We start from the raw sequence: 72,089 nt of genomic DNA on the forward strand, positions 1-72,089 counted from the left end.
TGTCCATTCCTTGATGCCAAGCAACCCGACCCATGTATAGTCTCAGGGTGCTTTACTTTTGGCCTCATGGAGGCACTCACCTTTTCTTCTCAATCCACAGAATATGCCACAAATGGCCATTGGGTGTCGGTCCCACTTCTAGGACCTGCTCCTATCTCCAGAATGGAACCCTCTCCCTTGGCTCCTTTGAAGGTCTAAAATAGTCAGATAAGCACCTGCCCTGTTCTCGAGATAGGAGTGCGTCCCGGAGGTGGGCCCTACAGCTATGGATATAACATAAATGTCTGGATGAGAATAGCCCTTTAAATGAAAAGATCCTATTAAAGGGTCCATCTATAGCTATACTAATTAAGCAAATATGTAAATAGAGCTTGATCATTATATAATGAAAAAGTATTTTGACTTCCTAATATGATTTGGGATTTAGTTCCTTATCATTTTGCAAGATCGATGCTTTCTGTCAGTGAATGGAACTTCTTGAAAACCATCTATAGGCCACACCGTTCTTGCTCCCCTATTAAGTGCTGTGTACACAATAAAAGCAGTGACAACCCTGCCGCTTTGGTTGTTCCTGGCAATCCCTTGATCAAAGGACTACTGGTCAGCAACAGGGTTGCTGGGTCTAAAGGGCCCCATACAAATTATTGGGGACAAAACTGCCCCATGTGAATGTGCTACCAATCACCCGATAAATGAGCATTTGCTGAAAGCATTGCTGATGCGGAACTTAAATCATAGTTTTTGAGCAGCAGGTGCCTGCTCTTTTTGGCACACAATGAAACTATATGGGGATGAATGATCACAGTAGCGATCCTTCATCCTCATACAGGGGACATAATTGCTGCAGTTTTCACCTCTAATCTTTATCAGGCAAGTATCGGAAATGGTGGCTCCCAATAATTGCCTGTGCATTGGCTCGGGTAAGGCTACTTTCACACTTGCGGCAGAGTGATCCGGCAAGCAGTTCCGTCGCCGGACAAGAACTGATCAGGCATATCCCCATGCATTCTGAATGAAGAGCATTCCGTTCAGGATGCATCAGGATGTCTTCAGTTCAGTCATTTTGACTGATCAGGCAAAAGATAAAACCGCAACATGCTACGGTTTTATCTCCGTCCAAAAAAACTGAAGACTTGCCTGAATGCCGGATCCGTCTTTCCGGTCTGCGCATGCGCAGACCGAAAAGAAGATGAAAAAAATAAATGCCGGCATTTCAATGCATTTTTCTGACTGATCAGGCATTTTTCAGACTGATCAGGATCCTGATCAGTCTTACAAATGCCATCAGTTGGGATACGTTTTGCCGGCAACGGAACTGCTTGCCGGACCATTCTGCCGCAAGTGTGAAAATAGCCTTACTCTCCATTCAGAATGCATGGGGATATAACTGATCAGTTCTTTTCCGGCATTGAGCCCTTTTGACGGAACTCAGTGCCGGAAAAGAAAAACGCTAGTGTGAAAGTACCCTAAAGTAACCATTCAATGCTAGCGGACACCAATAGAAATTCTGTTTTAGGTTCCCCTATATTAAGGGTGCACAGCCTGTGGCCCCAGGGGCCACTTGAGTCCTGCTATGCCACCCTATTGGCTGCTGACATGTCTTGTATGTCACGGGAGTCCTGGAGGTGGAGCTGACACCTATCAGACATTCACATCATATACTTTTGATATGTCATTAGAGTCTCAGGCGGTAATACCCTTTAAGTTTTATGGTGGTCCCTTGTGCATCCTTATTCTATAGAAGGGATCAGCAACCTCCGGCGCTCCGGCTGTTCTGAAACTACAACTCCCAGAATCCTCCTTTCACTTCTGTGGGAGTTCCAAGAAGTGTGCATTCTGGGAGTTGTAGTTTCACAGCAGCTGGAGTGCCGAAGGTTGCTGATCCCTGTTCTATAGGATAAAAAAAAAATTAAAAAAAATAAACTTTTAAATTTGAAAAACCCATAATTTTTACGCTTTGTCACACTCCAAAAACCTAATACTAAAAAAAAAGTCATAGATGTAAAAATATTAAAAATACGTCTGTCACAAAAGAAAGAGGCGAAAATGACTTTAATAGCAAAAAAATATAAAAGTAAAAAGTCATGCCTGTTTAACCAGGAGAAAGGATCATAAAGGCCCAAAATCTGTGCAGCATGAAGGGGTTAAGTAATAATAATCCAGTAAGTGAAGGTACTGACGGCCGCTCCCACAGAGGATGCTGCGGCTCCCTCCACGAGATTAGATAATTGTCATTACTAGATAATTAAGGGATGAAGCCACCACGTGCGCAAGTTACAACACGTGAGACGGATGTGATTTATGTACGTCAAGTGCAGGGGCATACAAAGAATGTCCCCCATAGAAAAATGTGTGTAAATATATATATACACACATATACAACAGACAGGGGCCATGGTTCACGGCTCCCTCCCCTAAGGCATTGCAGCACAGTGTGCGTGATTATTACACTGACAGTCACTCACACACAATGTGATCAGGATTGCGGCAGTAGACCCCCAGTCTTTGCTACTCACTGAGTTCATCAACGTGGTGGTCACAGAGGCAGACACTGGGAGGCAGTGGCGTGGCTAGAGTGTTTGGCACCAGGGGCGGGTCCTTTCTCTGGCACCTCCTCCCCCAATACTTAAAAAAAATTGTACCCCTCACAGTAGTTTTCCCTCTTTGTACAACCTTCACAGTAGTTTTGTACAGACGTGTGCCCCCTCATAGTAGTTATGCCCTCTCTGTGCCCCTTTCACAGTATTAATCCCCATTGTGCCCCTTCATAGTAATAATCCCCATTGTTCCCCCCTTTATAGTAATAATGCCCACTGTGCCCCTTCATAGTAATAATGCCCATTGTACCCCTTCACAGTAATAATGCCCATTGTGCCCCTTCACAGTAATAATGCCCATTGTGCCCTCTTCACAGTAATAATGCCCATTGTGCCCCCTTAATAGTAGTAATGCCCACTGTGCTAGTAATGACCTCTGTGCCCCTCCATAGTAGAAATCCCCATTGTGCCCCCTTCACAGTAATAATGCCCTCTGTGCCCCCTCCATAGTAGAAATCCCCATTGTGCCCCCTTCACAGTAATAATGCCCTCTGTGCCCCCTCCATAGTAGAAATCCCCATTGTGCCCCCTTCACAGTAATAATGCCCTCTGTGCCCCCTTCATTGTAGTAATGCCCTCTGGTTCTGTGCCCCTTCCATAGTAGAAATGCCCATTGTGCCCCCTTCACATTAGTAATGACCTGTGTGCCCCCTCCATGGTAGTGATGCCCTCTGTGCCCCCTCCATAGTAATAAAGTCCTCTGTGCCTCCTCCATAGTAATAAAGCCCTCTGTGCCCCTCCATAATTATAAAGCCCTCTTTACCTCCTCTGTTTTAAAAACAAAAAAACTCAGTAACTACTCACCTTGTCCCGTTCCTGAAGCTCACAGTCCTCTCTCCCCAGCAAGCACAGATCGCTCTGCAGAACTGTGTGGGCGGAGCTTATGCAGATTTCCAGGCTGCAGGCTGCGCCCACACAGGCATGCAGTGCGATCCGTGCCTGCAGGCTGAATGGTGGAGGGGGGAGAAATCTTCCTGCTTCCCCATTCTGTGCACCACCAGCCTGAATGAGGGGAGGAGCGCGGGGAGCTGAGCGGGGAGTGACAGGACATCAGCTCCCAGCACTCCAGCAATGCTTCTGGCACTCCCCCTGAGAGCCGTCACCCGGGGAGGACCGCCCCCCATGATGATTCTTCCATCCGTCCTCTGCTGCTGTGAAACCGGCTTGGAAGCGGTAACTGTAAGATTAGAAAGTGAGGGGGTGGGGCCAATCAGCCCTGCCGGGTCCCCCAACCTCACGGGCCCCATAGAGATCACGTGGTCTGTCAAGTGTAAACAACGCAGCCTAATAAAATACTAAAAATATCCTTAAAGGGGCTTTCTCCAGGGGCATAATGATCGCGGTTGCCGAGGGTGCGACTGTGATCGGGCCCGGCAGGGGGAGGGGGCCCGCAAGTGTTTTTAGCCAGTCCCCTCTAATTTGCATTATATAGGCTAGTGCGGCTGCGCATATCCCAATACCCTCTCCTGCGCCACCGCTGCATTGTTATGTCATGTTGGCGAGACCCGGCGCTGGAGTTCATGGGTCTTGCGGGATGACATGATTACGCGGCGCAGCAGATTATATGACAGGATGTGTTCACAACTGACAGCGCAAGCAGAGATGGAGCGGATCAGAACAGAGGTAAGTATTTTTTTTATGTAAGAATTTAGAAAGGGGGCCTACTGGCCATAGAAGGGGCAAAATAAGCTATATACAGAGTGAGAAGGGGCCAAATAAAATATATACAGAGTGAGAAGGGCAAAATAAGATATAAACAGAATGAGAGGGGGCAATCATTCAACTATATACAGGGTGGGCAAAATGATATATATATATATATTTGTTGTCATGGTTGCAGGAGACGAGGAACCTGACTGGAGGCAAGATGCCTATCTGACTTTACTAATGCCGAACCTATCTAAGATGGCTGGTGGTGTGCCCTTAGCCATGAACATGGGTATGCCTATAAGGGGGTAAAAACCAAACCATTTAGTGTATAGGAATTTATTGAGATGATGACTACAACTTACAATGCCAGGCTGGAAAAAGCTTTGGATATTTCTGCCTGTGGATTTGGAACGTAACGAGCGAAACAGGATGATTGCCAGCGGCCCATTTTACGGATGATGTGGGCTGGAACCCCATGTCTGGAAGCCGTAGATGCAGCTCCGATACGGAAGGAATGTCCGGAGATGAATTTGGAGTTGAAGCTTAGACCTGAAGCCAGTGTGCGAATGTGGGTGATGAACTGCGTTGATGTGAGAGGTCGGTTTTTAAAGGGAAGCAACGGGCTATCTGGCGAGGAGTTGCCCAAAACGGACAGTAATTATTTTAAGACCCTGACAGGGCACCACTCGTTGAATGTCTGGAAATAATTTATTTTTATCGGGGGCCCGAAGATAGGTATAATGTGAAATGATTACTGTACCATACCAATTGACTTATGGACAAGCCTTTGACCCTGGGAGAGGTTCAAGTGAACTCCCCCGGTCTTAAAAAGCCGTAAAAGCTGAGATACATGGCTGCTTTGAGGATTGTACTGGTATAGGGCCCAAAAGGATTGCCGTCTAGGGAGGGGGAAAGTTTTCTAAATAGCTCTCCTGAAACTGGTTGTCTACCTGGACCTGGGTTCTTGGAACTTAAAGTTGCTTTGATTGCTTGTAAAGCAAAAAATGACCTGCTGTCTGGATGTTTTAGCATGTAATGGTGCTGTACCCCGGCCAAATATAACCTGATTGTGTTATGGGAAAGTTTGAGTTCTTCATGACAGTAGGCTAGAAAAGCCATGATGTATGTGGTTCTGTTGATGTTATTCCTGGGATGGCAGCATGTGAGTTGGTTAAAGGTGTTCCAGCCAGTTTTGTAATTCCTAGGAGTGTTGATTGATAGTGATTTCTGGATAAGTGACTTGGCTGCTGAGATATGCCTCATTAATCCATTGACAGTGCTTAAAACGCTAGCGGGAATAATCCTGTCTGTTCTGCCTCCGGCATTGCCTGAAAGAAAGCGGGGAAATTGAAACGTGATAACGCCTCTGCCGCGAGATTTTGTACCCCCTGAATGTGCTTACATGAGAAGTGGAAATTAAAATGTAAGGAGAGCCAAATCAATTTACGAACAAATCGCATGATTTGCGGAGCTTTTGATCTGCCTTTGGTGACAATTTAAACTACTGCCTGGTTGTCTGTGATGAAGGCGACTGGGGAGTTTGTCCAAAGCTTACCCCAAACTTGAGCTGCCGCGACTATTGGATATATTTCCAGTAACGGGGAGGATTTTAAAGATTCCTTGACTAACAAAACTTCTGGTGGCCATGGACCTGCAAACCATTGGTTACCGTATATTGCTGCGAACCCTCCGGATGCAGCTGCGTCAGTGAAGACTGTGGGTGAAGCTGGGTTCCATTGTGAGACAAACAGGGTAACGCCATTCCAACTAGACAAGAAGAGATTCCACATGGATAGATCGGCTAAGGCCTCGTTGTCTAAACGAATGGATCCTGTGCGGGGGCTGTGGGGAGCAGTTGGAGTAGTCTAGATATGAATGCCCTGCCTTGTGGCATGACCTTGGATGTGAAATTTAACATCCCAATAATGATTGTAGCTCTAATTTGGTGAGTGTCCTGGAAGTCACTGATTTGGCAATGGTCTCTTTGATTTTGACTCATTTGTCTTCTGGCAGCCTAGCTTGCATTGTTTCGGTGTCTAGTACAATGCCCAGAAAGGTTACCAAAGTGGAGGGACATTCGACCTTTGATGGTGCTACAAGGATGTTTGACTCAGAGAAAATTTTTAATAGATTGTTGAGTTTGTCGGGACTATGGCTTGGATGTTCTATTAATAGGAAATCGTCCAGATAATGGATAATCATGGGGCAGCCGGCATGATTAACCAAAATCCAGTGGAGGGCCTCGACGAGTTGATCGAAAAGCCAAGGGTTGCTTTTGGACCCAAAGGTTAAACAATTTGCGAAGTAATAGCAACCCATCCATTTGATCACGTAAAATTTCCATAGCTGTGGGTGAACTGGTAGCAACTTAAATGCGTCGGCAATGTTGGCTTTGCACAACCAGGCTCCCCTGCCCACCTGAATGATAAGCTGAATGGCCTCGTCTATGGAAGAGTATTGCATGGAGAATTCTTCAGAAGGAATGAGGGAATTGAGGCTGGGTGTACCAGAAGCATGAGGTTCTGTCACGTGGGTATCAAGAGCCACGTCTGACTCCGTTATACCCGGGGTCAGGAAGTCGCAGCGGGTGGCTGCGCGCTCTATATCTAAAGATCACGTTGTTTCTTAGTGATTGTTTTCTGTGTTTGCCTTGCTATCCTTTTTGTCTCACTCAGGGATCCGTAGCTTCTCCTCCTCAGCTGTTTCTTGTCTGCCACTCCCAACCTCCTTATATTCTCCCCTCACACTTCTCTAGTTGCCAGTTATAGAGCTTCCTGCCTGGACATCTATACTGACCCACTGGAGTTGTGAATCCTGGTTGTCGTTCCAGAGTGCTACCCTCCGGATCCCTGTTGGGCTTATTGTTGTCTCCTGTTGTCGACCACCTGGGATTATATGTTGAGTCTGTGTTGTCTGTCCTCCCCTTGGTGTTTTCCCTTAGAGCTAGTGGTGCGGACTAGTGTTCCCACCGCCCTGTTCACTATCTAGGGCTCAGCTCAGGGAAAGCCAGGACTTTAGGCACGTGATCGGCGTACGGGTGAGGAACCCGTCTAGGGACGTCAGGGCAGCCAGGTGCCAGCCGCAAGGTGAGTCAGGGGTCACCACCTTCCCTCTCACTTGGGCAGGGCCTTCCTCGTTCCCTCCCTCTGTGTCACGTATGTGATAGCCACGCCGACCGTGATATTATAACTGGCCTTTACTTTTTGAGAAAAAAAAATAAAAAAATAAAAATAATTTTTTATTTGTTGTTTTTTTTTCTCTACTTAGAATCCAATATGGATCCTATTGATGCCTTGGCAGAACAGCTTCAAAGCCTGTCTTTGGAGGTGGCAGGATTGAAGGCGTCTGTTCTCCAACAACAGCAGCAAATGCAGCAGACCGCACCCCCAGCGGTTTCTATGGGTAACCAGGTTGTTACAGAACCCAAGGTTGCTCTTCCTGACAGATTTTCTGGGGGAAGGGACAAATTTGCGACGTTCCGTGAGGCCTGCAAATTATATTTTAAGTTGCGCCCTTACTCCTCAGGTCATGAAGAACAGCGGGTAGGGATTGTCATTTCCCTGCTTCAGGGGGATCCGCAATCCTGGGCGTTCTCGTTACCCCCTGGTTCTCAGGCTCTTCGGTCAGTGGAGGGATTTTTTGGGGCTTTGGGTCTCATATATGATGACCCTGACCGAGTCGCCCTGGCTGAGTCGAAGTTACGGAGACTCCTACAGGGAGATCGGTCAGCAGAGGAATATTGTTCAGAGTTCCGTAGGTGGGCTACGGATACTCAGTGGAACGACCCGGCTCTCAGGAGTCAGTTCTGCTCTGGGTTATCTGAAAGGGTTAAGGATGCACTGGCGCTGTATGAGACCCCCCTTTCCCTTGATGCTGTTATGTCCCTCTCTATCAGAATAGATAGACGTCTTAGGGAGAGATCGAAAATTCCTGAGCAATTGGTTACCTCTCCCAAGCAACAGTCAGCCTGTACTGACTTAGATGAGCCTATGCAGCTAGGCGGAACTTCTCGTCAGGTCCGTCCTCCCGAGGTTCGCCGTAGGGGGGGGGCTTGTTTTTTCTGTGGGGGGAAGGGTCATTTCATTAATGTCTGTCCCTCCTTTCTCAAAAACAAAAGACCGTCGGAAAACTACTAACCCCGGGCTGTGCGGAGGATGTCAGCCGGGGGGTATACGTTTCCTCCATACGAACATCTCAATTTGTGTTACCAGCGGTCATTGTTTTTGGTGTTAAGACGGAGTCTATTTCTTTTTTTCTAGACAGTGGAGCAGGGGTAAACTTGATTGATGCCCATTTTGCCCGCACTATGGGTTTGTCTCTCTGTACGCTGCAGAGACCTATTCCCGTATTCGCTATAGATTCTGCTCCTCTGTCTCAGAGAAACCTCACCCACATTGTTCATAATTTAAACCTTCGGGTAGGGGACCACCATAATGAGTGTCTTTCATGTTACGTTCTGGAGGGCCTTCCCTCTCCGGTGGTATTGGGTCTTCCCTGGTTGGTAGCGCACAATCCAGTGGTGGATTGGCAGGCCAGGGAGATATTGGAGTGGAGTGAGCATTGCAGAGAGAATTGCTTAAATAACAATTGCTTAATCGCCTCCATAGTTTCCCTACCTACATTTATTTCGGACTTTGAGGACGTTTTTTCTGAAAAGGGTTGTCAGAAGCTACCACCTCATCGTCCTTATGATTGCCCGGTTAACCTGATTCCCGGGGCAAAATTACCCAAGTCCAGGTTGTATAATCTTTCGGGTCCCGAGAGACAAGCCATGAAAGATTATATCTCCGAGAGTCTGGCTAAGGGACACATCAGACCCTCTTCTTCACCCGTGGCTGCAGGGTTTTTCTTTGTTAAAAAGAAAGATGGGGGCCTGCGTCCTTGCTTAGATTTCCGTGAGTTAAACCAGATAACCATCCGTGACCCATACCCTCTTCCTCTCATTCCTGACCTTTTTAATCAGATTGCGGGTGCTAAGTGGTTCTCCAAACTTGATCTTAGGGGGGCCTACAATCTGATTCGTATCAAGGAAGGGGATGAGTGGAAGACAGCTTTTAACACCCCTGAGGGGCATTATGAAAATCTAGTTATGCCTTTCGGTCTGACCAATGCCCCTGCTGTCTTCCAACATTTCGTTAATGATATTTTTAGTCATCTCATCGGCAGGTTTGTAGTCATATACCTAGATGATATCTTAATTTATTCGGCTGATCTGAAAACACATGAGGTGCATGTCAGGCAAGTACTGCAGGTCCTACGGACGAATAAATTATATGCGAAAATTGAAAAATGTGTCTTCGCCGTTCAGGAATTACAGTTCCTGGGATATCTATTATCTGCTTCAGGTTTCCGCATGGATCCTGGGAAGGTCCAGGCAATTTTAGATTGGGATCTTCCTGAGAACCTTAAAGCCCTACAACGGTTTTTGGGTTTCGCTAATTTCTATAGAAAGTTCATTAAAAATTATTCAGTGATCGTTAAACCCCTTACCGACATGACTAGGAAGGGGACGGATTTTTCCAAATGGTCTGACGCCGCTAAAGATGCATTTTCCTCTCTAAAGGAGAGGTTTACCTCGGCACCTGTTCTTATTCAACCTGATGTCTCCCAGCCTTTTATTGTCGAGGTAGATGCCTCAGAGGTGGGAGTGGGAGCTGTATTGTCTCAGGGTCCGTCTCCTGGCAAATGGCATCCTTGCGCTTTCTTTTCCAAAAAATTATCTTCTGCAGAGAAGAATTATGATATTGGAAATAGGGAACTGTTGGCGATTAAACTGGCGCTTGAAGAGTGGCGTCACTTCTTAGAGGGAGCAATCCACCCCGTCACGGTGTTATCTTGGTAGTAGTAGACAGGTTTAGCAAAATGGTACACTTTATTGCGCTACCCGCACTTCCTAATGCTAAAACTCTTGCTCAGGTGTTTATCAGTGAAATCGTGAAGCTTCACGGGGTCCCTTCCGATGTGGTTTCGGATCGGGGAACCCAGTTTATTCCTAAGTTTTGGAAGGCTTTTTGTTCCCGTTTGGGGGTTCACTTGTCCTTTTCCTCAGCTTTCCATCCTCAGTCGAATGGACAGACTGAGCGTACCAACCAAAACCTAGAAACATATTTAAGGTGTTTTGTGTCTGAAAACCAAGAGTTGTGGTCATCATATTTACCGTTAGCTGAGTTTGCCATAAATAATCATTATCAGGAGTCCACTGGCAAGTCACCATTCCTTGGTGCATACGGTTTTCATCCCCAATTTTGTACTTTCAAAGAGAGGGGGTCTTCTGGGGTTCCCGAAGAGGAAAGGTTTTCTTCATCTCTTTCATCGGTATGGCAGAAGGTGCAAGTTAACTTGAAAAAGATGAGTGGTAAATATAAATGCATGGCCGATAAGAAACGGTCGCCAGGTCCGGACCTAGGAGTGAATGACTATGTGTGGTTGTCTACTAGGAATATTAAGTTGAAGGTTCCTTCTTGGAAACTGGGTCCTAGGTTCATTGGTCCCTATAAAATAGTAGCCGTCATTAACCCTGTGGCTTTTCGCCTGGAGCTACCTCAGACTTTTAAGATCCATAACGTCTTCCATAAATCGTTACTCAAGAAGTATGTTCCACCTCTAGAACCATCGCCGCTGCCACCTCCTCCTGTTATTGTGGCTGGTAATCTGGAGTTTCAAATAGCCAGAATTGTTGATTCTCGTCGGGTCCGCCGCTCTCTTCAGTATCTGGTGCATTGGAGGGGTTACGGTCCCGAGGAAAGAATGTGGGTTCCGGCGTCAGAGGTAAACGCCAACAGGTTAATTCAGACTTTCCATGCCTCTCATCCGGAGAGACCTGGTCCTGAGTGTCCGGAGGCCCCTCGTGAAAGGGGGGGTACTGTCACGTGGGTATCAAGAGCCACGTCTGACTCCGTTATACCCGGGGTCAGGAAGTCGCAGCGGGTGGCTGCGCGCTCTATATCTAAAGATCACGTTGTTTCTTAGTGATTGTTTTCTGTGTTTGCCTTGCTATCCTTTTTGTCTCACTCAGGGATCCGTAGCTTCTCCTCCTCAGCTGTTTCTTGTCTGCCACTCCCAACCTCCTTATATTCTCCCCTCACACTTCTCTAGTTGCCAGTTATAGAGCTTCCTGCCTGGACATCTATACTGACCCACTGGAGTTGTGAATCCTGGTTGTCGTTCCTGAGTGCTACCCTCCGGATCCCTGTTGGGCTTATTGTTGTCTCCTGTTGTCGCCCACCTGGGATTATATGTTGAGTCTGTGTTGTCTGTCCTCCCCTTGGTGTTTTCCCTTAGAGCTAGTGGTGCGGACTAGTGTTCCCACCGCCCTGTTCACTATCTAGGGCTCAGCTCAGGGAAAGCCAGGGCTTTAGGCACGTGATCGGCATACGGGTGAGGAACCCGTCTAGGGACGTCAGGGCAGCCAGGTGCCAGCCGCAAGGTGAGTCAGGGGTCACCACCTTCCCTCTCACTTGGGCAGGGCCTTCCTCGTTCCCTCCCTCTGTGTCACGTATGTGATAGCCACGCCGACCGTGATAGGTTCTGAGAGATTGTATATTAAGCGTTTTTTATTTGAAAATTTTTTGCTTAAAAGCCCGATGCGATTGACCCTCCAGGAATCGAAAGGGGGTGTGGAAAAAGGCCCTATAAGGAAGCCCTTTTGTAGTTCAGACTGGATTAGGGTATCGACTGAAACCGGGTCTCTGAGTGCTGAAACGAGGTTAGGGCCCTCCCAGGTGGATTGAGGCAGAGCTACCAACCCTGTATGAAAACCTTTCCTGAACCCGGATGACAGGAATTGAACAAAATTGGGATCATGATGGTCTTGTAAGAGGGATGTTAACAGGTCCACGTTGACTCTGGATAGTCATCTATTCCTTGATGACCTTTGAGGACAGGTGGATTGAGGATGGGGCCTGAAAAAGACCGAGCAGACATGGAGGGACCTACACCTATTGTAGTTACAAACCGACAAATTATAATTGTTGCATACCTGGGCTTTGCCTAGAAAGACTATGGGTCTGCCTAATTTGTCTACTGTTGGGACGGATTTAGGCGGTCCGGGAGGACCAGAAAAATACCTTTCCTGAGAGGTGGAACCTAGGATGGGACACCATTCGGATGAATGAAGTATGGACTGACAGGTGGCGCATGCTGGGGCCTTTAGCCCTGCGAAATGCCTGCAAAACAGCTCCATGTCCATGATGGCCCAATTGGTGACATGTTGAAACTGGGCTAGCGCGGCAGCAGCTTTTGCGGAGAAGGAACGATGGTAATCATAAAAAGCATGCCCACCATATTTGTGCCCCAGATCTGTGACCCTGTATAAATAAGCATCCAGTTCCTCCCGTCTACCTGGCTGCGCTGAACATATGATGTCTCTGAAAATACTGAATGCCAGTACGAACTCTGGAATGGTGAGTTTCTTATTGAGACGGACATCTTTGGACTTGAGCACTATGGAAACATCGCCGCAGACGATGGTCCTGCTGTCTAGCGAGTCATGGGTGGTGATGAGGATGGATGCAAGGTTTACGTCCTTGCCTGCTAGGATGTCCCTTTTAATATTGTCAGGGACAAAATGTGACGGGGCTATGTCGGGTGCACCGGAGAACCTACCTGATGAGAGTGAGCGGGAAGCGGAGGGACCTGGGATAAGTGAGGCTGGACAGCTGGAAGCGGGGGCCCTGGCTTCCACTGCAAGCAGTCTGTTCTGTATGTCGGTGACTGAGCTGGAGATGTTATTAATAGCAGAATGCAACTGCACCAGAGAAAGTTGTATTGTTAACATGGAAACTTGCTCAACTGCTGGAGCAGCTGAGTCTGTAACCAGAAGCCTATATAACTCGGCCTTCCGGGTGGATGCTGGATGACGAATCCCTCTTCTATTCAGTTCGGGGATCAATTAAGGGATCGTCTAGCTCATTAAAGACATGTTGCCGGCGTGTTCTGAAACTGCTGTTTCTGGGACTGATAGCGCGTCTTCGATGTCTGATAGGTGTGACATGATTACACTGTGGAGTGAAGCCAAGCGATTATTAGTAAAGGAACCTGAAATGTCAGAGCACCAAAACGTGGAAAAGAAGAATTGAAAATGTGACAGCGTATGACAGTGAGCCGGTGGCGTAGAAAGGTGGTGAATTTGGCAAGACGTGCCAGCGGGAAAGTACAGTGTATGGAGAGGTAGTAAAACCTGTTTGTTTTTTTGTTGTTGTTTTTTACCTGGATCCGAGATTGCCTAAACCTGAAAAAGCACGGATGACGTATGTAAAACGAGCGTAAGCCTAAATGACTACGAATGTGGTCTGGACGTGCCAGACGACAGGTAATGATGAAGTAACCTGAAAAGAACATAATAGGAGAAAGAAAACAATGTCATGAACAGGAGCAATGTCTAGAAGAGGTGCCCAGCGACCTAACTTACCGGGAGGTGATTGGATCAATAAACTGAAACAAAGTGACATCACAGGCTATGATTTATCTTAAAAAAAGAGAGCGTGGAACATAACAGCCGATATAAATTACCCTGGTAATAATGAACCTGAGACAGGGCACTAGGTGGATAGAACGTGACGGTGGAATGTATAACTTAATGAACATGGGCCTGAAAGGCATGACAGGCGATGGCTTTGAAATAAACAAACGTGGCCTGAGTAATGACACAGGCCAATGGAGGTAAATTTAAACAAACGCAAGCCTGTAAACGTGACCTGCTGGACATTTTAACTTAGCAAACGTAAGCCTGGAAACGTGACCGGCTGGACATAAATTTGACAAACGTAAGCCTGGAAAACGTAACCGGCTAGACATTAACTTTACAAACGTAAGCCTGGAAGACGTAATCGGCTAGACATTAACTTTACAAACGTAAGCCTGGAAAATGTAACCGGCCAGACATTAAACTTAACAAACGTAAGCCTGGAAAAAACGTAACCGGCTAGACATTAACTTAACAAACGTAAGCCTGGAAACGTGACCGGCTAGACATTAACTTAACAAACGTAAGCCTGGAAACGTAACCGGCTAGACATTTTACTTAACAAACGTAAGCCAGGGACGACTGCCTGGAAAATGACTTAACAAACGTGAACCTGGATGACGGAACAGGCGGTAGACATGGAATGGAAATAACGTGAGCCAGAAAACGTGGTTGGAAATGGACATTTGAACTTCAAACATGTAGCCTTGGATGGCGTAACAGGCGAGCCTGATTTATTGAATTTTTTTGGGGAGCGACTGGCGTGGATGTGAGTGTCGCCTGAAGAGTGAAGTGCTGGAGTGCCTAGGCAGGTACGTGAACTAGGGAGGGTGCCGGGTGAGACCGTGGGTCTGAATGGTAGTGGGGGTGAGGAAATGAATTGGCTGGGGTAGCCAGGATCTGGCATGGCTGATTGACCGATGAATGTGACTTGGAGGGGGTTGGTGCCTATCCGTGAAGGGTAGGGATGCCAGTTACCCGAGATGACTGTGTGTGGATGGAACTGACAGTGGGATAAAAGTTGCGCACATCTGATGGTTCGCTACCTGATGCATGGCGGGGTGAGCGCTGCTACTCCCGCCCCTTCAATGACGTAGAACACTGTGATGGAGTTCTTGCGCAAAAAACTTGCGATGGCCCGGGAAGTGACCCCGCCAGCGTCCTGAAGTGCGCGGACTTGCGGTGCGCCGTTACCCCGGGATTTGGCCTGAACCACGGGGAAGACGCCCGTGGCATGTGTAGTGGCACTTACCCGTATGCTGGCTACAGGCCGGATCGTATTGCGGTGAGGTAGGGATACCAAGCAGCTCCTTGGGGCTTGTAGCAGCATGCCGATTCAGGTCAGAAATGCGCATGCACAGGTGACCAGTAGGCAGGGGAATTTAGAGACCTTCTGCCCCTCCCACAATTACAGGCTGAATACTCAACCCTCCCTATATATATATATATATATATATATATATACACACACACAGAGTGATGGGGCAAAATAAAAAATATACATTGTTAAAGGGGGCCAAATTCAAACCTATAATGGAGGGGCCCCAATCCAAAGTTTGCACTGGGGCCCAAAGAATTCTAATTACGCCACTGGCTGTCTCGCTTCTGCAAATGGCATTTATCATGTCGACAAAGTTAAAGGGGTGTTTCGGTTGGTTAAAGTTATCCACAGGTCAATGGGGGTCCTACCACTGGGTTCCCAGCGATAACAAGAACGGCGGACCTGTACCCCTTGCAGCTCTCCCTGAAAAGAACGGAGCAGCCGGTCGCATATGTGCGCAGCTGCTCCTTTTATTTCTATGGGAGTTCTGGAGATAGGTGAGCGCTGTACTCATCTTCAGATCTCCCATAGAAATGAATGGAGCGGGCGCTCGCATGTACAACTGACCGCTCTGTTCATTTCAGGGGGGCTGCATGGGGTACTGGGTCCTTGTTCCTGTGATTGGTGGGCGTCCCAGCAATAGGACCCCCACCGATCTGATAATTATCGTTAACCAACTGTAATACCCCTTTAATACAAGGCTCTTACTAACGTATTGTGATTGTCTAGATTGCTTCTTTTGCTGGCTGGATTCATTTTTCCATCACATTATGCACTGCTCGTTGCAGTGTAGAGATGAGGTGGCGGGACAGAAGCTGCTGCACATACTGTCGAATCATGCTCCCACGGTCCCGGCCACCGGAGAGGTCTGCGCCTTTTCCTATAGTTCGCTTATGGTGTACACCAGGGATGCCCAACCTGCGGCCCTCCACCTGTTGCAAAACTAGAACTACCAGCATGCCCGGACAGCCTACAGCGGGGCATGGTGGGAGTTGTAGTTTTACAACAGCTGGAGGGCCGCAGGTTGAACATCCGTGGTGTAGAGATATAGCCATGTCTACTGCATTCACATCCAGAGCTGCATTCAGGATCCAGATGCCTGGTTTATCAGCACAAACGTCTTCCAGTCCAACTGAACTCCATTGTATTGCATTGTAGAAGATGTGGTTTTCTTTATCTGGCACTAAAGCTTTTATCTGTGGGTGCTAGTGTTTCCCCACCGCAAATTTAGCATAGTGACTTGGTGGGGGTCTCATTGCTCTGATCCCCACCCATAAACCTCCACAGGAGTTGCCTCAGCTCCTTTCTGTCTGGATGCTAGCTTGATGATCAGTTGATCACCGTGGATCTGGCTTAAAAAACCTCAGCCGTCTATACATTTCCCCTGCAGCGGCCACTACAGGAAAAAAGTAGTATTACACGGAGTCCACCAGAGGGAGAGCTGCATACTAGAAGAGGATCCTAAGCATGGAACACTTCTCCATGACAGATTGATTTTTGCAACTTTTTTATGGGGTATGAGTCATAATGTGTGAAAATAGCAAAAATCTTTTAAAAAAAATATATAATTTTCAATTGTAACAACCAGATACTCGTTTATCACTTTCCCTTTATTCTGTTGTTTTCTTTAAAAGGAGGACAACATTTCCATACACATTCATAAAACCTTATTAAAAATGAATTCAGTTCTCCACATCCAAAGGAAATTGTTCACTTTTTGCATCAATCTTAAAAAAACGCACTTTTGGAAGGAACTATTACATAGAAATTAGCAAAAGAAAAAGGCCACATAGAGAAGAAAAGGTCTGGATATTGGGCAAATACAATCATAATGATACAGTTCTGCGAGTGGATGATACATTGGAACGGAAAAGGCCTCAGTTGGCATTTTGATAGATGGCGGTTGAATGGTGGGGCGCTGTAATATTGGGGATGCGCTACATAGATGATGTACTGATTCTAAAGGATACATTGTTTCATATGACAGTGTTATTGCTGCCACAAGTTCTTGTGGATACAATGTTTCTTCATATACTTAACCCTTTACTATCCTTCTCTAGTATGTACTACCTTGTACATCTAATAATCATCATCAATACATCATTGTAATATTCAGGGTCGGGTGTCCAGTTTATTTGAAGTATTTACACTCATATCTCATACTCCAGTCACAGCTGACTACTGCACTCTAATGCATTGTATCTTGAGAGATGTATTTTATCACCATCACATGGCTGTGCCGTTTCGGATGCCTCTCAAGAATCCATTGTTACTGGTAGTGGTTGTGAAGCTACTAGGCCAACGGATTTGGCTTTGGGCTAAACCTACGGGTGTTATCCTGGTGGCCCACCCTTTAACCCCTATACAGGGATCTGGACTTTGCTGCAAGAAACTTACCAGGCTGCTACCTCATGGAGATGTCTCCATTTGGTTGGCTGCTCACCCATGGAGTCAAGAGACACCAGTGGGTAGCACTAAAGGGACAGGCAAACTCGCAGTCAGTAACAGGCCGAGGTCAGAGCAGCCGAGTATGTGCAAATCCAAGAAACAGGTCCAAGATCAGGACATGCAGCAAAGGGTTAATATGTAATTAGGCAGCAGAGGGTCAGAATCCAGGAATCAGGCAGAAACCAGCACATGGGCAGAAAATCAGATACGGCACACCTTGGAAGGAGCCTGCAGACTAGGGAATCTATTGTTCAGGCAGAGAATGAGACAAATAGCACAGTATATATAACAGAAGCCGATTAACACATTAGAAACAGCCTGGCTGCTGAACACAGAACCAATTGAGGGTATAACCCTTGCAATACTGCAGAATGAGACATGGTTAAATAAATATGCCCCATAGACACACAGGGCTTGATACTGGAGCGCTGTACCTGCGACAGACACAGTGTGAATGGTACAGAGAGTAGTGGAGCAGTGGCAGACGCGGGCCGCCGACGTAAAAAGACATAACAACGTAGGCGCTTTACAAATGCTGATTCAAGAAAGGGAAGAGAAGACGTGACATGTCCCAGCCTAACAGGAAGCCAGAAACCAAAAATAATGCAGTTTTGGGTGTGACTGGAGTATAGGACATAATGTATTCCAAAAGACAAATAAAGCAGAGACATTTAAGATGAGAGATTTTTTTTTTTTTCTAAAACTGCTTGCTGGTCAAAGAACTTCACTATACATGGGCCCAGTGTTAGGACAAGAGTCTCATGATGCAAATGTATTACGTTAAAAGGGTTTTCCGAGATTTTTTTTACTGATGACCAATCCTCTGCATAGATCATCAGTATCTGATCAGTGGGGGTCCGACACCTGGGGTCCCCGCTGATCAGCTGTTTTGAGAAGACAGCAGGGCTCCTGTTAGCGCCATGTCCTTCTCGCAGTTCACCTAGCATAGTGCCGTATATTGTATAACGACTGTGCTTGGTATCGCGCTCAGCCCCATCCACTGCCTTCTCAAACAGCTGATCGGTGGGGGTCCTGGGTGTCGGACCCCCACCGATCAGATACTGATGACCTATCCAGAGGATAGATCATCAGTAAAAAAAAATCTTAGAAAACCCCTTTAATATTAGTCATGGAACCATACTACTTGTTCTTCCAGAGGCAAATAATGACAATCCTCATCTGTGCTTTCCCTTACTTTCCAGCCTTATATGAATCATTTCTAGGTGTGGTGTGGGCGGCAGTGGCCATGCCAGAGCTGATAATTAGGCTTTTTGTCTGATGCTTCACACAAACCAACTCTACTGTAAATGTCTTGAAATTGATTTTGCTATTCCATTGTACCCTTAGAATTGGTTATACCTCATTTTAATGGTCCCTTAGGCACTGCCCTGACTGCCCTTGTCCGTGCCCTGAATAATATACTATGTTCTTATGCATTTTACCCACCAATTTTTCATAATGAACTATAACAGATGGGTAATGTGACCAAGAGTTGGACCTCTCCTCCACGTACACCCCAGCACAGATACCAAAAATCACTAGATTCTGAGAATATAACCAAAATTTTCAGTGGAACATTGTGAAAGCTAGAAGATGACCCTTCTTTCCTCCAACATCTGATGGTGGAGTAGAATTGGGACACCCCCATATATATTAGATGGTTGGCCAGTTCAGCCGAAGTCATCATTATTGGCCCCCTTACGTTATGTTTTAACTCATCATAAGCCACTACTTGAGTAACCCTACAGTTTTTTGCTGTTGAATACAACAGTAACATCTTCTTGACCTGCTAATAGCCATGGACCATATCCTGTCCTTCAATGCTGACAGTTTCCTTATACACCATATACTGCAACTCATGTCCTTGTCTCCTCAGAACACCACTCATATGTATATTACAGAACATTGGTTATATCTAGCAGTAGTAATGCACATCATGAAAGGCTCTCATGTAGGGATGAACATTGGGTTGTATGTTCTTGTAGGGATTTGCCCAATGCATTGGTCACAGTGTTGGGTGGCGTGATAAGCTGGTACTAGTATAAGGCAGCAAGACACTATGATGACTATTGTGAGGATCTTGTGTGGAAACCTCATGGTTTTAGCAGAGGGAAAACCTCCTAGAGTTGATGTTCATTTTGGTAACCCCAATAAGTTTAAGGGGCGTAGAAACGCCAAATGACGACATCATGGGGAAGTCACATAGAAGGTCCGAGAGCTCATCCCTTTCCTCCAGTTCATAGGTGGCATCATTCAGCATTCGTCGGTGGAGGTGACAAGTCTGCTCAATCTTCAGCTTGTTGATGTCACTGCGAAGCCTCATGAGCTGTCGTGCCAACTGCTGGTCCTGAAGGCGCATCTCTGTCTGTTAAAAAGAAAAAGATATATAATTACAGATGGAATAAATCAAGGTTGGGCAATCAGCAGTGACAACCTATGTGCCTATTTCCCTAGCCTATTTCTCCTTTGCCAAAACACTCATAATCAAAGACTCTGGATGAATGTAATAGGACTTCTACTCAAGAACCCTCTAGAATATAATCATCTCATGATGAAAGAAGATACTGTGTCCAAGGGTTATCAACCTATCGGTGGATCGATGTCTAGGAAGTTTATCTGTTCCTTCTATCAGAAAAAATTATGCAGCTGCATCTCTTGGTCACATGTTTTGGCATTGAACACCAGACAACGTTTGTTGTAGCAACTGGCATTCGGCACAGGAAACAGATCCAACAGATCTCAATAGAAAAGAAGTGTAAAGTAGATGCCAGTAGATGCCAAGGAAGATCACCAGGGGCCCTGCACATCTCAACCCTCAGGAAACAATGTGAACGTCACAGTTTCTGTACTGGTGGAAAATGCCTTTGGTTCCTGGCCAATGTGAAGGATTTATTGGCTTCTTCTGAAATAAAGAACACTGACAGGAGATTTGCCTGTTAAATCTAGTGGTTTACAACTTTTTTTTTCCAGAGACTGTAAATACAAAAATAACGTGCAGCGTAGCATGAGAACATTCCTCAAACAGGACAGTTTTCAATAGTCTTAAAGACTGCATTGTGGGGCTCCATTGAGTGAAGAATCTCATGGTGACGTACATCTCAGGATAATATAGAGATCTATCATCATCTATTTATACCTTTGATGGTATATATGAGGGGACATCCTTTATATATACAGGAAAGAAGGTTTCTACCCCAACATAAAAGGGAGTTACATAGTTGGTAAGGATGGAAAAAGATACAGGTCCATCAATTCCAACCTAAAATGTTACAGTGAAGATCCAGAGAAAAGCAAAAAAAAACTGTGAGGCCAATGCCAATTGCCCCATATTATGGGAGAAAAAACTCCCTTCCTGACCAAAAATCGGGCAATCAGAATAAATTCCTGGATTAACATCCCATCTCTACTGAAAGAGTAGTCAGACTATGGAGCTCTCTCCCAGAGGAGATTGTGATGGTGAACTCACTAAAAGAGTTGTGGAGAAGCTGGATGTCTGGAGTGTAATAATATTATAATTAATAGTTAGATTACTGGAGAAGGGTCACTAGTCCTGGGAGTTATTCTGATTTTGAGTTGAGAAGGAATTACTTTTACCTTAATTATAGGCTGAAAGGGAAAGATTAAGGTAAGTTTTTAGCATGACAAATTATGTTACTATGCAATATAGCTACTATATTACTGTCATCATACTGCTCATATGTACTAGAATATAACTACTATAATACTGCGTCTATGTACAAGTATATAACTACTATAATACTGCTCCTATGTACAAGAATATAACTACTATAATACTGCTCCTATGTACAAGAATATAACTACTATAATACTGCTCCTATGTACAAGAATATAACTACTATAATACTGCCTCCTATGTACAAGAATATAACTACTATAATACTGCTCCTATGTACAAGAATATAACTACTATAATACTGCCTCCTATGTACAAGAATATAACTACTATAATACTGCTCCTATGTACAAGAATATAACTACTATAATACTGCCTCCTATGTACAAGAATATAACTACTATAATACTGCTCCTATGTACAAGAATATAACTACTATAATACTGCCTCCTATGTACAAGAATATAACTACTATAATACTGCTCCTAAGTACAAGAATATAACTACTATAATACTGCCTCCTATGTACAAGAATATAACTACTATAATACTGCCTCCTATGTACAAGAATATAACTACTATAATACTGCTCCTATGTACAAGGATATAACTACTATAATACTGCGTCTATGTACAAGTATATAACTACTATAATACTGCTCCTATGTACAAGAATATAACTACTATAATACTGCTCCTATGTACAATAATACAGTATAAGTACTGTAATACTGCTCCTATGTACAAGAATATAAGTACTATAATACTGCCTCCTATGTAGGAGTATATAATTACTATAATACTGCTCCTATATACAAGAATATAACTACTATAAAACTGCCTCCTATGTACAAGAATATAACTACTATAATACTACCTCCTATGTACAAGAATATAACTACTATAATACTGCTCCTATGTACAAGAATATAACTACTATAATACTGCTCCTATGTACAAGAATATAACTACTATAATACTGCTCCTATGTACAAGAATATAACTACTATAATACTGCTCCTATGTACAAGAATATAACTACTATAAAACTGCCTCCTATGTACAAGAATATAACTACTATAATACTGCTCCTATGTACAAGAATATAACTACTATAATACTGCTCCTATGTACAAGAATATAACTACTATAAAACTGCCTCCAATGTACAAGAATATAACTACTATAATACTGCCTCCTATGTACAAGAATATAACTACTATAATACTGCCTCCTATGTACAAGACTATAACTACTATAATATTGCCTCCTATGTACAGGAATATAACTACTATAATACTGCTCCTATGTACAAGATTATTACTACCATAATACTGCTCCTATGTACAAGAATATAACTACTATAATACTGCTCCTATGTACAAGAATATAACTACTATAATACTGCCTCCTATGTACAAGAATATAACTACTAAAATATTACTTCGAAATTTAAAATTAATACAAAAATAAGACATCTATGTAATTATGGGTATATTGGTCTATTACATGCCAACTACATAAGTAATAGTGTGTATTAGTTTATACAGTGTATTATGCAGTCATGTGATACCACATTTGGCGTCAGTATATGATGCCTGTAATTGACTCCCACTGTGCAGTAAAGCTGGTCTGGGGGGCAGTTATCACCCGCTGACCTAGGCTGAGACTGTAGCTTTGTTTAGCTTCTTACAGCACTTGGCAGCATACGGGAATCAAGCAGCGTCTTTTATGAGCGGAGACAAGTTCATGTCAGGCTCCTCTCTGAGCAGTCTGAGGTCTGGACAGGACGTAGTTTAGGAGCGGCTGGCATTGTCAGGATTATCCTAGCCATAAGGAATACAAAATGACTCTAGAAATCAGCAGCCTGATGTTTTTCACTAGTTTTATAGAGATTTTTATTACATTTCCAGGGGCTCGCATAGGACGCCATTCCTATAAATACCACATTGGTAATTGGAGGACCCCGTTACAGAATGGAAATAGGTTTAATCTGAGTGAACAGAGAGGAGTGCCTCATTCAGGATCATCAGAAAAAAGCGTCTATGTCTCTGGAGGACCAAGCATTACATGACCAGCCCATTGATTGTAATGGACACCATGTAATTCTTAGTTTCCCCTGTGGAGGTGCTATAGAAAAGTTCAACATTTCCTGCCAGGTTTCTCAACAGACTGTAGTTGATTGCTTTCATTTCAGCAGTATAGTCCCCTGCTATCAGTTTGTTTTGAGGGGACCCTTCTAACAAGGAGAAATTGTGAAGAGTGGACAACCTCTTTAAATTATGTATTTCATTAACGGTAGAGATGAGCGAATCGATTTTAACAAATCGATTTGTCTCATCAGCAGGACCTCTTCACCTTTTGAGAGGCTGCCCCCGCAGATGAAGACTTGCCCACCTATAACTAAATTGACAGGGCCGGACATTTAGCCTGGCCCTGACAATTTCCTGCTGCACCGCCACTCCGATTAGAAGAGCAAGGGCAGAGGTTCAGCCTTGGAGGCGCCACTACCAGCCCCTCACGGGTAAAGAAGTCCCGCTAATGAGACAAATCGATTCCAGTGCTTACTTGTGGTGTGGTAGTTATGCCTGAACACCTGATTGGCAGGGTGTTCGATGAGACCAGATCCTGAGGAGTGGACCCCTTTAAGACTTTGGCCACCTTAAGAAGTCATCTCATTTCTAGATAAGGTCTACAACTTGATAACCGCAGGGAGGTTCACGTTTAGCTCTATACCCTTTGACCTCTTGTGACCCCACCAATATGAAGGTCGTTAATTATGTTAATTGGTCGCTGAGGTTACTTCTCCTTCGTTTACATTATTAATAACACCTTAGAACATTTAGAGCATTTACCAGCAGGAACCGGAGATCATAGATGCACAGCAATACATAATTCATCAAGGAATGAAAATGTTGGAAAATGAAGGTCTCATTTCCACTCTATGTTCATGAAATCTGTCTCTTACCCCAAAGTGGACCCACAGGGGGGTGCAAGGGTTGCGGATATACCCAGTCAATTCTGTTTTAGGGGTTGTCTAGGATTACAGTAACATGGTTGCTTTTTTTCCCGAGAAACAGTGCCACTCCTGTCAGCAGGTTGAATGTGGTATTACCAATTATTTAGTTCAATGGAACCAAGCTGGGGTACCAGACACATCCCATGGAGAAGTGTGGTGCGGTTCCTGGTAGAAATCAGCCATGCATTTTTTTATTTCATTGAATACCTTTTTAATTTCAGATTGGTGGGGGGGCGGGATGAATCCAGGCACCCCCGCCGATCAGCTCAAAGGGCTGCAGCGCTCCAAGAAGAGCTGCTACCCCTTCCTCTTATAACAAGCACAGTGCCATTTATTGTATAGTGGCTGTGCTTGGTATTGCAGCTCAGTCCTGGTTACTCGGATGGGAATGAGCTGCAGAAAGGCCATTTGACCAATGGGTCAAGGTCAAGAAAGAACAGTTAACCGGAAGGGGTGTCGGAAGTCAGACCCCCACAGTCCAGGTAGTGATGAGCTGTTCTGAGGACAGGTCATTAATGTTTAGGTTCTTATCAACCCCTTTTTAGGGTGCTCGTCCATCCTGGGTAGCTATTGGCCAAAGAATGCGGCAGCATGGTGGTTCAGTGGTTAACAATGGTGTTTTAAGCATTGGGTCCTAGGTTGGAATCCGACCAAAGACATCATCTGCATGGGTTTCCTCCCACATTCCAAAGACACACTGATAGGGAACATAAACTTCTTTGTTTATGGCTATGGGCACGATATTCGAATATGTCAGATCTTTTATTACCCTGACATATACATGAAATAGTTGTCTGGTCTTGACAAAATTGAAGTGTTTGGAATCGATTGTGTGTGGGCAACTTTAGATTTGTGGACCCTTAAAGGGGTATTCCCATCACACACAATGGGGGCATATCGGTAGGATATGCCCCCATTGTCTGATAGGTGTGGGCACCTACAACGAGAGCGGAGCGGGGAGAGTTGTGGCTGCAGGACCCCGGGTTTTCCTCCGGTCCCCACCAAGCGCTGCTCCCCGCTGCTCCCCGCTGCTCCCCGCTGCTCCCATTCATTTCTATGGGGCCGACGGAAATAGCCGATTTTCGGCTATTTTCGGTAGCCCCTAGAAATGAATGGAGGGTGGCTGCGCATGCATAGTGCACCCTCCACTACTTTCCCCGCTCCGTTCTCTGTGTAGGTTCGGGTCCCAGAGGTAGGACCCGCACCTATCAGACAATGGGGGCATATCCTAGCGATATGCCCCCATTGTCTGTGATGTCAAAAACCCTTTAATCTTGTTTTTAAAGGTCAGTAAAGGTAGTGATCAGATGGATTAATCATGAACAGGACACCGAACCCTTTGGGTTGATAAGAGGGATAGACTGAGCGCTGATAGCAAGAAACTACTTCTACTCAACCTCCTTGACACTGGTCATACAAATAGATAAAACATTTTCAAACTCATCGATTTTGGTGATTGAATGTATATGTGGATCTCCTGACTCTCCATGGTAGTATATGTCTGGAGAAAGAAGTATCAAGCTTGTTGTGTTTCAATATGGCCAGCTTTAGGACACCCAGGAGTGAGTTTACTTTGGAAGAGTCACTAAGGAGGAAGTAGTTAGCACCAGTTATCCAAAAATGCTAAATTAAGTGCGTGGCCCCATCAAGATGCTGAAAACCAGCAGCCCGAATTAGGAGCCAAGAGATACTGGAGGAAGGTCAGTAGAATACCCGCTTCTGGTGCATCGAAACTTTCAAAGTAAGATCAATCTTATGGATTAGTTACCAGCATCTAAGCATGTTATACCACCCTCAACACAAAAATCCTCTTATAGTTAATGCATCTGCTTTTTACTTCAGAGACTGAATCAAATGTTATGCACACAGCAGAATTTCTACAGCAGTCATCAGTAACCTGAGAACAGACGGCAACTTACCAGCTCCTTTCTGAGCCAAATTAGAGCCTCGTCGATGCTATCAAAGCCATGGATCTTCCCTGACGTGAGTATGTTGTTCTCCTTTGGGACAGATGTGGTCTTCTGGACCGTTTTTATCTCTAAAGCTGAACATATTCCCTCTCCAGTCTCTTTTTGTTCCTCCACCTCTTGCTCCACAGGAGGATTTGGACTTTTCCAAGGCTGATCCTCCAGTTTTGCCCTCCATTCTAGATAGGATGGTCTCCTAGTCTCTAACCTTAATTTCTCAGTCAGGGCTTTCAAGTTTCGTAGATGATCATCTGTTGGTGGGACTGCGTTACCTTCAGCTTCATCTTCTGGTTCCTCAATTTGTATCTTTGGTAATGACATGATGTTGTGACACCTCAAGACTGATTCTGGTAAAAATAGTCATATGGTCTACATCATGCTTTAAGACAATCCCAGAGAAACTCCCTACATGAGCTTCATTGAATTTGTCGATTCATCCGCTTGAGTGTAGCATCTGAAAATAACAAAGTGGGAATGGATGTCATTAAAACATGACTCGTTAAGCAAATAAAATGAAACAAGTGACTGGTAAACAATGCATGAAGACTTTCTGGTTTTGCAAAAAGATAAAAACATTTACATGACACAGATATATTTAATATGTGATGGATTAGGAATTCACTATGAAGTCGGCCTGAATTATGCCACAGTTCTACAAGATGCTAAATGTTGACCTCTTTTAAAGGGGTTCTCTGGGATTTTGATATTGATGGTCTATCCTTTGGGTCACTACAACAGAGAACTATGATATGGTATCTCCACATTAAATACCAACGTATATGACAAGGATCTATCTAACAACCTTTTCAAGATCCTGAAAATGTAGGGTTAGAATTTACCATAAGTTTCTAATAGGTGAAGGTGTAACAGCAGCAGCTGTTGTGAGCTGCTGCTGCTCCTCATACCCTGCCCGGTGTCCTGGACGCACTTCCCGCAGTTTTCCTTCCAGTGGGTCCGGCCACTGGGTCCACTCTGTCCCTCTATGCAGGCTGCAGCCTGGTTGCTGGCTAGACCTCTCGCTCTCTGGGTCCCTTGGGCTCTTAAAGAGCCAGCATGCATGCACCTGCATTTTCTCCAGCCATGTCCTGGCTACACTGGATATATTCCCCTGTGGAAGTGTGCCTGAGCAATAGAATTCTTTAGCTTGCTAAGTTCTCTTCGAGGTGTGCTGTTTTGTTGTCTGCTTGTGTACCGACCTCTGCCTGTTTACCCGTATTGCCTCTCCCCTGCCTGACCTGTGACTGTTACCGTATTGACCATTCACTGTCTGCCCTGACCTTGGACTATTAACCGTATTGCACGCACTCCGCCAGCCCTAACCTTGGCCTTTCCCTAGCTACTTATTCTGCGTAATCCCTCAGTGCTCCATACTGGTATCTCTGACACCTGTGGGTCAGCTCTTAAGCACATGGAGACCACTCCAGGAGGTAGCAGGCTGGTGGTTTCCCTGCAGTGAAGTCCAGATCCCTGTATAAGGGTTAAAGGGTGAACACCAGGGGACTGCCAGGATAACACTCTTAGGATTAGCCCCAAACCAAATCTGTATAGTGGTTCCACACCCACTGCTGTAACAGAAGGTACCAGCTCTGGACCCTAATTTTTTGGGAGCGTGATGGTTCCCTGACCCTTGCATCGCTGTGAAATGCAGTCAGTGACTGCAAGACCTCGGCAGAGACTGAATGGAGATGCGTATAGCTTCTTCTATGCAATTCTATAGTAGTTGCAAAAACATGAGCAAACTTCCTGGACCACACCTATCAGACCCAAGCATTTCCATAAATATCTTACAGGGTAAGACCTCTTTAAATAACAATATCAGTGATTATAATAATATTTGTAAGAAATACATTACCTCTGGTCTCCAATCCTTAGGACTTAATTACTTGTAGATGTTATTTATTCTTTTGATATTAACTAACCATAATGGATTACATTTCTGGGAGAATGTAGAAGATGTTGAAGCCCTTGTTTAGTTTTATGTATATCTGAAGTCCTTGGCAGGTTCAGTTTTATTTACTCAGTGATATTTATACAGTCTAAGTACACAAGGCTTCTAGTAAAGGCAACTATAGCACTGGTGCAATATATACCAGTGGAAAATGAAAAAAAAAAAAATCTTGAAGGAGTTAAGATAAAAAGCCTATTTCTGTATCACAGCAGGGGGAGATGCCACAGATTATTCACGTGACCCTACTTCAATATATACCCTGCTGCAGAACCCAAAATAAAGGGTGCACCACCTTGTGTGTGATCATCGGCCAGGGACCACTAGGCCAGTGGCATACCTCCAATAGAGGCAGACCACGCAGTCGCTAAGGGGCCCACAGTGAACCAAAGGCCCTGTCCCCTAATTACACTCATTACTGTCCAGCTCCAGTATAGTATCCGCATGATCAGTGGAGAGAGCTTAAGGACCTGTGTGGATGTCATCACAGGTCCTGTACATCTAGTAAAGGAACTACACAGAGCATCATCAGAGGTCCTTCAGCCACCAATGGCATGGAGAAGAACAGCAGGATCAGCTCTCCACTGAGACTAGAATGGAGTGGTAAGAGGAGGTCATCCTCCTTTCTCTTCATTTGCTCCCCATTCCCTATTTTTACTCATATCTCACTCATATATAATAATACTGCCGACAGTTACAACCACTATTACGTCATGTACCTCACACAATAACCATAATATATAACTGACCACTTATATATGTACACACTGCATCTATTATACCTTGTACTTCTCACATCAGTACACTGCTCTCTCTCTCTCTCTCTCTCTCTCTATATATATATATACAGTACAGACCAAAAGTTTGGACACACCTTCTCATTCAAAGAGTTTTCTTTATTTTCAGGACTATGAAAATTGTAGATTCACACTGAAGGCATCAAAACTATGAATTAACACATGTGGAATTATATACATAACAAACAAGTGTGAAACAACTGAAAATATGTCATATTCTAGGTTCTTCAAAGTAGCCACCTTTTGCTTTGATTACTGCTTTGCACACTCTTGGCATTCTCTTGATGAGCTTCAAGAGGTAGTCCCCTGAAATGGTTTTCACTTCACAGGTGTGCCCTGTCAGGTTTAATAAGTGGGATTTCTTGCCTTATAAATGGGGTTGGGACCATCAGTTGCGTTAAGAAGTCAGGTGGATACACAGCTGATAGTCCTACTGAATAGACTGTTAGAATTTGTATTATGGCAAGAAAAAAAGCAGCTAAGTAAAGAAAAACGAGTGGCCATCATTACTTTAAGAAATTAAGGTCAGTCAGTCAGCCGAAAAATTGGGAAAACTTTGAAAGTAAGGGCTATTTGACCATGAAGGAGAGTGATGGGGTGCTGCGCCAGATGACCTGGCCTCCACAGTCACCGGACCTGAACCCAATCGAGATGGTTTGGGGTGAGCTGGACCGCAGAGTGAAGGCAAAAGGGCCAACAAGTGCTAAGCATATCTGGGAACTCCTTCAAGACTGTTGGAAGACCATTTCAGGGGACTACCTCTTGAATCTCATCAAGAGAATGCCAAGAGTGTGCAAAGCAGTAATCAAAGCAAAAGGTGGCTACTTTGAAGAACCTAGAATATGACATATTTTCAGTTGTTTCACACTTGTTTGTTATGTATATAATTCCACATGTGTTAATTCATAGTTTTGATGCCTTCATAGTCATGAAAATAAAGAAAACTCTTTGAATGAGAAGGTGTGTCCAAACTTTTGGTCTGTACTGTATATATTGCGGGGTTTTGCTCTGGTAGACAGGCTAGCGGACGCTGTATAGAGGCAATCACAAAGTCTTTAACTTTCGGTGTTTATTCACACATAAGGAAAAAACAAAATGACCGTTCACAGTCTTGGTGTTTGTTCACACCATGCAATGTCCATAGAACAAAATCTTCACCTGGTTAGCAGTTTTCCACCCGCAGTCCACAGCAGGCTTTAGGGGCCTGTTTCCCGGCATGCGGCTCTAAGCCATTTAGCACAGCAAAAATTCACAGGTCCCAAAACACAGATTCCTCAGCTTCTCTGTCAGATGTAGGATAAACCACACCCAGCTGAGACTGCTGGCTGGGTTTTAAATAGGCCAAAAAAGACCCGACCTGGAGCGTGGGGAGTAGCCACCCACCTAGCACTTTGGCTACTCCCAGTAAGAGCCGTCCCGGATCGGCTTTACAGCCATACTAACAACAAACAGTATCAGTCAGCATTAGCTGCCGCTGACACTTAAAACTACCGGCTCTTACCTCACCGAGGCCAGGAATCTCGGTGACACATACCTTCCATCAATGACGGCCCCTTGCGCCTTCCTACAATATATATATATATATGCACACACATACACACACTGCATTATACATTATAATAGATGCAGTGGACACAGGTATGTAGTATACCCAGCAGTGTAGTGATATCCGCAAACTACGCTGTAGAAACCAGTGTCAGGCAGCTGCTGCCAAGGCCAATAAGATAATGGGTTGCATCAAAAGGGGCACAGATGCCCGTGATGAGAACATAGTCCTACCACTTTACAAATCGCTAGTCAGACCACACATGGAGTACTGTGTACAGTTCTAGGCTCCTGTGAACAAGGCAGACATAGCAGAGCTGGAGAGGGTCCAGAGGAGGGCAACTAAAGTAATAACTGGAATGGGGCAACTACAGTACCCTGAAAGATTATCAAAATTAGGGTTATTCACTTTAGAAAAAAAGACGACTGAGGGGAGATCTAATTACTATGTATAAATATATCAGGGGTCAGTACAGAGATCTATCCCATCATCTATTTATCCCCAGGACTGTGACGAGGGGACATCCTCTGCGTCTGGAGGAAAGAAGGTTTGTACACAAACATAGAAGAGGATTCTTTACGGTAAGAGCAGTGAGACTATGGAGCTCTCTGCCTGAGGAGGTGGTGATGGTGAGTACAATAAAGGAATTCAAGAGGGGCCTGGATGTATTTCTGGAGTGTAATAATATTACAGGCTATAGCTACTAGAGAGGGGTCGTTGATCCAGGGAGTTATTCTGATGTCTGATTGGAGTCGAGAAGAAATTTTTTCTCCTAAAGTGGGGAAAATTGGCTTCTACATCACAGGTTTTTATTTTGCCTTCCTCTGGATCAACTTGCAGGATAACAGGCGAAACTGGATGGACAAATGTCTTTTTTCAGCCTTATAAACTATTACCATGATATGTGAGGTACAAGGTATAACAGATGCAGTGTGTACATATATATAGTATATACAGCAGTGTACTGATACATCAGGTATAACAGATGCAGTGTGTACATATATATAGTATATACAGCAGTGTACTGATACATCAGGTATAATAGATGCAGTGTGTACATATATATAGTATATACAGCAGTGTACTGATACATCAGGTATAATAGATGCAGTGTGTACATATATATAGTATATACAGCAGTGTACTGATACATCAGGTATAATAGATGCAGTGTGTACATATATATAGTATATACAGCAGTGTACTGATACATCAGGTATAATAGATGCAGTGTGTACATATATATAGTATATACAGCAGTGTACTGATACATCAGGTATAATAGATGCAGTGTGTACATATATATAGTATATACAGCAGTGTACTGATACATCAGGTATAACAGATGCAGTGTGTACATATATATAGTATATACAGCAGTGTGCTGATATGTGAGGTACGAGCTGTAATTTATACCTCATAGCCCACAGAGGTGTCTGGCAGTGGCTTTCTCCTTTCTTCCCATTAAAAACATATACACGCTTGGCTGAACCGAGGATGCATGTGTATGGGGGATTTAAGAGAGAGAGCTGTCAGTTGAGCAAGCACTCGGCTGACAGACATAGAAAGTGTAAGGGCAGGCTGTCACTATTTCCCTATCATTATATACATCATTCAGTACACTAGTGAAGTCTTCCCGGAGCATTGTATTGTCTGGGTTGCACATTGTACAGCAGACCACAGCTCAGACACGACGTGTTCCTCCAAGGAGAAAAGACTCTGCTATGCTCTTTATGATAGCCGAGCCAGAAGTAGGACAGTGTCTGCCAGAAAAGCATTGACTTCCGGCATTGCTGTAGTGGAGGGTTTCTTATTGTACTGAAGACCCCTCTGTGTGAAGTAAGGGGCACGTGGAAGTATCATATGGACAACTGATGAATGTCTCCAAATGCCATAATATGGTATCTAACTTTAAAGGGAATGCGTCATCAGAAAATGACCAACGTTTTTTTATGTTAAACATATTTTTAGAATTTTTGGTGATTTTTGTTTTAATTTTCTATGTCATTATCTATTTTAAGAAAAACGTCCTAAAATCGTGCAGTTTCCACATTGGCCACTAGGCCTAATAATATGTGGAGACTTCCTGTTCTTTTCAGTAGCCATCACGTTATCATCACAGGCAAGAATACAATGACAGGTAACACCTCTATATAGATAACACAGGATCCACCATTCACAATAGGTGATATCACAGCTTATCTGCTCCCTCCTGACTTCTGCACAGGTCACAGAGCATGCCTAGAGAACTCTCCCATAGAAGTCAGTGAGGCCCACCCCTGACTATGTCTATGGCCCATGTGGCTGTCTCTCAAAGAACAGGAAGCCTTGACATAGTTTAGGACTAATGGCCATTGTGAAAACTGCAGGATTTTAGGATTTTTTTAAGGTGTTTTCAGAGACTTTTATACTGATGACCTATCCTCAGGGTAGGTCATCAGTATCTGATCGGTGGGGATCCGACACCCAGGACCCCCGCCGATCAGCTGTTCGAGAAGGCACCGGCTCTTGCAGCAGCAGTCTTCTCGCAGCTTAGCCTAGGCTAAGTGACGTCACGTTCATCAGTCCCATGACCTAGTGAAGTGAGAGGGGCTGAGCATCAATACCAAGCGGCTATGTCTACAACCAGCACAGAAAGGGTGGTGGTGGTGGTGGAGGAGTGTCTGCAGGCAGTAAGCATGGAGTACCACAGACCACATATGGTCAAGACATGGTGGTAGAACCAATAATACCACTAGTGAGTCCTCCTCTATTGATGGGCTCCATAAAAGCAGCCATTCTGGCTGTTTCGCCCTATGAAGGGTTAACACGATAGACACCAGCGGTAATGAGAGCACCTTGCAAGGATTTATTTGTCCCAAGCTAAAAGCCTCGCCTGTGCGATCAGATTACAGATGTCCTAAGATGATACCTGCAGTGAAGACCCCGGACTCTCTGTTTTTAGTTCAGTACAATATGGAAATCTCAGCCTTTTATCGGAACCATGGTTGGTAAAAGTCACCCTGTCTGGTCTAGACGCTTCACAGCCTGTGGGAATCATCTGCGCACAATGCAGGGAAGAGACGTGGGAGTATCAGGAATCCTTTGAAACATGACATAGATACAAGCAGCCCATTAAGGTACAGCCACCATTCATACAGCAGATGCTTTGTGGAACCATTCATAAGGATGACAAGGAAATTGCTATTGTCGTTCTTAGGATACACACCCGAAAAAAGACAAACCTGCCTACTATTCCATCCTACAGGTAGATGTGGGGTAGGGCCATATTCAGAAACGTGGTGGTATTATAGGGATGGCTCAATAGTGTGCTGAGAGGAGGAAGTAAAGGAGTCATACACATTAGAAGGAAGTTGTCCAAATTCACTGATTTTGACTGGACTGGATAAAGATAAAACATGTATTGGGGTCTCTCAACTCTCCCCTGATGGCAAATGTTGGGTGAAGTCAAGGTTCAAGAATGTTGGATATCAATATGGCCGATTGTTTGTTTCTACAGCAGATGAGCCACCACCAGAAGTGTCTGGCAGCGACTTATTCCTTACTCCCCTTTGAGAATACATTCACATTCGGTCAGGAGGAATAGTGTATGAGCACCTTAAGGAATAAGACGGTCATAGATGTAATGGTTTCCCCCAATTTGTTAAGTTTTTGACTATTTTCATTCTTGGGATTCATCTCAAGGAAAGGGCCTACATCTGAGAATCAAACGATGAGAAACAGACCCTAGTAGCAAGTTACTGGCTCTAAAGTTAGCCCCAAATGGGGTTATTTTCTGATGAAGGATCATCTACTGATGGGCCAGTCAACCAGGGCAGTACTCCTGGTGCTGCTGTCAGGGGCCCAGTCAGTAAAGAAAAGGTCCGTATCTGGCCTGGCGCCATAGGGCCAAAGCTTCTACACAACAATGAGACCTGTGTAGTTTCACCATGTGTTTTCCTCTGGACCCAAAGTCAGCTCCAAATGGGGTTGTCTTCTGCCAAAGAACGATCTAGTACTGACAGGCCAGTTTGGCTCTGGTCAGCAGGACACTACATCTGGTACTGCTGCCAAGAGCCTAGTCGAAGTGAATAAAAAAAGGGTCTGTAACTAGCTATGGCACCAAAAGGCCAAAACTTCTTATGTTACGGGCAGTGGGTGTGGAACCACTGTAGCAACTAACCGGTTTCACTTTGGGCTAGCTATATGGGTGTTATCCTGGTAGTCCCCTGGTTTTCACACTTTAACCCCTATAGAGGGATCTGGACTTCAGTGCAGGGGAGCCATCAGGCCACTACCTCTTGTTGAAATAGTTCAGGTATAGTTGGCGGCTGACCCACAGGGATTAGAGACACCGGTGCAAAGCACTGAGGGGTCAAGCTATAGTTGTAGTCAAGAGACAAGCTGAGGTCAGCGTAGGCAGTGTAAAAAACGAATCCAACAAACAAGTAGGGTAGGTGTTACTGAAGCAATATTTGAAACAGGCTAAGTTCAGGGCAGGCGGCTAGAACCTAAATTTGGTTGTCAGGCTTGAGTTTGGTACACGGGTAGTCAGACACAGAATGACACCTTTACTAGTAACTACAGATTAGGTAAGCTCAGGCACCCTTCCAATGGGAAGGATGCCTAAAATGCATGGGGATGACCAGCCATTAGTTGGGGAGGGATTTCCACATGTGCATGCTGGTCCTTTAAGAAGCAGAGAGTGAGCATGTGCACCCTATGAAGCAGCCCAGGAGGCCTATAGATCAGATGTGCCGTCCGTGGCCTATAGAAGACACTGGAAGCTGGAACTACCAGGGCCAGGGGGAGAGGAGCAGGGCATGTGAGTATTGCAGGGCCTGTGCCCACAGGAAGGAACGAGGCAGCAGCAGGCACGGGCACCATAGCAACATTTTCATCATAATGGACCTCATGTAATTTCATCTTGTGTCTTCCCTCGGGGCAGAACCCTTGGCCATATGGGACCAGAAATTCTTTATGGCCGCCCTGGGGGTAAAATCTATTCTTTTGGGCCTAGTAATGGTAATCAAACACAATTATCATTGTTTTCTGGATGACCTGAGAAATTGTTACATCTATGACCACCATAATGATGATCAAAAAGGTCTTGTTACAATTTTCACAGGAGAAATATATCTTAAACTGCAGTTGGTTTGGTTCTGGATTTACTGATGAGCAGATGAATCTTCATTCTTCGCTCTTAACCATACAACAAGTTATGAACTTTCCCGATGAGATTCTCACGTTGCCATCACCGATTGGTGGCGGGTATCCTACTATGAACAACGGGAGCAGAAGGAAGGTGAGGAGCAAAACCAGAGGTTGATTCCTTATCTCTGGATCCAGTTACACGGAGACATCAAAGCTGGAATATTTGCTGGAGGTGTGACGTTATTGAAATGTCGGCCTTCTCTCTGACGTCTGATCGACAGTCCACGCTCAGTGTGTGTACTACACTATGTACTATGTTCCATCGCGCCGCTCGCCTCTGGGCGTCTAGTGGTCATGAATAAGAAAACTGGTGTGTGGTTTCCATGGAAACAAGTGCAGTAAGGGGACGCAATGAAAGATTCTTTCTGGCAGTTTGCAATTACGCAGAATACGGAGAAACCAGAAGCATTGTTATTTTGTGCACCCGGCTGGTGGGGCCGGGAACATTTTCTTAAAGGACTGGCAAAATAAAAATCTATTGTGTGCAATGGATGACTTGCAATTTGTTGTATCCTGTTATCAGCCATTTCAGTCTAGAAAGTCATACATCTCCTGCTCTTGTACTGGGTGACAGAACTGACAACCTAACTGGTTCTCACCCATCTTCTTCATGATAGGTTGAAACTCTTCCCAGTATGTTACAAAGCCCACCCATTCACCAAAATATGCCGATGCCTGCACCTGATGCCGACACCGGTCCACTGCCAAACTCCCACCTTCATGAGAGTTGGCTAGCCCTGCCTATTGATGCTGTCATATATAGTTTGGTACCTGGACCCAGGGCAGTAACTTTAGGGGGTGCAGCGGCTGCATTTGCACCTGGACGGAAAAGACATCCCTGCCCAATATGGGGAACTGACTAATCTCAATCATTTACCAAAATATGCCGATGCCTGCACCTGAGGATGCCGTCCCATGATAATTCCCACCCTTGTAAGTGTAGAATAGCCTGATAACCCCTGACCCAGGGGTGTAACTGTTGGGCGTGCAGTGGTTGCAGCTACACCTGGGCCCTGCAGCTTGAGGGGGCCCAAGGATATCCCAGCCAAAGACAAGCCCTACCCATTCACTAAAATATGCCGAAGCCTGAGCCCAAGGACATCGGTCCTATGTCAACTCCCACCCTCATTAGAGTATAATGACCTTTTCCCTTGAGGCATTGGTTTGCAATTTGATACCTGGACCCAGGGGTGTAGTTGTAGGGGGTTCAGCGGTTGCAGTTGTACCAAGGCCCTGTATCATCAAGTGGCCCAAAAGATCTCTTTGCCTAATATAGGGAACTGCAAACCTATAATTATGCCTCTGCCTGTACCTGAGGACCCTGGTCCAATGCCAACTCCCACCCTCATAAGAGTAAAATAGCCTGATATCCTCTGAACCCAGGCATGTAACTGTAGGCTTGCAGTTGTACCTGGGTACAAAGTAACTCTCTGCCCAATATGGGTGATTCACAAGCTCGACCCATTCACTAAAGTATGCCGAAGCCTGTACCTGAGGACAACAGTCCCATGCCAACTTCCACCCTCATAAGAGTAAAATAGCAGATGGACCCAGTGGTGTAACTGTAGTTGCACCCTGGCCCTCATTGCCCCATATGTCAGTTGGGTGACCCCCGAACCGAATTTGCATTGGGTTCCATGAGCTTCAGGTTGCACCTATTTGCCTTTTTGTATGGTAGGGGTAGAATTGTTACCAGGGACATATTTTGACACAGGGGGGTTGGTTCACTTGGGAGATACCAGCAGCACCATGGTGCACTGGTGGTGGCCCTGGTGCCAGGTGGCATGTACCCCTGATGCCATTTGTAGCAGTTGTCCTATCCTGACAAAGTCTGGCAGCCCCCCTGATACTGGGGTATAGGTAATATCCTCCTTCCTCTGCCAGGACTTGTAGGAGCCTCCGCCATGTTAATCCTTTGAACTGTGCGGTGATTAAATTTTTTATCGTAATTGGGGAAATTACACAATTTTTAATCCCACGAAATTGTGATGATTGACAGTTTGCTAAAATACAATATTCAGGAAAGATTAGTGCAATACATGTCAGCGTGACTCATGACAGGCACCGACCTGAGCGGAGAGACACCCAGGTGGACGCTTGCCAATCATGTCTACGGGATGCTCCGGTGTATTTTACTGCATGTCCCTTAAAGATCCAGAAAGTCCTTGTGTTAGATGTATTTGTCTATGAGTGACAACCCAAATAGGAGGCAGAACAACAGGAGGTGTATGGGGTGTCACCCAGTTTTCCAGAAAAAACTAATGAGCAACTGAATGGAATTTTTAAAACCTTGGCACACAAGGCAGACCAACGCTTGGCTCTTGTAAAACCTTGATGATATCTATCCTGTAGTATTGGAAGGAAACCTGCTGCCTTCATGATCAGTAGACAGTATGGGAACACCTATATCTATACTATACACCAGTATTCCTACATATAATAGTGCCCCTAGTGGCCATTTTAACACAATGCAAGGATTTACTGAAAACACACAAATGCCAAGATGCAGTTTTTGATACAGTTTTTCTTGAGCCAGAGTAGTAAGTAGTAATATAATATATATTTTTTGGTATAAAAAAAAACTGCAGGTAAAAGTGCATGTGTGATTCCAGCCTTAAAGGGGTATTCCAACAATCCACATTTATCACATGGAAAGTAACTCCATTCAAACTCATCCCTACTGCACTTCTGCACTGAGGATGAACGGGGAATCGGGATCCCCTGTTCAAGTGATTATGTGGTCTCAATGGCAATCAGACATTATCACGTAGCCTGTTCATAGTTGATAAATGTGTTTTTTAGGAACATTCTTTTAAAGGGTACTCTCATCAGAGACAACCCTTCTTCAGAATGCAGTCGGTCCAGCCTATGGCATTCGGAAGCCTGGCCAGACACATGAGATGGCAATCAGACGGCTGGAGAAGAACCTGCTGTTATAGGGAAGCAATCTGTGTTGTCTCATAGAAGGGGGTCCCGAGCAGGAGACCCCTCCCTCTATTATGTCTATACCCCCCAACAGAGAATATGAACATTAAGACTCATTTAATAGAGGGACTCTGACAACAGGACTCTGGAAGATGAAGATGAAGACATCCAGTGAAATTGTTCGCACTGGCAAACCTGTATTTTCCCATAAGAGCAGGCTCAGACCGGGCAATCAGGGAAATCCCCCGGTGGGTCCCTGAGAAAAGTAGGCCCCCAGTCCTCCAGCACAGCATCTCAAATAACCTATATCAATATAAAAAAAACAGTGTAGACTATACCAGTTTATTATTATAGACGCATTGGAAGGTCTAGGAATAGAGGCAGGCCAGCCAGTATCCTCTCTTCCCTGGGACCCACTTTTTGAAGTTGTTGCAGAGACCCCTATAATCAATCATCTTGCATCGTCTTGCTTCTGCCTGCCTCTGTGTAAGCAGGTAATATTTGCACGTCGCTGTACAGTGGGCCCCCAGAATGAATCTTACTGGTGGGCCCCAGGCAGCCCAGTCCGACACTGCATAAGAGTAACATGCTAAGGGATTAAACAGCCAGGATCAGAATGCTCTCCAATCCTGGCCATAACTGAGAGAGTCCGGCTGTGAATCACTCCGTGATACTAGAATATACCGAGGCCTCCAGTTGTGGCCAGTAGAGTGTAGTGGTAGGTCCATTTGCAGGAATAATTTAAAGAGGTTATCCAACCTTATATCAGACCTCACAGAGTAGCCGACCCGCCATGGCGATCATACTTACCGTACCTGGGCTCGGTCTCTATTGCTCCTCGGCTGGCTCGTCCTCTCCCTGCTGCGCTGATATCAACGTCCCACTGCACCTGAGAGATGAAGAGCTGGCCGGTGAGCGATAGAGAATTCAGAGGACCAGGAAAGTATGATCACCACCATTGGAGTCGGGAAGGAATTTTTTCCCCCCCTAAAGTGGGGAAAATTGGCTTTTACCTCACAGTTTTTTTTGCCTTCCTCTGGATCAACTTGCTGAACTGGATGGACAGTTGTCTTTTTTCAGCCTCATAAACTATGTTACTGCGGGTCGCCTACTCTGTGAGAGCTAATAAAATGTTGGCTAGTCCCTTAAATATTAATATTACTAGTTATAATAATTTTACTATTAATGAAATTAAGTAGAAGGCATAAAAATATAACCGAATAATAATAATAGTAATAAATATACCAGAATCAGAAATATAAATAATACGATAATTAATGATGAGCGAAGTACAAAAAATTTTGCTTTGTGATTAATTACTTCGTCATGAAGCGCATTTCTTTGTACGTAGTGGGTGCAATGACAGGGAATGGCGATTGCCCCCCCCCCCATCATTGTACCTCACAGATGCCGCGTTCATTGCTGATTGCGGCATTTGATAGCAATAATCCGGTGTTAAATAAAAAATATAAAAAATAATCATACTTACCTGCTTCATTCGCTCGCGACGGGCCGGCTGCCGCCATCTTGCTTGAAGATCTGGCGTGAAATCTCACGTTGCGCCAGAAGACGTCATCACACCTGTCGGCGTGGAGACGTCATATGTATTTCGGCTGAGATCTTCAAGCAAGATGGAGGTGGCCGACACATCAAGACTGGAGCAGGTAGGTATGATTATTTCAGGTTAAACCGATTCACTACCATGAAGCATGAGAAAATTCGGCTTCGCGGCGAATCCCATTTATCTTGAAATTTGGAACGAAGTACACTTTGTGGACTTCGATTCGCTCAACACTAATGATAATAATAATATTAACAATATTATATAATGCAATAAGAATAACATAAGAATAATTCTAAATAAAATAACAATAATAATAGTCATAAATATAACAATCTTAATTCTAAATCACATAATAATAATGATAACATAAGAATAATTGCAAATTAAAAAAGAGCCACCATAACAGTAAAATAATAACAATGATAATTCTAAATAAATAAAATAAAATATTCAGAATTATAATAATCATACATCACAGTACTAATAATAGTCATCAATATCACAAAAATCTAATAATAAAACTAAAAATATAATAGTAATAATAATAAATGATGACACTGGCAATCATGTTATCCCACACAGCACTGGACAGAGGGCACACTGTCCGTTCCCTTATGTTCCTCGGAGAGCCTGGGAAAACTTCAGCCTTTGCAGGTTCTCCAGGAGCTCAATACCCTGCACACAAAGAGAGAAATTCTCTCTCTCTATATTCATAAACCTCTCAGGCCCTGAATATGAGGGGCTTATTATTGTGCCCCCAGGGCACTGCACTGCGGTTCATACTTCATGACTATAGGGCGCCCACTATTAACATGTGAATAATGTGCCGAGAGCTGCTGTAAAATCACCTATTGTACTGCACTGCCTGAGAAACCCGCTCATCGATGGTGGGAACCAATCCTGGATTCCTGTGTGAAATATCAGCAACAAGCTGGAGCCATGAGGTGAAGACTGGATGAGGGTTGGGGTGTGCGTAATAAAGAGTGTGAACCTTGGCACGAATCAAGGTGGACCACCTGTTGGTTACTCGGTCATCACTTGGGGCAAGATGGCTGCTTCTCCCACCCACTTACTGCCATTGTGTCTGCTAAGGTTGTGGAGAAGAGGGTCAAGGAGGACAAGGGTGAGATGTGCTTGAATGTAGAAAAATGAGATACTGAGGCATCAGGTGCTTGTGTCCCTTTAGTAACACCATTGCAGTCCTCATCAGGACAGAGCTAGATGATAGCATGGACATAGGAGGCTGTTTCCCTAGGCTTGCCCCCACGAACGCACCTCTTCCATAGTGTTATTTTTAAGTACTATTTAGCACCAATGTCTGCAAACTGTATAGTGCTGTTATATGTGTAGTGTCCCACTATGTAAAGGTGGGCACTACTAAGGGTTATGTTGCTCCCACCTCCTGTGGGAGATTGGTATTTTGTATTGCATTGTAATGTGTAATGCCATGTTAATTCCTGTGTACCAGGCCTGTTAGGGGTGTAGTTTCTCCTCCCAAGCTGTAGAGGGAGCTAGGGAACCCCCTAGTATATATAGTTAGGCCCAGACAGGAAGGAGTTAGTTCAGTCTAATCCAGGAGGCTAAGTAGCTCAGTCTAGCCTGCCTGAGGTCCCTGAGCAAGAGAAGCTCAGAAGTTAAACCAGGGGAAGAAGTTGCCTCCTGAAGATAATTAGCACCTTAAGAAGTACAGTGCAGAGCCATTTTTATCCAGCCAAATAGAAAGCTGAAGGGCAGAAGGATATTTACAGCAAGAGGATATATACCAGAGGAAGTTTTCCCTACCCAAGGATAAAGCCAGCAATAGCGCATACGGGCCTTGGTGAAAGCCAGACAGGATCTGAGGAAAGTGCAGCCTGATCTGTAAGTGTTATTCCCTCTGAGTATCTTGCAAAGACTTTGCCTGCCATTTATGTGAAGCCTGCCTGTATTCAACATTATACATATGGAACTAATTGAAGACTGTATATAGTTGAACTGTTCAGTAAAATAAGTTCTGGTTCACTGCAGCTTTGTGTACCTCAATTATTCCTACAACAAATCGGTGTGCCACCGTTACTGGCACTGGCGTCACGAACTTTAAGGGATCTTGCCACAGGCACACTAAACCTACAACACCCAGGGCACCTCACCTACCACCTGGCCTGGTCCCTATACACAGAGAGTGCCCCAGAGGATCCATGTGCCAGCCTCTCCATCACTGCTGTATGCCTGCCCAGGGTATATAAAAACTGTGAGTACCAAGAGCAACCCTCGGTTTGTTAACTACCCCTGTGACCTCTCATTCGCTCACCCTGCAGGGCTGCGTACTGCATATGTTCACTGTATAACACTATTTTGGTACTGTTTTAGCCAGGGGCGTACACAGACCTCATAGGGCTCCATAGCAAAACGTATTATGGGCCCCCCCTGCCCCACCCAGATTCCCAGAACGCATGTGTCAATCACTCGTAGGCAAGTTGACTGCCCAGATTTCTGATAAATTTACGTTTGTTTAGTAAACAAGAGAATTTTTTATAAATTTTTTTTAAAAGGAAATTTAAAAAAGTCATCCTCCGCCTCACCCTCATTATCTGACTTCTGTCTGAAAAAGTAGAATTGGTGTTTCAAAAACATGGCGCCCCCCCCCACACACTTTACAGCTCTAAATCACTGCTACCCTTCACTTATTACAGCCACCACTAAGGGGCGCTAAGTGCATAGGAATTTACACAATTACCAAGGTCTGCAATGGAAGCTGCAATAAGATCTTTGCACTGAGCTCCCCCGGTGGTGGCTGCATGTCCAAAAGAGAAGAAAAAGATCAGCTCGTGGGCCCCATACTGTAACAATCGCAGGTTCTGCCTCCATTGAAGGTAGGACACTGATTTTGTCTAATATAATTGACCATGTGCGTTGGGAACTTTCTCGAAATACATCACTGATGTCATGTGAACATACCCTGACTCTCCATTTCTTTCATTCTAAAAAAAATTATAGAACATGTGTGACCAGGGGCCTTGCATTTCTTGCCCGTATGTATCATCCTGTAGTTACCTTGCAGTGGCGGGCCGCCGGTCTATGTAGCTCAGCCTGCCTTGTGTGATACTGTCTCACAGCAATGTTGTTCCTATCAAGAAATGTTACTTGTTTTCCTTATGTAACAATACAATGTATCTACACTCACATTAGTACGGTAGTTTTACTGGCTACTGCCAGCAGAGGGCGGCATCACCCTCCTGTTATGAAGTCTAAAGGATCGGGAACAAGGGGGACTGGCTGTCCGGGTCTATGGGACTGAGGGCTGTAGGCACTGGATGGAGATACTTTAGTGCACTGTTTGTCCATTTTTGTCTCTATGCGATCACTGTTTGGCGCTACGTATACACAGAATGGCAGTATATGGACAAGGTAAGACACTATCTGGGCAAAGTATGACAAAGTTCTGGACAATATAATATAAACTGTGTATCGGAGCATTGTAGGGTGCTGACTGTTCAGCAGATGCAGTAAAGCGACGCCATAAGGCGCTCTCTGGGCAGTGTGTGTAGGTTTTATTTATACACTGCACAATACCATTCACCCAAGCGCTGTATAGCATTAGGGTGATGCGATGACATGGGCAAGGTTTTGAAAATATGCTATAGAGTGCAAAGTGACCCTCATACTACTAGCCTTTTCGGAAATTCCGGACGTAGTGACTCTCCTTAAGGAGACGGCTGTGTCAGGAGAGTTGGTGGCAATGCTCCATGGGAAATTAATATGCAAAGAGATCTCCCACCAAAAGAGAACCATCTCGCTAGCGCCACCTGCTGGAATGAGATCCCTATAAGTCAATGTCTGACTTTTTTTTTTTTACCAAGCCTTGGAACATGACAAAGGAAAATAGCCAAGTCAAATATCCCTCTGCAGAAGGCTGTTTCAGGACATTTGCTCCTCATTAGTACGGAGTAGGATTCTGGTGTGAGATGTCTTGGATGAAGCTTAGGGGAAGTATTGGGAGATACCTCTTTGACTATTATTTCAACATGGAGCATTGCTTCAGAGTCCCATATGCGGCTGGTCTCCTTAAAGAGAGTAGTACCTTCCCGAAGATGCATCCCAGGCCTCTCAGCCAGAGTCCTACTCTGCACTGATGTGGGGCAATCGCCCTGAAACCATCTGTCTGTGGATGGTTGTACGGCTGGACATTTTCCCTTGTTGTATTTCAGGTTTTGTTAAAAATTCAGACACTGACTGACACCTGGAGACACCTCGTTGCAGGTACTTGGAGAGGCAGTGTTCTCCGGATCAAACGTATTACCTGATGACTCCATAAGTCAAGGACACATTTGGTCCAGGATTGTTCTACATGAATTCTTACACAGGGGAAAAGAGTCTCCCCATGACACATCTTCTGAGATATGACTGATGTTATAACTGGGGGTTGGTGGGCCCCTCATTCCAGCAGACCTGGTCCTGAACATTTGATGACTATGGGAGATACTTAATACAAAATGTCAAGTTTAAACCCAACCAAAGGCCTATGCTGAATGCTCGTTCAGACAACATGCATGCTAGGCTGGACTGAGCATGCACGTGTCCTGAACAGAGAGGGGGAAATATGTGGCTGACAGTAGTCTCTTTTAAGAATAAAAAGAATCGGTCATGTTGAAATCTAATAACACTATGTAAAAGCCTGATCCTTCCTCATCCAATACAGATTAGGTGGTCTGCCAGTCCCACCTCTATAACATATATAATACACACAATATAGAGCGGAGGACGAGAATGACAGAGGAGCAGCTCCCCAGACTGACATCTAATAACACGCAAGAGAGATATAAAGGTAGAGCAGAAGAGAGAGAGATAAAGCAACATAAAACATCTACAGCACCATAGAAGGTGCATCCACCTGGAGAGGAGCAGGATGTCTCCAGTGTCCAGATAGGACCTCACAGCACAAGCAGCTGTCTGACCACATCCATGCAGTGTGCTCACTGTGCGATTTATAATATACATGGCTTTACATTATCTCTACTATGTGTAACTGATATATATATATAATAAGGACACAGAGACTGCTGGAGAAAAGAGGACAGAACTGTAATGTTACATAGACATGGAGCAATAAACCTCACTATTATCTATCTATCTATTATCTATCTATCTATCTATCTATCTATCTATCTATCTATCTATCTATTATCTATCTATTATCTATCTATCTATTATCTATTATCTATCTATTATCTATCTATTATCTATCTATTATCTATCTATCTATTTATCTATCTATCTATTATCTATTATCTATCTATCTATCTATCTATCTATCTATCTATTATCTATCTATTATCTATCTATCTATTATCTATCTATCTATATCTATCTATCTATCTATCTATCTATTATCTATCTATTATCTATCTATTATCTATCTCATATCTATCTATCTATCTATTATCTATCTATCTATTATCTATTATCTATCTATTATCTATCTATTATCTATCTATTATCTATCTATCTATTTATCTATCTATCTATTATCTATCTATCTATCTATCTATTATCTATCTATCTATTATCTATCTATCTATTATCTATCTATCTATCTATCTATTATCTATCTATTATCTATCTATCTATTATCTATCTATCTATATCTATCTATCTATCTATCTATTATCTATCTATTATCTATCTATTATCTATCTCATATCTATCTATCTATCTATCTATCTATCTATCTATCTATCTATCTATCTATCTATCTATCTATCTATCTATCTATGATCTGACCATGCACATTGGAAAGCTGAATGACAACCTCAGCTCTGCTACATCTGACCTTGCTAGTAGTGCAGAGCGGTGAGTGAAGCGGTCTCCTTACCTCCTGAGCCTCCAGCCTCTCCACTAGGACTAGGAGCCTGTGTGATCCTATAAGAGGCTGACAGCTCCTCCTGCCTCCAGTCCCTCCCCTGCTGCCTGTGCAGACACTTGGGTGAGATCAGGAATGACGGCTCCTCCTCACACTCAGCATCTCAAGTACTGACTGCGGAGATGTCTATGGGGCAGGCTGGCCAGAAGAGAAGGTGCTGGGGGCAGTATGGTGATGGCTATGTTGGAAAGTTACTTTATATTATATGGGGTCATCATTTCAGCTTTCCTGTAGTCCTGACCATCAGCATCCAGGGACCCATCACATATCACTGTAGATAGCCCAACTTTCCCAGGGCTAGGAAATCACGGGTTCCCCATGGGCTAGGAAATGGCTAAATAAAATCATTTAAAGGGGATATCCACTGTGTACAATTCCTTTTTATTTGAAGAGTCTTCTAACAAAAAGCTGGAATCTGGTCAAGAATCAGGCACCAAGTCTTCAGTTTCCCCACAGTGCCTCCACAGGGGATATGGGGAATTGCATGTTACTTATTGAAATCAATGGGCTGTCCCTGTAATGTTCAGAGACGTCTGCTCCACCAGAGAGTGCGAGACCCTCTTTGTACCCGCTCTTCCCCTGTCTGATAGAAGGGGGATGGGCACTGGGGACCTCCCATCTTAATTAAAATTAGGGCATTTATAAACCCCATATCCCCTATATCCTGTGACAGCCCTCAGCCCTGACACCCCCACTGCGCATGTTATTTGAGTAGAGGAATGTGAATATTAAATCTATTTCCGGACGCCCTATACTTTACACTGACAGATGCTGCATTATATTGGATTGCAATGAATTCTGCTTTATATCTGTCCTCCCACAATCCCGTGCTCTAAAATGTCATTTTAAACAATCTAATGTGATTCCGACCTTATTGTCTCATCCATTATGATCTTTCTGATTCAGGAATGGAATTCCAGAACTACAGTGAAGACTGACACATGCAAAAAAAAAAAGTTATATATATATATTTGCTTACTTTCTTGCTATCCTACACATTCCCTCTTCAAAATTCCATATGCCTAGATACAATCTAACACAATAAAGCAGAGCTGCACTGACCTTTATACCAGTCAGTCAGTGTGATTAATAATCAAGGCCAAAAAAGCAAAACTCTCAGAGAAGACTTTGCTCTTTGCTTTTCTACATAGAGCATCTTATATAGAAGCTCAAAAGATATTATCCTGCTCAAAACCAATGATTTATAGAAACTGCCCCCAACAATCTCAGAGGGAAACTCCACCAATGAACGGATGGCTCCAGTGCACCCCATTGGGGCACATGGACATCACAGAGGAGGTCTTCTGCCCGGACAGCCTCTATTAAAAATGAGAGCTTCGGCAAACAATTATGTCTGTCCATTCTGCTCACATACGAAGCAAACCTTATACTGCCCCCTACTGTCAAGAATGGGAGAATGTTCACAAGACAAGTTGCTCGTCATGATTTTCGGTAATCTTGGAGATAACTTTGCGCAAGATGTTATTATTGTGACATTTCTAAAGAATCCTTGTTCCTTCTTAAGTAATAAGAGCTCAGAAACCAGAACTGGATACCTCCAAGATAAATCATCATCCCTTCTATGGGTACTCACACCATGTAATGTGCATCAAACTCATAGGGAGCACGACAAGGTACCAGTCACACATATTCAGGGACATGAAAAGTTAAATATATGTATGAGGTTTACACAAGGCAACTATTCTTTATTTTGTTGTATGTTTGATGACATATCCATATTTATTAGATATATTTTACATTTTAATTAAATAGGAATTCCTCTAAAGCTCATTATCACATCCTGCTGAGTAATTACAGCCTCCTATGTACAAGGATATAACTACTATAATACTGCTCCTATGTACAAGAATATAACTACTATAATACTGCCTCCTATGTACAAGAATATAACTACTATAATACTGCATCCTATGTACAAGAATATAACTACTATAATACTGCTCCTATGTACAAGAATATAACTACTATAATACTGCTCCTATGTACAAGAATATAACTACTATAATACTGCTCCTATGTACAAGAATATAACTACTATAATACTGCCTCCTATGTACAAGAATATAACTACTATAATACTGCCTCCTATGTACAAGAATATAACTACTATAATACTGCTCCTATGTACAAGAATATAACTACTATAATACTGCTCCTATGTACAAGAATATAACTACTATAATACTGCTCCTATGTACAAGAATATAACTACTATAATACTGCTCCTATGTACAAGAATATAACTACTATAATACTGCCTCCTATGTACAAGAATATAACTACTATAATACTGCTCCTATGTACAAGAATATAACTACTATAATACTGCCTCCTATGTACAAGAATATAACTACTTTAATACTACCTCCTATGTACAAGAATATAACTACTATAATACTGCTCCTATGTACAAGAATATAACTACTATAATACTGCCTCCTATGTACAAGAATATAACTACTATAATACTGCTCCTATGTACAAGAATATAACTACTATAATACTGCTCCTATGTACAAGAATATAACTACTATAATACTGCTCCTATGTACAAGAATATAACTACTATAATACTGCTCCTATGTACAAGAATATAACTACTATAATACTGCTCCTATGTACAAGAATATAACTACTATAATACTGCTCGTATGTACAAGAATATAACTACTATAATACTGTCTCCTATGTACAAGAATATAACTACTATAATACTGCCTCCTATGTACAAGGATATAACTACTATAATACTGCTCCTATGTACAAGAATATAACTACTATAATACTGCTCCTATGTACAAGAATATAACTACTATAATACTGCTCCTATGTACAAGAATATAACTACTATAATACTGCTCCTATGTACAAGAATATAACTACTATAATACTGCTCCTATGTACAAGAATATAACTACTATAATACTGCTCCTATGTACAAGAATATAACTACTATAATACTGCTCCTATGTACAAGAATATAACTACTATAATACTGCCTCCTATGTACAAGGATATAACTACTATAATACTGCTCCTATGTACAAGAATATAACTGCTATAATACTGCTCCTATGTACAAGAATATAACTACTATAATACTGCTCCTATGTACAAGTATATAACTACTATAATACTGCTCCTATGTACAAGAATATAACTACTATAATACTGCTCCTATGTACAAGAATATAACTACTATAATACTGCTCCTATGTACAAGAATATAACTACTATAATACTGCTCCTATGTACAGGAATATAACTACTATAATACTGCTCCTATGTACAAGAATATAACTACTATAATACTGCTCCTATGTACAGGAATATAACTACTATAATACTGCTCCTATGTACAAGAATATAACTACTATAATACTGCCTCCTATGTACAAGGATATAACTACTATAATACTGCTCCTATGTACAAGAATATAACTGCTATAATACTGCTCCTATGTACAAGAATATAACTACTATAATACTGCTCCTATGTACAGGAATATAACTACTATAATACTGCTCCTATGTACAAGAATATAACTACTATAATACTGCTCCTATGTACAAGAATATAACTACTATAATACTGCTCCTATGTACAAGAATATAACTACTATAATACTGCTCCTATGTACAGGAATATAACTACTATAATACTGCTCCTATGTACAGGAATATAACTACTATAATACTGCCTCCTATGTACAAGGATATAACTACTATAATACTGCTCCTATGTACAAGAATATAACTGCTATAATACTGCTCCTATGTACAAGAATATAACTACTATAATACTGCTCCTATGTACAAGTATATAACTACTATAATACTGCTCCTATGTACAAGAATATAACTACTATAATACTGCTCCTATGTACAAGAATATAACTACTATAATACTGCTCCTATGTACAAGAATATAACTACTATAATACTGCTCCTATGTACAGGAATATAACTACTATAATACTGCTCCTATGTACAAGAATATAACTACTATAATACTGCTCCTATGTACAGGAATATAACTACTATAATACTGCTCCTATGTACAAGAATATAACTACTATAATACTGCCTCCTATGTACAAGGATATAACTACTATAATACTGCTCCTATGTACAAGAATATAACTGCTATAATACTGCTCCTATGTACAAGAATATAACTACTATAATACTGCTCCTATGTACAGGAATATAACTACTATAATACTGCTCCTATGTACAAGAATATAACTACTATAATACTGCTCCTATGTACAAGAATATAACTACTATAATACTGCTCCTATGTACAAGAATATAACTACTATAATACTGCTCCTATGTACAGGAATATAACTACTATAATACTGCTCCTATGTACAGGAATATAACTACTATAATACTGCTCCTATGTACAAGAATATAACTACTATAATACTGCTCCTATGTAAAGGAATATAACTACTATAATACTGCTCCTATGTACAAGAATATAACTACTATAATACTGCTCCCTATGTACAGGAATATAACTACTATAATACTGCTCCTATGTACAAGAATATAACTACTATAATACTGCCTCCTATGTACAAGAATATAACTACTATAATACTGCCTCCTATGTACAAGAATATAACTACTATAATACTGCTCCTATATACAAGAATATAACTACTATAATACTGCTCCTATGTACAGGAATATAACTACTATAATACTACCTCCTATGTACAAGAATATAACTACTATAATACTGCTCCTATGTACAAGAATATAACTACTATAATACTGCCCCTATGTACAGGAATATAACTACTATAATACTGCTCCTATGTACAAGAATATAACTACTATAATACTGCTCCTATGTACAAGAATATAACTACTATAATACTGCCTCCTATGTACAAGAATATAACTACTATAATACTGCTCCTATGTACAAGAATATAACTACTATAATACTGCCTCCTATGTACAAGAATATAACTACTTTAATACTACCTCCTATGTACAAGAATATAACTACTATAATACTGCTCCTATGTACAAGAATATAACTACTATAATACTGCCTCCTATGTACAAGAATATAACTACTATAATACTGCTCCTATGTACAAGAATATAACTACTATAATACTGCTCCTATGTACAAGAATATAACTACTATAATACTGCTCCTATGTACAAGAATATAACTACTATAATACTGCTCCTATGTACAAGAATATAACTACTATAATACTGCTCCTATGTACAAGAATATAACTACTATAATACTGCTTGTATGTACAAGAATATAACTACTATAATACTGTCTCCTATGTACAAGAATATAACTACTATAATACTGCCTCCTATGTACAAGGATATAACTACTATAATACTGCTCCTATGTACAAGAATATAACTACTATAATACTGCTCCTATGTACAAGAATATAACTACTATAATACTGCTCCTATGTACAAGAATATAACTACTATAATACTGCTCCTATGTACAAGAATATAACTACTATAATACTGCTCCTATGTACAAGAATATAACTACTATAATACTGCTCCTATGTACAAGAATATAACTACTATAATACTGCCTCCTATGTACAAGGATATAACTACTATAATACTGCTCCTATGTACAAGAATATAACTGCTATAATACTGCTCCTATGTACAAGAATATAACTACTATAATACTGCTCCTATGTACAAGTATATAACTACTATAATACTGCTCCTATGTACAAGAATATAACTACTATAATACTGCTCCTATGTACAAGAATATAACTACTATAATACTGCTCCTATGTACAAGAATATAACTACTATAATACTGCTCCTATGTACAGGAATATAACTACTATAATACTGCTCCTATGTACAAGAATATAACTACTATAATACTGCTCCTATGTACAGGAATATAACTACTATAATACTGCTCCTATGTACAAGAATATAACTACTATAATACTGCCTCCTATGTACAAGGATATAACTACTATAATACTGCTCCTATGTACAAGAATATAACTGCTATAATACTGCTCCTATGTACAAGAATATAACTACTATAATACTGCTCCTATGTACAGGAATATAACTACTATAATACTGCTCCTATGTACAAGAATATAACTACTATAATACTGCTCCTATGTACAAGAATATAACTACTATAATACTGCTCCTATGTACAAGAATATAACTACTATAATACTGCTCCTATGTACAGGAATATAACTACTATAATACTGCTCCTATGTACAGGAATATAACTACTATAATACTGCTCCTATGTACAAGAATATAACTACTATAATACTGCTCCTATGTACAGGAATATAACTACTATAATACTACTCCTATGTACAAGAATATAACTACTATAATACTGCTCCCTATGTACAGGAATATAACTACTATAATACTGCTCCTATGTACAAGAATATAACTACTATAATACTGCCTCCTATGTACAAGAATATAACTACTATAATACTGCCTCCTATGTACAAGAATATAACTACTATAATACTGCTCCTATATACAAGAATATAACTACTATAATACTGCTCCTATGTACAGGAATATAACTACTATAATACTACCTCCTATGTACAAGAATATAACTACTATAATACTGCTCCTATGTACAAGAATATAACTACTATAATACTGCCCCTATGTACAGGAATATAACTACTATAATACTGCTCCTATGTACAAGAATATAACTACTATAATACTGCTCCTATGTACAAGAATATAACTACTATAATACTGCCTCCTATATACAAGAATATAACTACTATAATACTGCTCCTATTGCAGCTTTATCATCTTATCTCTGCCACCAGTAAGGCTACATGCACACGAACGTTTGTTTCTGTGTCCGTTCCGTTTTTTTTTGCAGATAGGATGCGGACCCATTCATTTCAATGGGTCCGCAAAAAATGCGGACATCACACCGTGTGCATCAGTATGTCTGTTCCATAGCCCCGCCCAAAAAATAGAACATGTCCTATTCTTGTCCGTTTTAGGCATTGTTACAATGGATCTGCAAAAAAAAACGGATGTCATCCATTTTTTTTTGCGGATCCTCAATTTGCGGAACACAAAACACATACGGTCGTGTGCATGTAGCCTAAAGCTGTGAAATCCTGCTGTCTGTTTTGTGCTGCCACCTCTATATTATTGCTGTTCTATAACATGATGCTTTTCGTGTCATTACTCGTTGTACACGTTGGCCGGATTCCACTGTTAGTGCAATAAATGCAAATGGAATCGAACTGAACGTCCTTTCTGCTTTTCATTTAGCTGATTGTCGGAGAACATTTCAGATCTGCCGTCTTCTTCCCTATTACTATAATTTAGGGTATAGTAACCGGCAGCCTGCAATCTGCTGACAAAGTCGCAGGAAGTTACTGGAGAGAGACTTTAAAGGGGTTCTCTGACTTTTTATGGTGATGACTGCTCCTGATAGTTCATCAGTATCTGATTAGTGTTGAGCGAGCATGCTCAGCCGAACACCAGTTTGGCTTGAGCATCGCGATGCTCAGCACATCGCAGTGTTCGGCCAAATAGCTCATGTGCTCGAGCCCGATGCTCAAGTCAGTGTATTTAAATCCAATTTAGCCTCTATTTCTGAAAAGTTTCTGCCGGAATTTGAACTCACAGCCTTCTACATTAGAGCCAAGAACTTTACCCACTACGCTATACAGCTACATGTTAACCTGCACTGAAATATGAAATTCTGCTGTATAGGAATACTTACTACATGACAAACTACTATGAGGTTATTCTGAAATAGTTCATCATTCAGCTTTATATCTGAGTGGTCAAAGTCCTTGCCTCTAATGTAGAAGGGTGTGAGTTCAAATCCCAGCAGAAACTTTTCAGAAATAGAGGCTAAATTTGAGATAAATACACTGGGTGTCCCCAAGCACTGACTCCATATATGGACATAGCTATATATGGAGTCAGAGCAGGGACTTCTAAGCCGGGGATTCCCTCACTGTACAGAGATCTTCTGCATAGACCTCAGTGGGACCCGGGCACCCTCCCCTCTTTAGAGCAGGGGGTGCCTGGTTTAATGCTCAGTTTCTCCCATTGACTGTAGAGCACCCGAACATCGCAAAGTGTTCTACTCGAGCACCCGAGCACTTTGGTGCTCGATCAATACTATAACTGTATCTGATCTGTAGGGGTCCAACATCCGGGATTCCCGCCAATCAGTTGTTTGAGGATCCACTGCCTTCTAGTGGCGCACCCTACGGCAATGATTTTACATTCATTGGTCATGTGACCTAGGCGCAGCTCAGTCCTATTCAAGTGAATAGAGCTGAGCTGCCATACCAACTACAGCCACTATACAGTGTATGGCGCTGTGCTTGGTAAGCTATGAGGAGGCGGCAGTGCTCGTCAGAGCACCGGGCTCTCTTCAAACAGCTGATAGGCAGGGGGTCCCGAGTGTCTGGCCACCACCGATCAGATGACCTATCCTGAGGAGTCAGAAAACGCCTTCAGAGAACTTAAAATCCAAGGTCAAGTTTATTTGGACCAGACAGTACGTAGATGACCGATCTGGCCCCCAATCGAATTTAAAGAAATTCGCTGGTCTGTAATAATGACCAGTTCTGTAACCTTTAATCTACTCCATGTTGTTATAAAGATCTTTGATTGCTGTCAGTGAATAGAAACCTTTCAGGGGTTCTGTAGGGGTTTCCATCAGGATTTTAACACCAAAAACAGTTCCCCCTGCCCCGCTAGCATTGGCGTTAAAAATTTAGAGGACCCCCCAAAGAACCCCATTTTAGTCAGAGGGATCCTTCTAGGTATAGATGGTCGTGGGGACCGGATGTGATATAGCTGTCATGGGTTCCTTAGAAACTGCGGCCATGAAGCTAGTAAGAACAGAACCTACAAACCCCCTCCCCTTGACTCAGTCCTCCTCACACAGCTGATGGGTTTGTTACAATGGATCAGCGTAGATAGAGATTCCTGCTGCTTCTGCATTTGGCTCACATATCATTCTGCCTAGACTTATACATTGAAGCAAACCCTCAGCTGTACGAGCAGAGCTGGATCTAAAAGGGATAGCATCGGGTGCTCCCATTCACTGACAGCCAGCAGAGATCTTGACATTGGGGAAGAATTAAAATACAATGTATATTAAGAAAATTGCAGAACTTTCCCTTATAGAAAAAAGGAAACAAAGACATTGGACATTCTCAAGAAGGGATCATGTGACTCACGAGAAAGAAAATGACGTGATGGTGTAGACAGAAGAATCCGCGCTAGGCTGACAACTGGGACAAGCAGGTGCGATATACTGGACTCTGCCTTGTGAAGGATGGTTTTTAATCTTATTCTGGATCCACAAGGTGATGTACGTAACGTCACATACCTGGATCGGGGGTGTCACACATACACAAGCGTTCTGCGCTCCGGTTCCTTGGGATGTGCTGCTCCGGAGATGCTACAGTCTGGATTCCCTCCCAGCCTCCAGGTCATTGTGGTTGCTGCGTCTCCGCTCCATCTGCATTCACTCCCAGTTGTACCTCCCCATTTTTTGGATGTGTCCCTTTTTTTTTTTTTTTTTTAAATGACTTTTTGTTGCGTCAGGAGAGTTGCCAGGAGACAGGAGAGCTATTCCGATTCTGCTCCTCTGTCCTTTTCATTCACACTGGCTGAGGACACACATTTACATTGTGCCTCCCTGCAGAGCCGTGCCAGGGTCCTAGGTTCTGCCGTGTTCTCTTTCAGTTATAACAAGGGGGTGGGGGGGGGGTTGGAGGAGAGGTGGGGCCCGACTCTTTTCAGATAGAAAATATTTCATTTGTGCAAGAACTGCAATTCCTAGCGTTGTCTGATATCGCTGCAAAATGGAGAAGTGAGCAGCAGTCCACAAGGCGCATGTAAAACAATATCAGACATAAGACAACGGGGGGGGGGGGGGGGGGGGGGGGGTGTCCAGCTATTTGTGCCAGTTTTGGGGTATTAAAAAAAAAAATATATATATATAATTACCAGGGGCGTACACAATTCTCATAGGGCCCCATAGCAAAATTTCATATGGCCCCCCCTACCACACCTAGTTTGCAAGCACACGGGCATCATACACTCCCAGGCATTGCACACCACAGAGCGGAATGCCCCAGATTTATGAATTTCCATTTTTTTTAATTGAGCGGAGAAAAATGTAATAAAAAATTATAATAAAATGATGTCGTCCTGGACCTCGCCCACTTTATCCGACTTTTATGTCAGAAAAAGAGGAACAGGTGCTTCGAAAATATGGTGCTCATTCTAAAAAGCATATTTCTCACTCAATTAACACAAGACAACCTATTTTATGACGTAAAGTCATGATTTTATGAAAGACACGGAGGCGAGTATTGCTTAACCCTTTCTTTACTGTCCACCAATAGCAGCAAAGAAAAAACATGACATAAAGGAAGAAACCATGGCAACAAGCCCCTCCCCATATGTGCCATTATAATAGACCCCACATCCATAAGTCCTTCCTCTTTCTTAGCGAGGTAACACCAACTCAATAACAGGAACAATCCGGAACATTCCTTTTCAGCCGATGCAGCACGAACCACTGAACTCTCCGTAACTGGAAACACTGCCACGTCCTGGCAAACTAAGCACTGGAGCCACACTGTGAAGCTCCTAATGATCTCAAAGCTTCTATCCTGCAAAACCAAGAAAACAGAAAATTGCGACATTACACCTAAAACGGGGCAAACATCCCTGAAGATAAACATAGCATTATTAATGCAATTAATCAAGGCAAATAAACCACATATAGACACTAAAAAGATTGCCTGGGCGGGTAAATGGGGCGGGGCAATACTCGGCTCAATGTCTTCCATAAAATCATGACTTTACGTCATAAAATAGGAAAATCAAATTTTATTTCAAGACGCGGAGGCTCCTATTGCGAGTTCAAAGCCGATCCATAACTGACGAGAAAGCATGAAGTGGCGGTCGAAAGTAGAATTCCCTGAAGGTGGAAACTCTGGACCAATCTGCCAATCTCATGACGTCTTCCAGTTTAGCACCTGCTACCGCCATAGAAGTGGCCGCCGCTCCTCTGGTGGAATGAGCCGTGAAGACTGACGTGTCCACTCCCACTAAGGACATGACCCACTTAACCCATCGAGCCAACGTAGTGCTGGTGACAGGGGAGAAGGGCCGACGGAACGAGAGAAAAAGCTGGGGAGACGCGGCAGAACGATATGCTAACGTACGAGCCTCATATTCCCTGAGGCACAGTACCGGACAGAGCGCTGGGGTAGAAGGAAAAGCGGGATAATTTACCACGTGAATGTGCGTCTTGGTGCGGCGCGTAATATTGAAAGTAACGCCTTCTGGGGTGAACGAACGGGCATCATAGTCCAGAGCCCGGACATTGGACACTCTCTTACAAGAGATGAGACACAGAAGTGTAACTAGCTTGGCCGACAACTGGCGCAAGGAGAGATCTGGGTTGGACGGCCAGGTAGAAAAAAGAGACAAGACACAAGACACATCCCAAGTCGTGGAGAACCGAGGCCTCTGGGGCCTAGCCAGGCGTGAACCACGGAGTAGATGACACACCAAGGGGTGCCGGCCTGCCGGACTCCAGTCGAATCCTTGGTGAGCGGAGGAGATAGCCGACCTGAATAAGTTAATTGTGCAGTAAGCTTTGCCCTCTTCGAACAAGGAAGTAAGGAACTGCAAAATTTCCGCTACAGGAGCCGAAAAGGGATCCAAGTCCCGAGCCAGGCACCAGTTAGTCCAAGATCTCCAGGCTGCTTTATAAGATCTTCTTGTGCCGGGAGTCCATGCGTCCTCCAAAAGACGTTGAGTCGCTTCCGAAATTCCCCGGATTCCCCAGGAATTCCCGAAATCCTGCATGCCAGGAGCCGAAGAGAGCCGTCTAGTATGAGAGGATGCTGAAGCCCCTATGGTCCTCGCAAGAGATCCAGAAAGTAAGGTAGGAGGAAGGGTGTGTCGACTGTCAGCTCTAACAATTGGGGAAACCAAGCTTGGGTGCCCCAGAAGGGGACCACCAAAACGAGCTCGGCCCATTGCTGACGAACTTGACTCAGGACCCGTGGAATCATGGAGAACAGCGGAAAGGCGTATATCAGTGACCCCGACCAGTCCTGTATGAAGGAATCCACCGCCGCCGCGTCTGGGTCCGTCCACCAGCTGAAAAAACGGGAAAGCTGAGCATTCAAACGGGAAGCGAAGAGGTCGATGATGTGAGATGATAAAGCAGCGAACACCTGTTCGTGCAGCTTCCAATCGCTGCCACCCTTGAGATATCGAGAGCTCCAGTCCGCGTGAGTGTTGTGCAGCCCCGGAAGGTATTCCGCCCGAACCACAATGTCCCTGGCCAGACAGAATGACCAAAAGTCCATCGCTAGCCGAGACAACATAGCCGAATGAGTGCACCCCATGGCGTTGACGTACCTCACCGCCGAGAGGCTGTCCATACGCAGCCTGATGCACGCCTTGGCCACCCCATTCGCAAAACTGCGCATCGCGAAGGATCCTGCCAGAAGCTCCACCGCAGAATGGCGTCTGACTCCACCGTGAAATCCGGTTGGGGCCCGAAAATCACCTTGCCGTTCCAGGCCGAGAGATTGCGGATCCACCATAACAACTCGTCTCTGGTCTCCGAGTCCAGCGAGATGAGATCTGCATATGAAGCCCCCGCGTGTAGGTGGGCAATCTTCAAGCGTTGCAAGGCTCGGAAATGTAGCGGGGCTGGGAAGACTGCCTGAATAGAGGAGGCCAGGAGACCGATAATCCGGGCCAGATGGTGCAGCGAGATCTGAGGAGCCGCCAAGGCGCGGCGCAACTCCTTGCGAATGGAAAGGATCTTCTCCCAAAGGAGGCGTAGCGTAGACGTGGTCGAATCCACGTGAAGCCCAGAAAGTCCATGCAGCGAGATGGTATCAGCACAGACTTCTCTCTGTTGAGAAGAAAACCTAAACGGTACAGGAGATTCACTGTCAAATCTAGATGACTGAGAAGGATGGATCAGTCCTGTGCCATGATGAGGATGTTTTCCAGGTAGATTATTAGACGTACTCCTCGACTGCGCAGCCAAGCCATAGCTGGACGCATTCATTTGGTGAAGCACCAGGGAGCTGAAGAGAGACAAAAGGGGAGACATGTAAAACGCCAAATGTCCCCTTTCCAGAGGAAACGCAGAAGGTCTCTGGAAGACTCTGACACCGGAACCGTCAGATGCGCATCTTTGAGGTCGAGCTTCACCATCCAATCTTGTTGCAGAAGAAGATCTCTGAGGATGTGAATCCCCTTCATCCCCTTCATCCCCTTCAATGTAGTCAGGATGGCCGAGCGGTCTAAGGTGCTGCGTTCAGGTCGCAGTCTCCTCTGGAGGCGTGGGTTCGAATCCCACTTCTGACAATACTTTTTATTGGGCAGACTAGATGGGCCAAATGGTTCTTATCTGCCGACACATTCTATGTATTTTGAAGTGGCGGTACCTGACGAACGCATTCAAAGCCCGGAGATTGATTACCTGCGCATATGCCCTCCTTTCTTTTCCACTAGGAAAATGCTGCTGACAACTCCCGAATGTCCGTCCGGGGACCGTTCCACCGCCCCTTTTCCAGTAGAGGTCCAACAGCTCCTGATCCACCAAAGCTTGCGCCTGATTGGAGTGGACCTGGATGTGAGGTGGGGGAAGGAAAGGAGGGTCGTCTACCAGCTCTATGTTGAACCCCCGAACTGTGAAAAGAACCCACGGGTCCGAGGTGATGCTGGACCAAGCATGAGAAAAAAGACGGAGTCTCCCCCCTACACAAAAATCCGAACAATGAAGAGGAGGTGTTGGACTTACCATAAGGACGTCTTGATCCCGTGGAACCTCTATAGCCTCTGAAACAGCCCGATCCGCCACGAGTGGGGAAGAAGGAAGAAGATTGCCCTGCCTCCGGGTAAGGGTTCCTCTGAGCAAAGGACCTCTGAGAGAAGGAGCCTCGACCCATACCTTGGGTTTGAAAGGTCGACCGGCCGGACAGACGGCCCCTGGAACTGCCGGCCCTGGTAGAAACCCTATTCTGAAACACCCTTTTCATGGAGGACTGGGCTTTGTCTAAAGCCGTAAAGGCGCCCACAAAACGGCCCATATCCTTGATAAAGGAATCACCGAAGAGCAAACCTTGTGCCTCCCTCCCCGCCTCTGTAAGGGCGAGGTTGGCCAATTTGGGATGGCCTTGCGCCTCTGAATAGAAAGGGAAGTATTAACATTCCCGGTAATACAAATGGCACTTTGAACCCAGCCCCGGAGTTGCTCTGGGTCCACCTGTCTGTCCTCAGCTCTAGAGGTTTCTGCCAGCTCGAAAATTTTTGCTATGGGGCCAAAGACATCCAAGAGTTTGTCCTGGCAGGCTTTTAAGGCTGATTCTAGCCCCTTGCGAGGGTTCCAACCTGATTTGGCCAAGAATTGTGCCATTTTAGGGTCCACCACTGGGGTCTCACAGACCTTGTTAGGTACCAGGGGTCTCGGGCATTCTGCCCGTAGCTTATTGCGAGCCTCCTTACTAAGGGGGCACCGCACATGGGCCTCTAAGTACTTGGCCACGCGGTCTACCGGGAGCCACTCCGCCGATCTGGGATGATGGAGGGCATCCGGGTCAAAAAGGGGTTCACCGACGGGGTCTATAAGGGTTGTGGCAGAGGCAGTGGTGGCCTTAGCTAGGGAGCCGCTGGCCAAAGGGGCTGAGAAGGATCGGTCCACCGGAACGTCCCAAGATCCCCATCCGCGTCGCCAAAGGCGTCAGTCGGAGCCTCCTCATCTGAACCAAAGTCCGACTCGGACTCAGTGTCTGGTTGTGCTCTGGCACATTTCCACGGGCGCGCTCTTTCTGCCTAGCGCGCACAGGCCCTTTTGCGCGACATAGCCGCGCTATCATGGGTGGCAAAAGTCACACCGCTCACATCGTTTCTGGAGGCTGACGGGTCAGGAGCTGATGACCCAGATTCAAGGGTGGCATGTGGAACCTGAAGTCTGGAAGTAGAGGGCTGGGCCAAAATGGCCTCAGAAATGGACCGGGATAGTGTGGAGGACATGGATCCCATGACCGCAATAATGGCGTCAGTCATAGAGCGCAAGGACCTGGGAGTCATCCACCCGGGGATTATCCACTCCCACAGGGGGAAAGGGGCCAGGATTACCTGGGGCTTCTCCAGATATAAGGTCCCCAAGGGCAAGCGGACTAAGGGGCACCCTTTGTTTGGACATAATTAATCCCTGCAAACTATCTATAGAAACTAAATGAGGGCAGCAGGTCAACCTGACTTCTGCAGCAAGGGTATACAGAAAAAGGGGAAGGGGGGGCAACAATATTAGCCCAAGGGTGGAAAAGAGCCGAATAAATGGGTACCAGAGACAGGAGCGCTGTCGTCCATTACTGCCGGCCGGAATAAAGAGCGGGCGCCCAAAGTCTCACGAGACTATGGGCGCGACGTCCGGAACTGCCGGCCAGAATGAAGAGCGAGGTGCCTGAAGTCTCGCGAGACTACGGGCGCGTCAGAAGGGACGGGCCAGAACCAGAGCAGCCGGGGAGCGCGCGAAAAGAAGGAGAAGAAGGGAGATGGAGAACAAGGAGGCGGAGCCAAGGGAAGAGAAGGTAAGGGCAATGGCGGACGACGCAGTAGGAAGAGAGGGGGGGACAAGGAAAAGGGGGGGGGGGAACGGATCCAAAGACACCAGAAACAAGAAAAACCACACCAGCCCCTTAAGCAGAGACTGGTGTGGGAGCGATGACGACAGGGAGAAAAATATATCTATATATATACGCCGAAAACCAGACCTATAAGGATATATATATATATATATATATATATAAATCTATAGGCGAAACTGAGGGAAGAAACCTAATAACCAAAACCAACCAGTGAAAAAAAAAACTGAGATAGGTACAAACAAGGAAAATAACTGCTATGGAGTGTACTTATCTTAGTGGCAGCAGCAAAGAAAGAGGAAGGACTTATGGATGTGGGGTCTATTATAATGGCACATATGGGGAGGGGCTTGTTGCCATGGTTTCTTTCTTTATGTCATGTTTTTTCTTTGCTGCTATTGGTGGTCAGTAAAGAAAGGGTTAAGCAATAGGAGCCTCCGTGTCTTGAAATAAAATCACTGTTTCCCTTCACGTAATATATTATAAAACTGGCTGCTAACTACTATAATACTGCTCCTATATACAAGACTATAACTACTATAATACTGCTCCTATGTACAAGAATATAACTACTATAATACTGCTCCTATGTACAAGAATATAACTACTATAATACTGCCTCCTATATACAAGAATATAACTACTATAATACTGCTCTTATGTACAAGAATATAACTACTATAATACTGCTCCTATGTACAAGAATATAACTACTATAATACTGCTCCTATGTACAATAATATAACTACTATAATACTGCCTCCTATGTACAAGAATATAACTACTATAATACTGTTCCTATGTACAAGAATATAACTACTATAATACTGTTCCTATGTACAAGAATATAACTACTATAATACTGCTCCTATGTACAAGAATATAACTACTATAATACTGCTCCTATGTACAAGAATATAACTACTATAATACTGCTCCTATGTACAAGAATATAACTACTATAATACTGCTCCTATACACAAGAATATAACTACTATAATACTGCTCCTATGTACAAGAATATAACTACTATAATACTGCTCCTATGTACAGGAATATAACTACTATAATACTGCTCCTATGTACAAGAATATAACTACTATAATACTGCCTCCTATGTACTAGAATATACAGTTGTGTTCAAAATGATTCAACCCCCACTGAAATTGAGTGTTTTGGCCAGTTTGATATTGATTTTGATCATTTTAGTCATCTTGTTTACAATTAAATCAAAGAGGCACTTGTAAGTCAGACAAATATAACATAACATTTATAATGAAATAACCACAAATGTCTTTTCTGTGCTCACATCATTATCAGTTTTATTCAACCCCCAAGTGACATTCAATCTTAGTACTTAGTACAACATCCTTTTCCAGTTATAACAGCTTTTAAACGTGAAGCATAGCTTGACACAAGTGTCTTGCAGCGATCTACGGATATCTTCGCCCATTCTTCATGGGCAAAAGCCTCCAGTTCAGTCACATTCTTAGGCTTGCACGCTGCAACTGCTTTCTTTAAGTCCCACCAGAGGTTCTCAATCGGATTTCAGTCTGGTGACTGCGATGGCCACTTCAAAATGTTCCAGCCTTTAATCTGCAACCATGCTCTAGTGGACTTGGAGGTATGCTTGGGATCATTGTCCTGTTGAAAGGTCCAACGTCTCCCAAGCCTCAGGTTTGTGACGGACTGCACCACATTTTCATCCAATATCTCCTGGTACTGAAGAGAATTCATGGTACCTTGCACACGCTGAAGCTTCCCTGTACCTGTAGAAGCAAAACAGCCCCAAAGCATGATTGACCCCCCACCATGCTTCACAGTAGGCAAGGTGTTCTTTTCTTCATAGGCCTTGTTCTTCCTCCTCCAAACATAGCATTGATCCATGGGCCCAAACAGTTCTAATTTTGTTTCATCAGTCCACAGAACACTATCCCAAAACTTTTGTGGTTTGTCCACATGACTTTTGGAATACTGCAGTCGACTCTTTTTATTCTTTGGAGACAGCAAGGGGGTGCGCCTGGGAGTTCTGGCATGGAGGCCTTCATTACGCAGTGTGCGCCTTATTGTCTGAGCTGAAACTTCTGTACCCACATCTGACAAATCTTTTTTCAGTTCCTCAGCAGTCACACGGGGACTTTTCTCCACTTTGCGCTTCAGGTAGCGCACAGCAGTCGAAGTCAGCATCTTCTTTCTGCCACGACCAGGTAGCGTTTCAACAGTGCCCTTTGCCTTGAATTTGCGAATGATGCTTCCTATGGTGTCTCTTGGTATGTTTAACATCTTTGCAATCTTCTTCTAGCCATTGCCCTTCCTGTGAAGAGAAATCACCTCTTCTCTTGTCTTCCTGGACCATTCTCTTGACTTCACCATGTTTGTAAACACACCAGTAAATGTCTAGAAGGAGCTGAGTATCACAGTCCTTTTACATCTGCCTAATTGGTGCTTATTATGCTTGATTGCTGCTCCTTGACATCCACAGATGTTTTCAATACCTGATCGAAAACACTTGAATGAACCTCTGTTCTTAAGAGTGGTAGTCTTTAAGGGGTTGAATAATTGTGTCAATGAAGAAATCACAAAAAAAAACATTTAATACTGTATTACAAAAACAATTGATGTCATTTTAGTTGCATTTGGTTCTTTAAAAAGTCCTTGTAAGATTTCATTCGGAACACAATTACAAATGTACACTAAATTCCCTAAAACCCTTTACAGCATTGGGGGTTGAATAATTTTGAACACAACTGTAACTACTATAATACTGCCTCCTATGTACAAGAATATAACTACTATAATACTGCTCCTATGTACAAGAATATAACTACTATAATACTGCCTCCTATGTACAAGAATATAACTACTATAATACTGCTCCTATGTACAAGATTATTACTACCATAATACTGCCTCCTATGTACTAGAATATAACTACTATAATACTGCCTCCTATGTACAAGAATATAACTACTATAATACTGCTCCTATGTACAAGAATATAACTACTATAATACTGCTCCTATGTTCAAAAATATAACTACTATAATACTGCTTCTAAGTACAAGAATATAACTACTATAATACTGCTCTTATGTACAAGAATATAACTACTATAATACTGATCCTTTGTACAAGAATATAACTACTATAATACTGCTCCTATGTACAAGAATATAACTACTATAATACTGCTCCTATGTACAAGAATATAACTACTATAATACTGCCTCCTATGTACAAGAATATAACTACTATAATACTGCCTCCTATGTACAAGAATATAACTACTATAATACTGCTCCTATGTACAAGAATATATCTACTATAATACTGCCTCCTATGTACAAGAATATTACTACCATAATACTGCTCCTATGTACAAGAATATAACTACTATAATACTGCTCCTATGTACAAGAATATATCTACTATAATACTGCCTCCTATGTACAAGAATATTACTACCATAATACTGCTCCTATGTACAAGAATATATCTACTATAATACTGCCTCCTATGTACAAGAATATTACTACCATAATACTGCCTCCTAGCTGTGAGGACCTGTGTTGGTGGTTCTCCTGATGTCTGGAGCAAGCAAGGGATGTTCACCAAGCAAGGCCCAGGCTTCCAGGCCTCCACTGGGAGGAAACTCCCTGGCTCTTTCCAATATGGAAAGTACCAAATGTATTGTTTCACACTGTAACTCTTTATAACAGGCTGTTTTAGATATGTATGTCATTACATCCATTCACCCTGGCTGGCACAATATATATACAGTACAGACCAAAAGTTTGGACACACCTTCTCATTTAAAGAGTTTTCTTTTAGCTTTCAAGCCGTAATTGATAGAATTAACAAATTATTACTGTATGAGAGATTGAATGCTATTCGTCAAGATACATACGAGGCCTTTGAAAAGTTGTGGGAACCCTGGATATCCTCCTCATATTCAACGGCTTCACAGCATAGTCTGACTTATTATTGATCGCGATCCTTAGAGCACATGTCATGATAGTTTTATATTTTAGGGGGGATGTGTGTCTCTATATATTTTCTAACATTGCATTGGTCTAATTTAGCTCATGGATGTGATCTCCATATGTTAATTTATTTTATGTTATTTAATTTTGCTTTATTTTTTGTATTATTTTTGTTATTCTCATTACTTACTTCTCATCATATTCCATTTGGATGTAATGATACCTGCTTTACATATATGTCATGCCTATCGTGGTGCATTTTACTCCTGTACCATTTTATGTATCTTATATGATGTGCACAATTACTTTCATTTTGAATAAAATACTTTGAAACATAAAGAGTTTTCTTTATTTTCATGACTATGACGACATCAAAACTATGAATTAACACATGTGGAATTATATACATAACAAACAAGTGTGAAACAACTGAAAATATGTCATATTCTAGGTTCTTCACAGTAGACACCTTTTGCTTTGATTACTGCTTTGCACACTCTTGGCATTCTCTTGATGAGCTTCAAGAGGTAGTCCCCTGAAATGGTCTTCCAACAGCCTTGAAGGAGTTCCCAGAGATGCTTAGCACTTGTTGGCCCTTTTGCCTTCACTCTGCGGTCCAGCTCACCCCAAACCATCTCGATTGGGTTCAGGTCCGGTGACTGTGGAGGCCAGGTCATCTGGCGCAGCACCCCATCACTCTCCTTCATGGTCAAATAGCCCTTACTTTCAAAGTTTTCCCAATTTTTCGGCTGACTGACTGACCTTCATTTCTTAAAGTAATGATGGCTACTCGTTTTTCTTTACTTAGTTGCTTTTTTCTTGCCATAATACAAATTCTAACAGTCTATTCAGTAGGACTATCAGCTGAGTATCCACCTGACTTCTCCTCAACGCCACTGATGGTCCCAACCCCATTTATAAGGCAAGAAATCCCACTTATTAAACCTGACAGGGCACACCTGTGAAGTGAAAACCATTTCAGGGGATTACCTCTTGAAGTTCATCAAGAGAATGCCAAGAGTGTGCAAAGCAGTAATCAAAGCAAAATGTGGCTACTTTGAAGAACCTAGAATATGACATATTTTCAGTTGTTTCACACTTGTTTGTTATGTATATAATTCCACATGCGTTAATTCATAGTTTTGATGCCTTCAGTGTGAATCTACAATTTTCATAGTCATGAAAATAAAGAAAACTCTTTGAATGAGAAGGTGTGTCCAAACTTTTGGTCTGTACTGTATATATATATATATATATATATATATATACACCTTAGGGTGTGTCAGTTCTTTGGAGAAGAAAAGAAAATTAGTTGAGGAGGTGTGGAGCAGCACATGTCCAGTATGTAGCTGCCATTTTAGCCCCTTGGTCCTGGCCAAGCTGAGTGAGTATGGAAACCATCCTTACAGCTAGTAACCTAGCACAGACCACAGACCAGAGTGAATTCTTGGATATAGACAAGTCTAGTGGAGGTAGAAGCAGCATTAATTTATGGACTCGAGAGCACCAGTGACCGGGAGAAGCCTAAAAGCCCCTGGACACAGCAGGACGACTAGGCGCTAAGTTGTCTATTACCACATACCTCTATGGACATGGTGGACCAGAGTATATGAAAGCATCCTGTACAAAGAATGGAGCAGAGGACTTTGCCTGCCGTTAGGGAAACCGCCCTGGGGATTGCTAAATAAAAGTAAGAAGTTATTATATCCAGTACCTGAGTGCTAGAGTGTGGACATAGTGTAGACAGAGATAAGAAGGAATCTCTCCCACCTGTTAGAGAGGAAACTCTGCAAGCTACAATTACCAAGCCTGTTACAAGGATTACAGCTGAGCCAATATTTGGATTATTACTTTTGCTATATAGATGACCTGTACTGACTACTCTGAGACTATTGATCAAGTAAAAGTTCCATTGTTTTCAACCATTGACTCCTCATCCTTTCTACCACCTTACTTTGCACCTAACGGTGCTGGCGTCACGAACACGCCGGCCCAGGGAGCGCTGCTAACCGTGAGTAAAACAACTACAACCCCCATCGGCGCACCGTAGCTCACGTGTTGCCCCTGTGACCCGGTCGCTGCAGATACAAGTTCAAAAGTGAATCCGGTGACAAGGAATGACCAGAATGGAAGAAACCTCAATGCAAGTAACAAAGATGGAGTAACGGTTGTGGTTCAAGAAGGAAAGAAAGATTCAGCAGCAGTGAGTACAGCTAAGAAAGGTGCAGAGAAGCCGTCCTCCAGCCCAGGCCTGCAGCGTGCAGTACAGCATAGTGACTCCCAAAAGGTATCTTCTGTGAAAAGTTGCAATCCAAACCTGCAGGGTGCACAGGAGGTGAGACAGGGCGCAGCACATGCACCAGGTGTGCGGCTCACCCCTCCAGAACACAGGCAGCGGAGGACATCTCTGGAGAGGCTGACATTACAGCAGAACCAGCAGCAGTGTGAGGTGGTGAGCATGGCACGCTTAGGCAGCACCAGGTCTCAGTCTGCCACCTGTACGGGATTGACCCGGACAGTCCGGGTTTGTAATCCTTTATCCGGGTACAAGTTTTTCTCAGACCTGGACACAGGATTCATTTCAAACTGAAGTGCAGACTGTCTGACTTGCTCGCTCACGGACCTTACAGCTGGCGGTGAGTGAGCGGCGGGCGAGCTATGAGCGGCCGACACTCCGGGACCAGCTCGAACATGAAGAGGACGCGTCCGCCGGTCAGGATGGATTGGAAGCCGGAAAGCTGGGGGCTGCGGGTGGTCAGGAACAGGAGTACGAAGACGCTGCTGAAGGAGTGCAGCAAACCCTCGCCCCACAGCATGGCTGCCTCGCCGGGACTGAGCTGCTCTCACTCCCAGATCAGGCCGGTATATGAGACGAGCCGCGGGCCTGTGCTCCTCCCGTCCCCGGCTCTTCTGCTGTGGTCCTTTCCTATCACCTCCCCTCTCCCCCGGTCTCCGTTACCGGGCCTAGGAAAACTGCCGGACTCTCACACAACACTCTACAGTCAGTGTGCCGGCCCCGAGTGACGGTTCCTGGGGGATGAGGGCCACATTACTCTAACTGGGTGTCACTAATGGGGGCATTATTCTTAATGGGTGGCACTAATGGGGGCATTATTCTTACTGGGGGCATTATTCATTCTGGGGTGCACTAATAGGGCCATTACTCTTACTGGGGCACACTAATGGTGGCATTACTATTACTGAGGGGGCATTACTATTACTGGGTGCATTAATATTACTGGGGGGCTTTAATATTCCTGGGGAGTCACAGTATGACAGCGACTTCACACCCTGTGTTAAGCCACGCCCCAACAGCCACACCCCCTTTGGGTGTGGCTTAACTTTCCCGGTATTTTTTGTTGGGAAAGGTGGCAACCCTATCTGGAAGTGGCAGCAGAAAAATCTGTGGCTGTGATGTAAGAGAGATCTGCAGAGAAATATCATGGAGTCTCCAGGTCTGCAGAGTTCAAACAGCCTGAGAAGCTGCCCAAGACTGGACACCAAGTGAGAGAGACCTGTGCACCTGAGCTGCAGCTAGCAGAGGAGATCCCTGCCCTGGTGAGGAAAATGGAGGAGCTGAAGGGACACAACCAGATGCTGCAAGTTGAGATTGACTGTGTATACAAGCTGAAGACTGCAAACCCAAACTGTGTAGCCATTTATGACTGTAAGCTACATGCACTCAGCTTGGAACTTGGTGACCTGGTGAAGCAGATGGACACTGTCCTGAATAGGATGGGACCACTTGCAGAGTCCTATAGGAATCAGAAGCGTTTTGCCAGCCATAGTTTGAACTTTGAAAATGTTTTTTCTCATGCTGAACTGGACTCCCATGTTGCTTGAGGACGCCCAACGGGCGTAATGAGATTCAAAGATCAAGGCGCCAAAGAAGACCTCCCAGATTGAAGGCTTGTGGTCCGGGAACTCCTGTGTCGCCATATAGGGTTTGTGCCAGCAGACATCTTGGCAGTCATTAATCTACCAGATAGACAAGGCTATGACGTCAACTTCAACACTGGAGTAAATTTATTTTTATTCCAATATCCAAGCCAGATAACATCACAGTTAATATCATCTTCTGGAATGAAGCCGTCCCTCCCCAGGACATTGTGGTGTGGTTCAGGAGGCACTGTGACATGGTCTCTGATCTCACCAAGAACAGAGATGATGATGGTATCTGGACTGGAGGGTGGAAGGTTTTGGTGAAGCTGTGCCAGCATAATAATGTCAGGTGGCATCTACCAAACTCCTTATTCATTGGGAGAGAGAAAGGCATCTGCTTTTATCCAGGTCAGCCCAGGAAGTGTTTTAAGTGTGGCAGAGCCGGTCATGCCGTGAGTGTGTGCACAGTGGTCAAGTGCAACCTGTGCGGTGAGGTCGGTCATGTAAGTGCCAATTGTCAGAACATCAGATGTAATCTATGTGGCATGATGGGTCACCCTCACAGGGATTGTCAGGATGCATGGCACAATATCTGTAAGGAGGTTCCTGATGAGGAATTGTTGGAGGCAGATGGTGTAGAGGATGAGGCCTTAATGTCAGGGTCCATTCTGACCAGACAAGAAGTCCAGCAGGGATCAGGTACTGCAGCTCCAGAACACGAGGTCCCAGATATTGCACAGGGGAGTATGGAGGTTGTCCCTGAGGGCCAGCAACAGTCAGAGGTAGCTTCTTCTCTCCATCACCAGCAATATTTGAGGAAAGCAAGAGCAACAAGAGGAAAAAAGACAAGTCCTCCTGTAAGCCTGAGGGTGAGTACAGCACAACCGAAAGTGTCAGGAAGAAAGTCCATAAGTGGTCAGAGGTAATGGTCATTTTCAACAGGTACGAGGTCTTGTCAGCGTCTAAGGGAGATTATGAGAGAGAACTGAAGAAAATAGATGATGCATGTTAAAGGAACACTGAGGATCCCCCGACCAAAAAGAAACACTATGCTATAGAGTCCCAGGTAGAATCGGACATGGAGACAGATGGTAAGCAGGGCAACTCCGACTCTGACCTATGATGATGGGTATTACCTTGAGGCTCTTCCTTTTGTGCTGTGTGATGATGGCCAAGTTCTCTTTAAAAGTGCTTTCCAGCAATGTAAATAGTATTAAAGTAAGAAAGACAAGGCATATAGTATATAACCCGTGTTAAGAAAAAGTCCGAGTGGCACTGCGTTTGACTTCCTCTGCCCTATGAACGGGCTATGTCACATGTGCAACACGGGTGCAAACTTTAGCCACCTCTCGGTGCTCTGCCCACAGAAGACTTGTAGCCAATATAAACGAAAATATGTATACAGGTGGCACTCACTGTTCGGTGCAAACTTCCTTTATTTCCTCCAGGGCTGAGTACATAAAGCTGGGTACATACAAGCTGGATACAAAAATGGCTCGGGGCGGACGAACATATGGTGCAGTGTGAGGATGTGCGGCGGCGGACGTTTTGCGTCACCGCACATCCTCATAATGCACCGTATGTTCATCCGCCCTGAGCCATTCATGTATCCAGCTTTTATGTATCCAGCCGTGATGTACCCAGCTTTATGTACTCAGCCCTGGAGGAAATAAAGGAAGTTTGCACAGAATGCCGCCTGTATACATCTTTTCGTTTATATAGTATATGACCACCTGAGATCTCTTGATGCGGATGTAATCTTCTTACAGAAGACACGTCTGACCACATCAGGACTTCTACGTGAGGTTGAGAGGGAATGGAGGTCTGGTCCTTCTTTCTGGTCACTGGCTGTGGAGCCTTATGCCGGGGTTTCTATATTGTTCGCCCCAATGATGTGATTTGTACATAGACTGACAGAAGTTATTATGGGTCGGTGTCTGGTCCTGGAGGTCACAATCCATGGTAGAAGACTCCGGCTTATTAATATCTATGGCCCACAGTCAGTGACGGAAAAAGGATCCAGTTATTTAATGAGGTTAAGCAATATCTTTTTACCTCTGTCCCAGTGGTGTTGGCTGGAGATTTTAATGACACTAGGACACGGGTGACAGATTTTCCAGCCGAGCAGTGACCAGGGACTCCAAAGTCCTTAATAGCATGATCTAGCAGGCAGGCCTCAGCGATGTGTTCACACAGGATGGTAGGAAGCCAAAATTTACATACTCCTGTGCTGAAAGAAGTAGTCGCATTGATATGGCTTTTGTACACCCTACAGAAGTGGTTAGTGGGGTGTGTGAGAAAATCATCCCTTTCTCTGATCACTTGGCCTTGTCTTTCTGCTTAGGAGCCACTAAGCGTCCAGATGCTGGTAGAGGGTTATGGAGACTTAGCTCCAGTCTCCTGGAGGATCCTTATGTCCAGGATTGTCTCCACTTTCTTTTGCAGCAACAACTAGAGACAATGGATTTTTATGACAACTTAGCTGACTGGTGGGAGGACGTCAA

General features: G+C 43.8%; 1 protein-coding gene and 1 non-coding gene across 5 annotated transcripts; one reads left to right on the forward strand and one right to left on the reverse strand.

The window, feature by feature from the left end:
• Positions 1-16,622: 16,622 nt before the first annotated feature.
• On the reverse strand, positions 16,623-55,648 carry FAM167A (family with sequence similarity 167 member A). Of its 4 annotated transcripts, none has more exons than XM_040427181.1 (3): positions 55,411-55,648; positions 26,052-26,553; positions 16,623-19,844 (listed from the first exon to the last, which is right to left on the reverse strand). In XM_040427181.1, the coding sequence occupies exons 2-3, from the start codon at positions 26,418-26,420 to the stop codon at positions 19,581-19,583; spliced, it is 633 nt and encodes a 210-aa protein (XP_040283115.1). In that variant the 5' UTR covers positions 26,421-26,553; positions 55,411-55,648; the 3' UTR covers positions 16,623-19,580. The 4 variants fall into 4 exon arrangements, with proteins under 4 accessions (XP_040283115.1, XP_040283116.1, XP_040283114.1 ...); XM_040427182.1 differs by lacking the exon at positions 55,411-55,648 and adding an exon at positions 55,259-55,386; XM_040427180.1 differs by lacking the exon at positions 55,411-55,648 and adding an exon at positions 45,921-45,990.
• Positions 55,649-59,355: 3,707 nt separating this feature from the next.
• Positions 59,356-59,438, forward strand: TRNAL-CAG. The gene has a single exon. It is a non-coding gene; the product is annotated as a tRNA-Leu (tRNA).
• Positions 59,439-72,089: the final 12,651 nt, after the last annotated feature.

Source organism: Bufo bufo, chromosome 4, assembly GCF_905171765.1.
Source record: "Bufo bufo chromosome 4, aBufBuf1.1, whole genome shotgun sequence".
In the NCBI taxonomy this organism is placed as follows: domain Eukaryota; kingdom Metazoa; phylum Chordata; class Amphibia; order Anura; family Bufonidae; genus Bufo; species Bufo bufo.

Coding starts and splice junctions, on each gene's coding strand:
- FAM167A (XM_040427181.1), bottom strand. CDS start 26,420: ATGTCATTACCAAAGATACAAATTGAGGAACCAGAAGATGAAGCTGAA. Junction 19,845..26,051: donor TTTGGCTCAGAAAGGAGCTG/GTAAGTTGCCGT, acceptor TCTTTTTAACAG/ACAGAGATGCGCCTTCAGGA.